Source organism: Vanessa cardui, chromosome 3, assembly GCF_905220365.1.
Source record: "Vanessa cardui chromosome 3, ilVanCard2.1, whole genome shotgun sequence".
Taxonomy (NCBI): domain Eukaryota; kingdom Metazoa; phylum Arthropoda; class Insecta; order Lepidoptera; family Nymphalidae; genus Vanessa; species Vanessa cardui.
Window position 1 is genome coordinate 4,364,286 of NC_061125.1, and position 72,089 is coordinate 4,436,374.

At 33.9% G+C, this 72,089-nt stretch overlaps 3 protein-coding genes across 3 annotated transcripts; 2 read left to right on the plus strand and 1 right to left on the minus strand.

Moving 5' to 3' along the window:
• The first annotated feature begins 3,455 nt into the window (after positions 1-3,455).
• Positions 3,456-44,824, plus strand: LOC124543283. The gene is made up of 4 exons (XM_047121447.1): positions 3,456-3,582; positions 32,468-32,594; positions 44,268-44,413; positions 44,654-44,824. The coding sequence occupies exons 1-4, from the start codon at positions 3,546-3,548 to the stop codon at positions 44,797-44,799; spliced, it is 456 nt and encodes a 151-aa protein (XP_046977403.1). The 5' UTR covers positions 3,456-3,545; the 3' UTR covers positions 44,800-44,824.
• On the plus strand, positions 36,520-41,106 carry LOC124543255. Its single transcript, XM_047121414.1, has 3 exons — positions 36,520-36,964; positions 39,135-39,278; positions 40,200-41,106. The coding sequence occupies exons 1-3, from the start codon at positions 36,734-36,736 to the stop codon at positions 41,091-41,093; spliced, it is 1,269 nt and encodes a 422-aa protein (XP_046977370.1). The 5' UTR covers positions 36,520-36,733; the 3' UTR covers positions 41,094-41,106.
• On the minus strand, positions 39,249-41,635 carry LOC124543262 (putative nuclease HARBI1). The gene is made up of 2 exons (XM_047121425.1): positions 41,189-41,635; positions 39,249-40,147 (listed from the first exon to the last, which is right to left on the minus strand). The coding sequence occupies exons 1-2, from the start codon at positions 41,618-41,620 to the stop codon at positions 39,317-39,319; spliced, it is 1,263 nt and encodes a 420-aa protein (XP_046977381.1). The 5' UTR covers positions 41,621-41,635; the 3' UTR covers positions 39,249-39,316.
• Positions 44,825-72,089: the final 27,265 nt, after the last annotated feature.

The following is a 72,089-nucleotide window of genomic DNA, read 5'->3' on the forward strand; positions in this document are numbered from 1 at the left end:
TTTATACTAAAAAATATTTTTTATACGTAATTATATTTTTTTTTTGAAGTCGGTTTGTCTTTTTGTTATTTTTTTTATTTATTTAAATTTTTACTACTTAGTGAAGTGACTTTGTTGTTTTTTTCAAAAAAAAAAACTAAAATATCTCTCGCATAAAATTTACACAAATCTTATGCGAGATTTCAAAAGATGCAGCATTTTTCAGAGAAGATTTTTGTGTATTATTATATTTTGATATACCGAACTAGCTCTAAATTTAGAGTCTCAGTCTCATATTATTATTTCATTTCTTGTTACATACACAACGATTGTTTTATTATACTGCTAAATTATAAACTTAAAAGTTAAAAGCATGTCATACAAATTCGGGTCGTAATTTAAAGTATACTCAGCAACGATAAACATCCCGACAAATAGCCCAATCGCACTATCAATCTTGTATAGTGTGCGCGTATAAAGTGTTACATATAATAACAAATTTATCGTTGAAATTAAATTAAGCGAATAAATTTAACGTTAATTATATTTCGTATTTGTTATAATTTACGTTAGGTGATGAGTTTATTAAAATATAAAAACGCATGTGCTTTGTTTGATATTTTAAGGACATTAAAATAATTATCATATTATATGTATAGTATAAAGATAATAAAAAGCAAGCGACCCACCCTGGCTTCGTAGATGCAAAGCTCATACTAAATGTACTACAGAATTTGTTTATTTTTGACATTACATTAGAAACTTCTAAAATTATCACTGTTTAATTACTATATTGTGCATGTTTTATATACAAACACCTTCCTCTTGAATCATTCTATCTATTAAAAAAAAAACGCAAAATCTGTTGCGTAGTTTTAAAGATTTAAGCATACATAGGTATGTAGGGACAGATAAAGCGAATTTATTTTATACTATGTAGTGATTTTCAACACATATCCGACTCAAACGCTATCTATAATTATATGAACGAAGGTTTTCTTTAAAAAAGAATGGCATATTGGAAAAAGGTCGTTATTAAACATATTTCAAACTACTCTTCGCGACATTTATAGCCCCGGGACTTCAATATATGTAAGCTTCATATTAAAATACTGATAAAAGTTTTTGAAGCAATCTCGCTTCATTAAATTATACAACAAGCATTATTAGACAAAATGAGAAGAACATAATATTATTAATTAATTAGTCTTTACAAAAATGTTACATAAGATATGAATTTGTCCAAGTAATATGGTTACATTCGTAGCTGGTGAAATTCCGTCAATTAGAAATATTAGAGAATCAGTCATAGGTTCTAGATTAAATGTTAAACGACTTAATGTATTTAGATCTGAAACGTTTCCGGCTACTATTCCAATGGGCAGTTTTATTCACTTGTTTGCATAATATTAATAGCGTCGAGCCATTGCATGGCTTGAAGTGCCAGTAATAAAACCTAATTGAGTACCTCGACAGAGGAGTTGATACTTTGGCTAAACTAGGTCTATGGATGATAATTATTGCTACTCAATGAACATTTTTAAGAATCTGATTTTTTACGCACATATTTTTACGAGGTGTTATGGACATTTGTTTGAGTTTTTTTTAATTTAACCATGTGGGTAAATAAAGAACCTCCATTAGTTCAAAAGTTGGAGTTTGAGTCGGGTCGAGTTAGAGCATTTCTTTTGGTCGTTGGAGTCTTAAGAATGTCCACAGTAGCTGAAATTGTTTAGAAAAAAAAAAATTATAACAAAATTAAATAGAAACGCACATAGTGTAAAATCAATTAAACAATTGTAATCCGGAACAACAAGCCCAACGTGCGTCCGCGGGCGCCAGGCGGATCAGCGTGCAAATATTAGCAGAAAACACTCTATTGCAACGCCATGCGGTCAAGTTATTATTATTACCGAGTGATAACACTTAAAATTGAACTCCTTTTTAATTTACTCGCCCGGCAACACTGTACCTATGGCAAAATATAATATAACTTTTATATTGGAAAACAAAAATATATAGACACTTTCTTGCCCTTTTTCCGGCCAAGAAAGTTGAACTTATCGGCTTTTCTCTACTATAATATGTATAAAAAGTATGTTTTTTATTTTTCGAGAGATTCTCGTAAAAAGAGCTTTCGTTGAGAATGTCGAAATATCGAGCTCCATCAAATAAAAAAACATGGTAAATATCCCGTTATTAATAAGTGTAATAATAAAAATAGCCATGTTCATAATATGTATGTATTGTACATATAAAACTTTCTCTTGAATCATTCTATTTATTGATAAACCGCATTAAAATCAGTTGGGTAGTTTAAAAGTTCAAACCCTACATACTTTGTTTCTTAGTACATTTATTACACGTTTTGTTACCTAACTTTTATTAAGTAAATCTTTTATATAAAAATAAATGTAATATGTCTAAACCATTTCTTTTATCTTTGTTTATTTATCCCCCTCGCCGCCTCTTCGCCTCGTCTATGCTTTAAAAGGGCTTTGAAACCGCAACATGGTTACACCCTTAAGTGACAGTGAGAAGAGAAGTACATTTTTTGAATGTAAATAACAATTATTATTAAAAATAAATCTTACCGACAAGCCAGGACAAAGCATTTAATGCAGTGGAAATCATCAGAAAGGTACCCGGACCAATGAGGGTGGGTTAAGTGTTTTTTCCCACAAATATATAAGTACTTTTAATTAGTTTTTATTCATAAGCAAGTACTAAAGGCCCTCTTAAGGCCTTCATAAGGGGAAGGTTAAGGTTATCTAGACGATTCGACGACCTCCATGGTCGAGTGGTGTGTACGCCGGTTTTCATGGGTACGCCACTCTGAGGTCCCGGGTTCGATTCCTGGCCGAGTCGATGTAGATTACCATTAGTTTTCTATTTTTCTTGGGTCTGGGTGTTTGTGGTACCGTCGTTACTTCTGATTTTCCATAACACAAGTGCTTCAGCTACTTACATTGGGATCAGAGTAATGTATGTGATGTTGTCTCATATTTATTTATATTATTTATTTATTTATTTATCTAGCAACGCTACTCGAATGCGGGTTTGTGGGCACTCATGTAGTGGAACGAAAAAATAACAAATGTAAGTTCCTTAACTAGCGATCACGACATTAATTATAAGAAACATAAATTAACCACTTACTCTTAGGCAAAAATTTGCTCAAATAATTACTTGAATTATAACATGAAAATATAATTTCTAAGTATTATCCTTGATATATTTATTAATAATGTGTAAATTACACCAACAGATCACTTAACAACTCAAGGCTATTTGTATATGCGTTATCAATTAACAAAATAAATCATAAAGAATATAAGTAAGTTATGTCACTAATGCATAAGTTACAAGAGCAAACCTCCCGGCAGCGGTTCCCGTTAGTTAAGCGGGAGTTCTACCCCGGTGTGGACGTTACACGAGCTTCACTTGGAAGCGAGCGTGTTAAAGTGAGTTGAAGTTTCAGGTTCACGGTGATAAAGTTCTGTGGATAAATATATCGATACAAGAATTGCTTAAAATTAAGGTGTAATAAAACAATTTATGGGACCATGTTTTTCTTTCTTCTTACAACTCTTTTGATTGCAAGTAAGCATTAATTTATATTGTTCTCCATATCGCACATATCGTGAGTCATATAAGCGGGAATAATACCATTATCAATTATATATTTTAGGCGTCATTGGATATTAAAAACAAAAAACGCGAAATGCATTTAAAAACATAAACCAACTCATCGAAATAGACCAATAAGCAATTATCTTTACATAGTATAAAACAAAGTCACTTTTTCCGTGCCTATTTCCCTTTGTACGCTTTAATCTTGAAAACTACGCAACGGATTTCGATGCCGTTTTTTTAAAAGACAGAGTGATTCGAGAGGAAGGTTTTTATATATAATACATAAACAATATAGATAAGTAACACTGATAATTTTAAAAATTCCTCATGTAATGTCGTAATTTTTTTAATTTTTTTGCGCTTACATTGTAAACGCTGGCTGAACCCTACTAGATAGATTAAAATAATGTTCTACAGAATTGTACACCTATAAAAATGTCCGCGATGGTATATGCCTATCTCTCAAAGATAACCCACAATAAACATTTTTTTATCTTTTATTTTTACGAGAAAAAATGGCTTATTTTCGAAGCGATTTTAAGCAATATAGCATTAATCCTTATCCGATTAGGTACCTTAAATAAATTGTGCATTAAATATAGATCAATATTGCACTTTATAGTATGTAATTTAAATGAATATTTTCGAAGATATTACAGTTTTAAAACGCTGGGACATAGCGGTTTGTATTTCCTAAGGAGTGAAAATTTTGTATATTGTACCTATTTGTTATCACTGCATAGTATGACTGATTGATTTAAAGGGAATGATTTTGTCTATATAATACGTGAACAATAAAGTAGATAAACACTGATAATTTTAGAGATTTCTAATATGATGTCGTAAAAAGCCACACTTTTGCGCATATATTGCAAACGCTGGCTGAATACTATGAGATAGATCAAAATAATGCTACCTTTACACTGAGTCGAGATGGTCCAGTGGTTAGAACGCGTGCATCTTAACCGATGATTGCGGGTTCAAACCCAGGCAAGCACCGCTGATTCATGTGCTTAATTTGTCTTTATAATTCATCTCGTGCTCTGCGGTGAAGGAAAACATCGTGAGGAAACCTGCATGTGACAAATTTCATAAAAATTCTGCCACATGTGTATTCCACCAACCCGCATTGGAACAGCGTGGTGGATTATGTTCCAAACCTTCTCCTCAAAGTTAGAGGAGGCCTTTAGCCCAGCAGTGGGAATTTACAGGCTGTTGTTGTACCTAATGTACTACAGAATTGTACACCTCAAAAATATCTACAAAAATCTCCGCGATGGTATGTGTCTATCTGTTAGTTATAACCCACAATAACATTTTTTTGTCATTTATTTTTTACCAAATATATTGGCTAATTTTCTTAGCACTTTGAATTTAGCTGCAATCGGACGCGGTTATTATCGGAGCTCTCTAGCGAGGGAAATAACAATACTTAATAAATAAATAAAACATTTAACAAAAAGAAAAAGAGACTTCAAACAAAAATATGTAATGTTGTCTTAAATTTTCGCGATTATTACACATTTAAATAAAACTAATTATAACGGATGAATCGCGTATATTAATTATTTTTAAACATCCCGACGTTTCGAGCACTTGGCAGTGTTCGTGGTCACGGGTAGATAAGATGACATATGTCTAATTGAAGAACAAAGGAAATATTATTAACAACTACCGCCAACGATTTCTCAATTGATATCTTGAGTAACGTTCCGGTTGCACGCAGAAGGCACTAACTGTATCTTTAGGTCTTGCAGTCTGTTGGATTTGGGATTTTAAATTTTTAATAAGTGGATCCCAGGTGTTAGAAAGTCTCCAACCATCTTCTCTATTGAAGTTCGGATGTTTTTGAATTTCATCTTAGTCTACCCGTGACCACGAACACTGCAAAGTGCTCGAAACGAAAGCGCTCGGGATGTTTAAAAATAATTAATATACGCGATTCATCCGTTATAATTAGTTTTATTCAAAAATATGTACTTAAAATATAATAAAAATAATTGCGTATTCAACATACCTATATTTTTTAAAATATTAAACTACTTAAAAGTCGATCTACGATTATATACTGAAGTTATAATTATTGCTATATTTGGAGCCAGTGTTAGCCACGGGCATGCGCTTCAACAATCAAAAAAAATAAACTATACGAGGCCTTTGATTGAGCCCATTATATTATCCTATAAAAGGTAATTTGTAAAAACATAAATCTTTAAGTATATCGTATTATTTTTTGATAGATATACTATGGCGATTTCTTGGCTGAAGGTTTCTGCAGTTTTTTTAATAGATAGTGTAATTCAAGGGGAAGGTTTGTGTACATAACATACATGAACAATATAATAAAGAAACACTGATAATTTTAGAAGTTTGCAATGTGATGTCGTAAATAAACGAATTCTGTAGTATATTCAGTATCAGTATTGCACCCGTGCGAAGCCGGGGCGGGTCGCTAGTTCATAATAATATTCAAAACTTAAAGCTAAGTGGATCGCGGTTTTCTTCCTATAATAGAATATCATTACGTTGACGTGTTTGAAATGAATATTCTGGATATTTTACAAGATAGGAGACATTATGCGCGGCTGAAGATCAAGACTTATGGATATTTGCTGCGGATGATCCCACACTATGTTCCGGCAAATTGATTCTGTCGGATTACATTGCGTATCGTGTTATTCGTTACACATTGCCATGTGTTACTTGTAACATATTATGGTAACTATCGATAGGGTAGTTTACTAAACAAAAACACATGTACAAACAATGTATTATTCATTGTTTATTTTTTCTTCTTCATTTACATCTTTAAAAGTTTTACCCATTATAGAATCTAATCTAGTGTGAGTAATAAATTGTCGAGGAATTTCTGACTCTGATAGTCCTACAAACAAATTGTGTACATTAGTTTTTTACTTGGATGCACATTGAATAATTATTATTATGGTAAATCTATACAGTTAGGAATTAAATCGTTTCATTATTTAAAGTGAATTTGAAAACAATTGGAATATTTACAATAAAATATTATTTTTTTCTAACAAAATAATCTTGTAATAAAAACTAATTAACAGATAAATTTGAAATCGGTTTTATGTGATACCCATATCAGGGTAACTAAAATTTAAAAACACTCGTTAATATAAACTAGTCCCATATAGTATAGTAATAATAGTTAATATAAACTAGTCCCATATAGTCCCACTTTTGTTTTTTAATAGGAAAATAATAAAATATTTCTTAAACACTGATGTCACCTATTCTTGAACAGCAGTGATGTTTTATTAATTCGAAGACTAAGATAATTGGAGGTACAAATAAAGATATATTAGTGTTTAAAGATGACGGTCATTTTCATTGTGTGGATATTCATATGCATTTTATTTCATTTTATTATCATGTAATAGATACTGTAACAGACATAGGACTATTAAGTTTCACAATACAGATTAATATGTATATAGCACAATAAACATTATACGCCAATAATAAACGTTGGTGTTCTACGTGATAAGATATATAATACGATTTCTAAAATTAAAATGAACACAAAAACAAAATTATAGGAGATTGCGCTTAGAGACTCAGACGACAAATAATATCATAAATTATTTACATAAATTAATGTTAAATTGAGTAAATCCATAATTCATTACATTTGGTTCTCATTTCTCCATCTTCATACATTGGCGCGATCAGTATATATAAATCTACGATCGCGATTTCTGTGCCCTTCCTTTAGGTTCAAACTTTTACTTCATACCAAATTTCATCAAATCCGGTTCAGTGGTTTAGTCTTGGAAGTGTAACCGTCAAGTAGAAGCATTCTGTCTGTGATAATTTCGTATTTACAATGTTAGTTTAGATGATGGACGAATAAAAAAATCTTTTAATAAAGATGTAGGTATATATATCGATAAAATTTCAAATCACCAAATAGATCAGGGTTGACATATTTTGTATTAAATAACAACACCATCGCGATTAAAATCTAGAAAATTTAAGAACATACATAACTAATACTAGCTTCATACTTTCATATATTATATGTGTCTTTATGTCGCATAATATCTAGAGAACAAAAAACACTATACTATAAGTCGGGTTACAAAATGATCATTTACCTTACTGTCTGAGTAAACGCCACCGATGTATTACTATAATTGTATCGCTACAAAGCGTGGTTTAGTAATGTTAGTATCGTAGTGTTCTACTCTGAGTGAGACAGTGCAGTTATAGTCACAAGTGATCATCATTCATAGTTTCCAAGGCGATGAAAGCAATGACTATTATTTATTAGCGCCAATATCAATAATCTTCATTAAATTTTACTTGGTTGGTAGGGCTTTGTGTAAGCCCGTCTGGGTGGTACCACCTCTTTTATTCTTCCGCCAAATAACAGTACTCAGTATTTTTGTGTTCCGGTTTGAAGGGTGAGTGAGTCAGTGTAACTACAGGCACAATATATACATCTTAGTTCCCAAGGGTGGTGGCACATTGACGATGTAGAGAATAGTTAATATTTCTTACAACGTCATTGTCTATTGGTGATGGTGACCACTTGCCATCAGGTGGCCCATATGCTCGTCCGCCAACCTATACCATAAAAAAAATTGTAATAATCACTTTTCCACCATCAACAATCCGGAAAGTTGATCATACATTAGTATCTGTTTAATATAGCACCAATTTTAATTATGTTAGACTAATTATCGCACCCGGCTTCGCTTGTTAGGCAAAAACGTAGCCTATGTCCTTCCTTGGAGTTCAAGTTTACTTCACACCAAATTTCATCGAATTCGGTTCATTGGTTTGGTCGTGAAAGAACGACAGACAGACAGACAAAATTACATTTACATTTATAATATGAAATATAGATTAAATAAATATTACACCTATTGATCTGTTATCCGGATGTTCGAAGTTTGGTTAGTGAATATCAAAATATTTCGCTTACAAAATATCAACATACCGTTATATCTAATTACTTTTTTGTTCCATTTGCTGTCGAAACGCTTGGACCTTGGAGTAGTGGTGCAAAATGCTTCATCAAAAGTATAACAACTCGCCTGATTGCCTCCACTGGTGACAGGAGGGCTGGTTCGTTTTTGCCCAGAGGATCGGAATTGCGATTCAACGGGGAAATGCTGCTAGCATTCTTGCCACCATTCCACGCGGTCAGGTTTTATACAGTAACTAGTTTTAGTTTATATTTATATATATTTAAGCATTTAATATTGTTTATTCTTATGTTAATAAATTATTATTCGAACATACCGTTTGAACTAATCTTACTCCAAATTAACTTACCAACGCTGTAACATCACTGCTACACTGTTTTCATGACGTCATCGTGCGCCATGCAAATCTCTACAACTCCGTTCCCAACTTGTAATCATAAAATCCAATTTCTTTTGCAAGACGTATATTATGTCATATTCATCGTAATATACTTTTGAGATACAGTATTTTTTATTCTACCCTTACAAAGAACTTAATAATTCAACTTGGAAGATTAAAAATTCTTTGATTATAGACACACGTGTAATGAAATGATCGCCTCTAGGCTACTTCAAATAAAAAATAATGTGGTATTCTTGTTATGAAACCTATAAGAGTTCTATTTGAATTCGAAAACCCAGTTTCTTTCGCGGGTTGTTTTCATGTCAGTGGTATAAATTTTAAAACTGGTGCGGTTTTTCCCTATTAAGAGATATAACATTTTTAATTTCAAAATAAATTGATATAGCGTCTTGGCAGTTCTAAGCAGCTATTGAGAATTTCTTATATGTTCCATTGGGTAGGTAAGCATTTCGAGATAAAGGTCAACGCTCACACAAATCCACCTGCAACCAGTACCGTTATCAAGGTTAAAATACGCAACAGCGGGAAACTTACAGGCTGTCACTTCAATATTTTAATCCTTTCCTTATCGTGTGTCTCTCACATGCGATTGTTTAATTCAACTCGTTGCCTATTTGGACGATAACTTAATAATAAAACGGGAATAAGAATATCCCACTATTCACCAATATATTTATTCTATCATAATTTGACGCTTTTATTAAATATCAATTATTATTATATTAAGCGGACAGGATGTACTTGAAGTAATCCTTTAGGTCGGTAGCGTGTCTCGAGGGATTAATTTTAATGATAACTAAAACGAGTATTATTGTATCATGTAAGAATATAATTATGAAATAAAAAAATGCAACGGTTTCTTCTTTTTATATATAAATCAAACGATGACTAATTTATGTCACTTCTAAAGACTTTTAATAGAAAGTCACTTTTTTTTATTCAATATGGAAATTGGTTTTTGGATCGTCAAAAATCTGCCGGCGGTTCGGAATTTAACAACTCGAGACCTCGAGATAATCACCTGAGAGGAAGCGGCGAAAGAAAATTAGCGGGATATATTTTTTTTATTTAATGTTTCATGTACAATAACAATAAACATATTTTTATTATTTGATACAGCCTGGAGACGATCATCTCCAGACATAAATTACCTCAGGTCGCCCATTTACTCGTCCGCCTAAGTAGGTCATAATAAAAAAAGATCACTTTGAAATATTGAATTGTAAAGTAAAGTAACAGCATGTACATTTCCCACTACTGAGATAAGGCCTCCTCTTCCATTAAGGAGAGGGTTTGGAACATATTCCACCACGCTGTTCCAATGCGGGTTGGTGGAATGCACATGTGGCAGAATTTCGATGAAATTAGACACATGCTGGTTTCCTCACGATGTTTTCCTTCATTGCCGAGCACGAGATGAATTATAAAAACAAATTAAGCACATATATGTAGTGGTGCTTGCCTGGGTTTGAACCCGCAATCATCGGTTAAGATGTACGCGTTCTAACCACTGGGCCATCTCAGCTCATATATTGAATTGAATTGATTTCAATATTCAAATTCAAAATTCAAAATTCAAATATTGAATTGAGTAAGTACATTTTTTTCTATAAAAATAATTGTTTATAACTGCTTATTAGAATCCCCCTGAGATACTTCGAAGCTCTTCCCATCACACGGCTCTAATGTGGCTTGGTGATACGTCACAGCCAACTCGTTTCATTAGTACGCATTAGTAGTGTAGTGTGTAGTCTTTTAGTTAATGTCCTCCATTTTACTAAGCGGCGCCGTTCGATCAGCGGCCTCAATGGCTTTCAGCCATACATCTTCCATTGTTAGGTAATTTACTTTAGATTCAACTGAAACTAAAAACATTTATGCCGGTCAATTTGAAACATAATTTTAAACAATACACCTTACATTCTTATAAATTAAATGATAACCACATTTATATGAAGTCTTTATCTATATTGTTTATTGCTCACAATTCTATTTTTTGTTAAATATCACGGTGCGATAAAACCGTAATGTGGATCGCTCAAAAAAAGAAAACCTTGGGTGAATGGCGAACTTGGATAAATGAAAAATAATCACAAAATGGTCGTCTCAAGATTAAGAAGGTAAAACAAAACGCTTCTCAAAGGCATAACTAAAGTAAATTCTCTTTATGGGACTAACCTGCGCCTGTATGGGATAGGAAAAACGTCCAAAAATTAGGTAAAAAAATAAATAAATAAATAAAATCTCTTTGTTTTATAACAAATATGTTAATAATTATCTACCGTGTGGTCCCGGATTAGAATAGGACCTCCCCAACTCTACCCGTGGGTGTCGTAAGAGGCGACTAAGGGTTTATATTAGGGCCCAGTGCATATCATCTGCACTTTGGGCCACCCGAACGGTGGCGGGTAAACCACCACGATAGCATTCCCAAGGAGGGTTAGTGTCAGGCAGGCGGCCGACTTTAAAAATATGAGCCGAAACATTTACAGCATGGACAATGAAAACCATAAGAATGATAGGGCTAGGGCGTACCCCACAGGCGACGCGCAGGAGCAGCACCCGGCCCCTGTGGGAAATGGACAAGGGTTGTCGCACCAAAACGGGCGGGTGCGACGTAAGAAGCGAGCTCGAAGTGTTAGAGAGGTAAAATTGAGGTATGCGAGTTGGAATGTAGGAACGATGTCTGGAAGAGGAAGGGAGCTAGCAGATGTTTTGAAAAGGCGACGGATAAATGCAGCGTGCCTGCAAGAGACAAAGTGGAAGGATGCAAGGGCTAGGGAAATAGGAGAAGGATATAAGCTATTCTATTGTGGAAGTGATGGCAAGAGAAATGGTGTGGGTATAGTTTTAGATAGTAGGTTGAAAGAATGTGTGGTTGATGTAAAAAGAGTGAATGATAGAATGATAGCGATTAAATTAATTGTGGACGGCGTGACACTAAATTTAATAAGTGTATACGCGCCACAGTCAGGCTGTGAGGAAAGCGTGAAAGAGAGAGTGTTGGATATGAGAGAGTGCATGGTGGGTTGGGATTTGGAAACCGGAACGCTGACGGCGAGGCACTTTTACAAGCTGCCTGTGCCTTCGACCTGGCTATAACAAACACGTGGTTTAAGAAAAAAGATGAACACCTAATAACTTACAAGAGTGGCCACCACGCGACACAGATAGACTATTTCCTAGTGAGGCGAAGGAGTCTATGCTGTGTCAAAAACTGTAAAGTGCTGCCAGGCGAAGCTTTAGTAACCCAACACAGACTAATCCTATTGGATGTAAAATTAAGTGTCTCGCCCAAAAACAGCCGAACACGGCCCCCTCCTAAGACAAGATTGCGTATGTTAGAGAATGATGAATGTGCTATTAGATTTAGGAACCAAATAGTGGAGAAAATGATAGAAATGAGTGATATGAAAGAGACACTGGCGAATGAATGTTGGAATGAGATGGCTGGGTATATAAGGAAGGTCGCAAAAGATGTGTTTGGAGAGTCGAAAGGAAAGGGTTTAATAGATAGGGATACCTGGTGGTGGAATGACGAAGTTCAAAATGTATTGAAAGAGAAGAAAGTGGCATTTAAAGAATGGCAGGTTGTAAAAAATGTGAATGCGAGTTTGAAAGATGAAAAAAAGGAAGTTTATAGGGAATTTAAGAGGAGAGCAAAGAAGGTGGTAGCGGTTGCCAGAACGAAGGCACAGGAGAGGTTATACAACTCACTGAATAGCCCTAGAGGCCAGAAGGATCTCTACCGAATTACGAAAGAGAGAGAAAGACGATCGAGAGATATAACATATATCAAATGCATGAAAGATGAGGCTGGTAAAGTTTTATGTAAAGATGAGGAAATAAAAGAAAGATGGAAGGTCTATTTTGAAAAGCTTATGAATGAAGAAAATGACTGGAATGGTGTTCTTCGAGAGGCGCAAGTAAATAAGGGATTAGTAAGAGAAATTAGCATGGATGAGGTAATGACAGCAGTCAAAAGCATGAAAAATGGGAAGGCTTTGGGTCCAGATGATATACCAGTTGAAGTATGGAAGATACTAAAGAGTGAAGGATGTATGTGGTTACTTTATTCTTCAATAAGTTTTTGCATGAAGAAACCATCCCACAAGAATGGTGCAGTAGTTCACTAGTGCCCATCTTCAAAAATAAAGGAGATGTACAGGATTGCAACAACTATAGAGGGATTAAGCTCATATCACACACTATGAAAGTATGGGAGAAGGTAATAGAGAGAAGATTGCGAGAAGAGAGTGAAATTACCGAAAATCAGTTTGGGTTTATGCCAGGTCGAGGGACAATGGACGCTATCTTTGCACTCCGCCAATTGTGCGAGAAGTACAGACGTGCTCACAAGAACCTGCACATGGTGTTCATTGATCTCGAGAAAGCGTATGATAGGGTGCCTCGTGAGGTGTTATGGTGGGCATTGAAAGAGAAAGGTTTGCCTGGGAGGTACGTGGAGTTAATTCGTGCTATGTACAAGGGATCTTGTACCTACGTCCGATCGTCTGCCGGTAACACCGACCGGTTCAATGTGGTTGTAGGTTTGCACCAAGGGTCGGCTCTAAGTCCTTACCTCTTCCTGCTGGTTATGGACGCTCTAACGGCAGACATACAGGAGGACCCTGTTGCATGCTTTTTGCCGACGACATTGTACTGGTTGGTGAAGATGGACCTGAGATCCAGAGCAGATTGGAGGATTGGCAACGGAAACTGGAGAATGTTGGCCTGAAAATCAGTAGAACGAAGACTGAATACATGTTCTGCGATTTCGGCGGTCTCTCCGGTCCTGAAGCCATAGCGCTTGATGGCGCAGCTCTTCCAGTCTGCTCCGACTTCCGGTATCTCGGTTCACTCATTCAAGGCGATGGCGAAATAGATCGAACGGTGAAGCACAGGATTAACACAGGATGGATGAAATGGCGGCAGGTTACGGGAACAATTTGTGACCCCCGTGTTCCCCTTAAACTTAAGGGGAAGATCTATAAGACCATGATCAGACCTGCTGTCCTGTATGGATCAGAGTGTTGGGCTACAAAAGGGATGGCTGAAAGACAATTGCATGTTGCGGAGATGAGAATGCTGAGAGGAATGTATGGTGTTACGCGAATGGATAGAGTAAGGAATGAGTATATAAGAGGAAGTCTGAAAGTGACACCGATAGCCGAGAAGTTATGTGGAAGGCGGCTATCATGGTATGGACATGTAATGCGGAGGAATGAAGAACACATTGTAAGGAAGGCCTTGAGCATGGATGTGGATGGATATAGAGGTAGAGGACGACCAAGGAAACGATGGATGGATTGTGTGAAAGACGATATGGCTAGAAAGAATGTTACTTGTGAGATGACGTCTGACAGAGAAGTATGGAAGGAGAAGACATGCTGTGCCGACCCCAAATAAAATTGGGATAAGGGCAGGAGAATGATGATGTTAATAATTATCAGCTAGACTAGACTTATAACCTATTGTGATTAGGATTATTATCAGACAACCAATCTTTGTTATCTTGCTAATTGTATTAGTAGACATTATTGTATTGATTCATATATGCGAACTAACGATAGTGTATTTCTGACATATTCCGCGGCTGTCATATTCTTCAGAGACTAGCTTATTGTTTCGAAGATATAGTGCACTCAGCACAAGTGTGAGTGCAAAGAGTTCAGGCACAGCCGACAGTGGTCCATGCCTTCTGTGTCGCGGGAGTGTAAACTATGCTATAGCCTAGACATACTTTATGAATAAACTGAATATTAGTTCTTTTGTATAGTTTGAGTTCATAACCTCGTGACGTGATTGATAAAACCTTATACAAAAAGTAAAGAGCTTGTAAAGTTGGTGTATAATATTTATGAACTAATATTAAGTCAATTAGACGTTAAGTTGTTTTGATTTTGATTATTGTGTTACCTTTACAGGTAAAATAAAATATTTAAAGGCTCTTGAGGGCCTTCATCAGGACGGTCCATTGTAGTTAAACTTGACAAAGTCCTTGATTCGGTCACAGGCGTGGTATGTCGAAAATAAAGGCACTTTTGATAATAAATCAAATCTATTTATCACAATGAAGTCTTTTACCAAAAATATAGCGTCTTCTAAGCGATTTAATTAAATTAAAATCACTGGACGTAAGCGATCCGTCGTTGTCGATCGTTCAGCCAGGCTATTTTTCCAAAAAGTGACAATCACGGATGACAATCATAAGATGGCCGCCCACAACGACGCTTCACTAGAGTGTTGCCACCACAGTTGGGTCGCCACTCTCGTCCTTACAAATTCCAACATTGAATTAAATTAACATAGACATCGATACTAGATGGCTCTGTCTAACATTTAACTTAACTTAAAAAAAAAAAGGTAAATTTAGAACGCGCTCGAGGCGCCGTCATATTTAAAATGAAAAAAGAAAACACAATTGATTATCAGAAGGGTCCCAGGCCCGATGTCTTAACAACTATTATCTGTTCTATGGTATTTTGACACGGATCGGGATCATGTAATATATCACATCTGCGGCCTACATGTTATACTTTGAAAGTTATCTCAACAATATTTTTTCGGATATTAAATAATATACTACTAAAACACAGCAAAGTGATAAAAAATAATATCGTTAATATTTAAAAATATTTTAGAATTTGATATCCTATTTCCTTTAGTAGCGAAATATACGTAGGTATATTCTCCGACCTAATGTATCAAGTCCTTGTTGGACAATTCATTAAAAAAAAGTGCGTGGTCGCCTTTCACATACTTTCTAAATTCGAACATAAAAAGTGGTCATTCACAATCAATTTATATATATATACTAGCTGACCCGGCAAACTTCGTACTGCCACAATCGAAATACTTAAACAGTCCAAATGTGATGAGCATAGAAACCATTGCTCGCAGCGACACTGGTGATCTAACAGTAACAATAAATAACCGATACTAACATTAAAAGCGACACTATCAATATTTTTTTCTATATTTTCAATGACACAGGAATCATGAGGTTGTGTAATAAATTCCCATGTCGCTATAATTAAGTCCTTACAACTTAAAAGTTTGCAAAGCCATTTATTGTAAACTGGCTATACCATAAATTTTAATTTGAAACTCATTTGCAATACAAATCAATATAATTTCACTAAATACAACACAGATAAATAATATAGGTGGTCAAGTTTTATTATGGTGATGTTGCCTATAATATTTTGAAAATATTGTCTGATTTATATTGCTCAAATAGTCACGTTACAACAATTAGATACTTACACAAATTAAAATTTTAACAAAAATAAAAACCGACTTCAAACAAAACAATATTTTAAAACAAACTAATATGCACTAAAAGTAATAAAAATAATTGCGTGTGCAAAATATTTATCAGAGTCCTCCTAAGTAAAATAAAATGAAAAGCATTAGAGAACTCAAAGGTCGATTTACGATTATATTAACGTAGTTACAATTATTGTTATTGTTGTTGTTGTTATCGAGTCAGTATATTATCGTATAAAACCAAGCCAGCCAAGAGCTGACACCGAGTCCAAATATGACGACCTCCGTGGTCGAGTGGTGTGTATACCGGTTTTCATGGGTACGCCACTCCGCGGTCCCGGGTTCGATTCCCGGCCGAGTCTATGTAGATTATCATTCGTTTTCTACGTTGTCTTGGATCTGGGTGTTTGTGGTACCGTATTTACTTCTGACTTTCCATAACACAGTGCTTTAGCTACTTACATTGGGATCAGAGTAATGCATGTGATGTTGTCTCATATTTATTTATTTAATTGACCTTAGTAAAAAAACTTTGCAAAAGAGCTAATGTATGTCGTACATCATAAGGTCACACATCATGTTGAAATGCAGCAACGAACGTAAGCATATTAAAATTTTACTAAGGACAATAACCCACCTACCGCACCCTCGCTGTAAGCTGTTTAGGAGTTGCATTGATTATCATATTCGACTATGACTTGTTGTTGTTGACTTATATTACTTGAACACGTTACGAAAGGTAACTCAAATGTCCAAATAACCCATATAAGATTCCGCCGAGTATCGCTAACGTGTTCCTCAGAATTGAAGAGTTTCGTTACTTTGGATCCCATGCTCAGTATCAAACCAAACTTTCACCCCTTAACAGATAACAGTACCCTTGAAGTATATCTTTTCTACGAAAAAAAGAATCATCAAAATTGCTTGCGTAATTTTGAGTTATTTAGCTATTTATTATCGCACATGCATAATTCAAATTTAAGACTTATGTGGTTTTCATATGGATACCATCATCAGAATTGGATAATATTAAAATGGGACCACACGGGACCACAGTTTCACTGCGTGTAATGATTTAACATCTGCGTTTTTTTGCGACTGGAAGAAATAAGTAAATTCGAGAAATAGATGTAACGAACTCATATGTAGCTCACCTCATGGACCATGTACCATATTTTTAACGACAACGTGAAATAACTCTGGATCAAGAGTTTGATCTGGAGTTTCAGCTGATATAACGTTATCAATTTGATCCGGGGTTATTTTAAGGAACTGGCAAATTAATACATTTGCATTAGGGGATTCCCCTCTTTTGCTATTCAGTGGAGTACATATGGCACCTCTCCAAATATACATAATTTTACAATTAAATTTATTTAATTTAATATTAATTAAGTGCTTTCAATTTTTGCTGAAAAACATGTTCTGTTATTTCATGACGATCAGTTGTCGACTGTTCTTCAAATAAATTGTTTTTAATATCATCCCACTGCAGATTACATGTAAATGTAATGAACAGATCCGACCACATAAGAAATTGCGTTTTGTGCATATTTGTTCATATGCCGTGGGCAACCAAAAAAATGAAGTTGGCAATATAGTCAGTCACCCGATGTGATTTACATTAGCATCATTCGTTATCGCATCTTGCAAATGAATATATTCTTCGGATCTTAATTTTACTTCGTTGAAACGATTAAAATTAAGACGTTCAGTTTCTATTTTGGCATAAATGACAACGATGTACTGATGATATAGTTTACCACATCTGGAGATATAATTTTGTTTTTGTGGTCGAACCATCAATCGATACGAATAAAAATTTATGGCACTTACTTTTTTCTGTGTATTTAGATATGAAAATAAATGCAAATGTTGTACTTTTAAATGTTTTTTTTTTTTTGAAATAATAAACTGAAATAAGACGTATTACCTACTGAAACTGGGGGATGATTGTACTCATTTTTAATTAATACTTACTTATAATTTGACTGCACAATTCCCCGTCTAAAAAGTCTCCATTAAAAATGTGCTAAATGAAGAACCACTCTATTGATTCTATGCAAACTTCACATAAACCATCTACTAAATAGTCCGCACAAACCCTGAAAATTTGGTTTGGATAGGTAGGCCCCTTCTTGAGTTATTAAGTGACATCGAAAAATGCTACTTATTTTTATATATATAGATTCGAAAAATAGATGTAACGATGGTTTTAATAATGCAAAATCAACTTTAAAACATCAATGTTGTATTGTCTAACATCGATGATTATAGAAAATCTAAAAAATAAAACTATTTCTAAGGAAAAACAAAGTTGTTGTTTTTATTATATTCCTAGCATTTTTACTATATTTACTCACCTTCTAAACCTTCCCTGGACTTCCACAAATAATTCAAGACCAAAATCAGCCAAATCGGTCCAGCCGTTCTCGAGTTTTAGCGAGACTAACGAACAGCAATTCATTTTTATATATATAGATTGTTATAAATCAAACAATTATAAAAATAAAAAAAAGATTTATTTGGCCTTCGGCCTCAAGTACATACACAATTTATGACTAAACAAAATTAAACAAACATAAAAAAAATTAGTAATCGGTAATTATTCGGGCAGAGCTTCCGCACACTTCAAAAGTTAACGAATGAATGAGCTCTTATCGCCAATATCTCGTCTTATATAGGCAGGTGTGGTGTTGCTAAATTAAAATATTAGTCTTCCTCCAACACGGCCTCTCCTGACGGGGCTGCGTCCCCAAAGCCCTCAGATGAACTTGTGGATGGACCGGTAACACCCACAACATCCGATAACTGCTCAGCATTGTCATCATTGGTTTCTGAGGAAATAAACACACAAAAATCCATCATTAGTCACGTCTGTTCTATTACTCAACAAGGCATATATTTGTATATTTGTCAACTACATAAGCCATTTTGAATAGACTACATAGGTTTTACACAGGTCTGTTCCCACGCAACCGAATACCTCGCACAAAGTCGTGTGTACGAACAGGTTTTACATCAGTCTATAGTAGGTCACCCCAGATACCTATACATCATGGATTTACACAGGTCTGTTGTCAGCTGCGCAACTGACTCACCCCCGAAACCATTGTGGTCAACCCAATACCCCGCGCACAGGCTTTACATGGGTCTTTTCCACTAGCACGTCTCACATTTACATGCCACAATAAATAAATGAAGTAAAGACAAATAACAACTCATGCACAACAAGTAAATACCTTCAAAAAATGCAGCACAAGTTTCGGTTGTCCATTCACCCTTCAATAAAACCATATTTGTTGCAGCTACCTGAGTAGTTTTGCCATAGGCACCAGCCAACAATTGGACTTCGTATCTATCATTAGGGAGTGCCTTCGTTACTTTATAAGGGCCCCTCATACCACTGTCAAGTTTCCCGGTGCTTTGAGAGTTCTTGATCACGTAAACCAAGTCATTTACTTGATACTTTTTAGGAGGTTTTCTATTTTTATTAACATAAGCATCTTGTTTGTTTCTATTATCGCGAATAAGCTCTTCAGCTCGTTGCCGTCTTAATTCACGGGTCGCGTAGCGATTTGGATTTGAACCTTCGTAGGTTATGTCTTTAATCAAGCTATTTATTAACGGAGTAGTCGAATCAGTGCCGATGAGAAGATTAAGTGCCGAGTATTCGGTTGTCTTATGTTTAGTGATATTTAATACTAGTTGTAATTTCCATAATACTTTTGACCAATCATTTTTATTATAATTTACTTCAACCCTTATCATATTAAGTACTGTGCGGCAGTAACGTTCAACTTGGCCGTTTTCTTGGTGCATTTCGGGAGTAATAAAATGCACTTCGACACCGTAACCAGATATCCAGTTAATAAATTCGTAATTATCAAACATACGACTTCTATCACACACTAGCTTTTTAAAACTACCGAACAGCGATACAATTTGAGTTATTACACGCTTTAGCTCACTACTATCTTGGCGTTTTAACGCGAACAGTAAACAATATTTTGTATATGCATCAATTATAATGAGTACGTGTTTATGACCATCGCTATCTCTCAGCGGCCCGAGTACGTCGGCGTGTAACACGTCAAATGGTACCGAATCTTTTTGCCACGAAAATATAGGTTGTAAAGGTGCTCGGGGAGTTTGTTTATGAGAAATGCAGATAACGCAGTGTGTGACATATTTCGCAACAAATCGTCTTAGACCGGGGAACCAAAAGTGCCGTAGGATCAGATCAATCGTCTTGTCTATACCGATGTGTTCATGCTCATCGTGGAAAACGCGTAACAAGCTTAATCTAAATGCTTTTGGTACATAACACAAGAATCGCGCTTGCTCACCCGTGACGTCGTATTTATAATACAAGAGGTCATTACGTTTTACATAATGCGTGTTATCTAATTCACCGTTATTTAATTTCTCTAACAAAGAAATGGTTTCCTCGTCACCTGCTTGTGCCACTTGAGCCCAATTTTGGGGCTTTCGAATGATATCGACAACATTGACCGGGTTTCTGCTTAAATAATCGACATGTGACATAAGTGTGCCCTTACGATATTCTAGCGAGAAATCAAAATCCTGCATATACATCCACCACCTTGCAACTCTGGGTTGGAGATCCTTTTTGCGTTGCGTCATTTTTAGCGCATTACAATCTGTGATTATTTTAAAAGTTTTGCCAATTAAATATTGTCTAAAATGTTGCAATGATTTTACTACCGCAAGGGTCTCCAACTCATAGCTGTGGTATTTGGACTCCGCGCCGGCAGTTAATTTGCTAAAATATGCGACTACCCGCCTACAACCGTCTTTATGTATTTGCATAAGAATACCGCCATAGCCAATTGAACTGGCATCAGTATGTAATTCGGTCATTAAGTCAGGGTCGAATATAGCTAGAATTGGTTCATTTGTTAAATAAGAAATTATTTCCTGACGTGCGTCTTCATGTTCGTCGGTCCAGTCAAAATTTATTCCCTTCCTAGTTAGGGCTGCAATGCGCGCGGTCTTAATCGCGTAATTAGGTATGTATCTACGAAAATACCCAGCGAGGCCTAGGAATTGCCGCACCTGTTTGACATTATTCGGGGGTGGTGATTTAACTAACGCGTCAATTTTATAAGTGCTCGGCCTAACCTGACCATCGCGTATAATCCTACCGAGATATTCAATTTCATTGGTTAGAAAAGTGCATTTCTTTAAGTTGATAGAAAATCCTGCCTCTGTCAAAGTTTTAATTACCGAATCTAATAAAATAAGGTTTTCGTTAGTGCTTTGTGTCAATATAAGTACGTCATCGATATAGACTACAACCTGTCCAGCCTCAATAAAGGATTTTAGCGTCTTAGCAATAGTTTTCTGATAAAAAATCGGTGCATTTGCTAATCCATAGGGGACCTTACAATATTCGTAGTGGCCTTCCGGGGTAACAAATGCCGTCTTATGAATAGACTCCTCAGCAACTCTAAGTTGGTGAAACCCAGATACCATATCTAAGGAATCTGGGTTTCTACCTAATCGGTCTATGTAGTCATTAATCAACGGTAGGGGATGTCTAGTTTTAACAGTAATTCGATTCAGTGCACGGTAGTCCACCACCATTCTATCAGAACCATCTTTCTTTTTCACCAATAGAATTGGGCTAGCGTACTCCGAGTCAGATTCACGAATTATACTTTTATTAAGCAAATCTTTAACTATTTCGCGAACTTTTAATTTTTCATCGTGTGATAATTTATAGGGTCTATAATAAACGGGTACATTAGTTGTCAGTTTAATATGCATTTCACTATCCTTTACAGTTGTGATCGCGGTACCACTTAAAAAGAATTTTGAATACTTGGCTAGAATCTCTAATAATCGTTCTCTATCTTTTCCAGACACAGACGTATTTACTTGTTCGGATAAACAAACTGAATTTACTGGCAAAATATTGCTTTCAATAGGTTCACTACGAATTATACGCTGACAATCACCGGTCCTAACATATGTTATGCCTTTTCTATTTAACACGTCGGTGCCAATAATTACGGGTACATTTAAATTACTATCATCGACTATATAAAAATCAATTTCTATTGTTAAGTCACTGAATTCAACGAGCAACGTTACATACGATTCTGATTTCACTTCCATACCACCTAAGCCACGTAATAATTGATTTGTAGGTCTTAATTGACATGAAAAATGTTTAACAATATTTTTCGAGATTAGAGAGACACATGAACCACTATCGATCAAAACATCTAACGGGATTCCCGAGATAACAGCGGTTGTTACATCACGATTTTTATTACTACCCACAAGTTCGCGACAAAAATTAACACCATTATTGTTTCGTGAACTCGACCGTTCTTTGGCAAAACACATATTCTCGGAATGACCTACCTTTTTACAAAATGTACACTTCAACACATCAACATGAGACGTTACCGGTAGCGCGATTGCTCTTTCGTTGTTATTATTAATTGTAGTTGTATTCAATCGTTTACTACAATCTACACTTTTATGGCCAAATTGCTTACAATGATAACATTTAATTGATTTTGAATCGTTTGAACTGTATTTGCGTTTTAAAAGGTTGCGATTTGAATTGTTATTATTAGAGAATTTATCAAACCGACTATAGTTAGTAGATATTTTTCTATTTGAATTGTTAGAAGGTTTAACAAAGCTAGACAAAAACTCCACTATAGAATCGGGCGATAATTTAGCGTTAATAGCCATAGCGCGGATTTGTGGATCTACGATTCCACGTATAATAATGGCAGTAAGTAGCTCGTTGCTTAGACCTTTAACTATGCGTAACTTTAAAAGCGATCTACGTGCATATTCGGCGTATGTGGAGTATTTGTCGGACTCTGTTCGCATAACGTCATAAAGAACATTCGCGACATCGACAGAGCGTGGGCATAAGGCTTTTAATTCTAGTTTGAAATTGGACCATGTGCGAATATCACTTGTCCATTGGCTAAGCCAGGTACGAGATTCCCCTTTCAGGCAATGTCCGATGCGAGCAAGGCATTCTTTGTCGCCCCATTGGTTCAAAATACGCGCTCTTTCTACCTCATCACACCACGTGTCGAAGTCATGAACACTCGGATCAAAATCAGAGACAAAATATCGATTGGATCTGACCTGAGCACAGCTGATAGCGGTCAAGAGCCGCTCGGCAGCATTCGTCACCACATCTTCGGACTGCGATAACCCCGTCTGGCTGGTTTGCGGAGTCGGTGGCGGCGTAACCACGTGGCCGCGTGGCGGAGTCGGCGCCCCAGGCGTCGATGCGGCTGCTGGTGTGGCGCTTTGCAGCGCGACAGCGCGACTAGTGCCAGCACTGCCTGATGCTTGCGTCTCCACAGACGCATGAGACTGCTCCTCCAAAGCGCGAAGTCTGGTCAGGATCTCTTCCATTGAGTTGGGAGGAGTTTGTCCTCGACGTCTTCGTTTGTTACGTTTATCGTTGTTCGACATTACACTGATGGAAGCATTGCCCGAATATTTAAATTACTAAACCGCGTGGGAGGGTAGAATTAAGTTTCATCTATAGCACCAGAAATGTGTTTACGGCTATAACAGCCTTCGAATCCCACTTCTGATGTTATAAATCAAACAATTATAAAAATAAAAAAAAGATTTATTTGGCCTTCGGCCTCAAGTACATACACAATTTATGACTAAACAAAATTAAACAAACAAAAAAAAATTAGTAATCGGTAATTATTCGGGCAGAGCTTCCGCACACTTCAAAAGTTAACGAATGAATGAGCTCTTATCACCAATATCTCGTCTTATATAGGCAGGTGTGGTGTTGCTAAATTAAAATATTAGTCTTCCTCCAACAATATATATACACTGTATTATAAAATTACTAGTCCTTTCGCACGTTTTCATCCGCAGCTTGATGTTATATAGCCTATATCCTTCTTCAAGATGTGAGCTATCAAATACAGATCATTTTTCAAGTCCGTCTAGAAGCGCCAAAGATTAACGCCTTCTAACAAAAAGCATATTATAAACTGTTGAATTTTATTACATCACACGTTCCAATTTTACATAATATCATAATAAAGATAAAATGATTGTCATTGAAAAAAAATTATAAAAATATATTCTGTAAGCAAACTGATAAACTAAAAGTAAATTGAGCGGCATCCAGTCATGGGGAAAACAAATTAATTGATGTGTAACATCGGCCTAGCGACGTATTTGCCGCTACATTTTGGGAAATTTATTTTTAGTAATCATTTAAAGTAATGGGTAAGCAATGTATTTAATTTTGTTCTATAAATATAAATGTAAGATCAAACTAAAAGATTACAGCCTATAAATATTATAATTATTGCCAACGGGACCAAATGTCTATTTATTTTTTGAAAAGCCTTCGTACTTACTGTAAGGAAATGCTGGATTTTTTACGCGACCAACATATTATGTTGTCAGTATAACTTTTTCTTGCTAAACGAATGTAAAAAAAATCATAATTACATAATTCGCTTTCGCCAGCCTTTTTTCCGAACCGATACGACCTTCAAAAACTTTCCACCAGGTGAGCCTCCTACTCGTTTGCCTCCTATATCTAACAATAATACTTATCTGAACAAACTAGAGGTAAAATTATTTCCCAAAACACCGTTAAGGGTTTTAGTTTAAAAACGGAATCAAATCTCAAACAATGCAATGCAAACTAATACTTGGGAATTTAGGTGTATGCGCAAAACTTACTAAATGATCGCAACCTTAATTGCAACGTGAAAACCAACCTCATTTGTTAAAACTTTGATTTCCTGTTCAGCTTATTTATAGGTCACTAATTGCGTTCTGCTTTTTGGTGGTACTATTATTCTGTTAAAATACAAAAAATACAAAATAAAATACAAAAAGTAAATAGCAGTTAAAATTTTTGAAACGTTATGTAAAGTACATTTACATTTTAACTTTAATTAATAAGTTAATTTAGTGTTTATACTATAAAAATAAATATTAAATTATTATTTGTCAGTTCTAACTATTTCCTGGCACACTAAATTCAGTTCACGAATTTTAAATGTGCCGATTAAAAGACATTTTGAAAATTCACTTATATTTCCTTATCTAGCGCATTTTTTTCATGGTCGGAAAAGTATTTACTTATTAACATAGGTGTGATACTTATTAAAAACGTGACCGGACTCTGCACGACGGCTAGGAAAGCGACATTCACTGGAATATTTATTCGACTACTGAAATTTAAATACAGCATGCCGTAGCTTTCACTCCTGACAATTTTAATTGCATGTTATTTGAGTATGTATAGAGTAATTAAAATTATGTTTCATAATTACACAATTATGTATACATACATGATTTATCACTTCAACGCCATTATAGTCCCGACTCTACCTTCATTTAGCTCTCATATCTAATGCATTAGTTGAAAATTATTTTTAATTATTGCGTATAATATATAGTCATTTGTCTTCGTAAGTAAAATTATTGCGACAGAGAAAGAGGGAGAGAAGTAACAGAATCTCGAATCAGTTTTGTTGTCAATATCTAAATATTCTCCTTCAAATCTACTCACAAGCCTTTGAGTAATATTGAGTTATCAGTTTGAAAAGTAAATTGTAAAATTACCACCGATTTGGAATGGAAGTTACTTTGTAGTCATTAATCGACAATAACCTAAGCTGGCTTTCCTCTGATTAATACATAATTTATATTCTGTATTGAAACCAATGAAAACATCAAACCCATAGCAGACAAGACCTGACAAATGCCGATACTGCGATCAATTTGACTAGATATTCGATGACACAAAGGTCGACTAAGCGCTAGAGGCGCTTACGCGATTTGAAGCATTCATTTCATTTATACAGTAAGCAATCAATAAACTTTCAAAACATTTATATATTTTGTATTACTCTTAATAAACAAAGAGGAAATTCGTAATACGAAATAGTCATATCGCTAATAATGCGCGCATTAAAAGTTAGCCGGCTTGAAGGCTATTTGCAATTATCAACCGACTTCAAAAAGGAGGAGGTTATCAATTCGTCTGTATTTTTTTTTTTTTTTTTTTTTTTATGTTTGTTACCTCATAACTTTTTACTGGGTGGACCGATTTTAATAATTTTTTTTTTGTTTGAAAGGTAGTGCTTCCCGTGGGGTCCCATTTTTTTTTTTTTTTTCCGATGATGGTATCCGTATGAAAACGACATAAGTCTTAAATTTGCATTATGTATATGCGCGACAAATAGGCGAATAACTCAAAATCATGTTAACCAATTTTAATGATTCTTTTTTTATTATAAAGTATATATATATATATATATATATATATATATATACTTTAAGGGTAGTTTGGTGAAAGTTTGGTAAGATTCTGAGCATAGGATCCATGACAAATTAAGGGAACGGGAGGGAACGGAACAATTCTGAGGAGCACGTTAGCGATACTCGGTCGAATCTTTTATTTATGGGTTACTTGGATATTTGAATCACTTTCCGGAACGTGGTTATTTTCATGTAATTGTCATAATCGAATATTATAATCAACTAGCGACCCGCCCCGACTTCTCACGGGTGCAATACTGCTACTAAATATACTAAAGAATTTGTTTATTTACGACATCACATTGCAAACTTCTAAAATTGTCAGTGTTTCTTTACTATATTGATCATTTATTATATACACAAACCTTCCCCTTGAATCACACTATATTTTAAAAAAAACCGCATCAAAATCCGTTGCGTAAATTTAAAGATATAGGGACAGAGAAAGCGACTTTGTTTCATACTATGTATTGACGGAACTCCTAAACGGCTTACAGTTAGGGTGCGATTTGGGGCAGAATTTCTTACCGTCTTTAATCAAATTTTGTGTATGTGATGTGATGTCATATGATGTACGACATAGCATACGAATAGCTCTTTTGCAAAGTTTTTTTACTGAGGTCGATTACAGCTCATTCGAGGGTGGTACCTTGTAGTTTATGCCGCATGACGTATTAAAGCCGCATTTTCGAAAATCTATTTTTGCTTTATTCGAAAGTTTCTTTTGAAATTGTCCCCGAAGTAGTTTCTGATTCATATAAAAGGCACGCTTAATCTATCCATATTAAAAAAAATGTTAGTCTACATCAGCTTCACTTAAAATAAAAAAATAAATAAAATTTTAACAAAAAGAAAAACCGACTTCAAACAAAACAGTATTTTAAAACAAATTAAAATGCACTAAAAAGTAATAAAAATAATTGCATATTTAACATATTTTTGAGAGTCCTCCTAGGTAAAATGAAATGAAAAATATTAGACTACTTAAAAGTCGATTTACGATTATATAATGTAGTTATAATTATTGCTATATTTGGAGTCGGTGTCAGCCAACCCTATACTATATCTATCAAAAAAACAATACGAGAATACTTTAAGAAATGTTTCTTACAAATTACCTTTTATACGATATCATACAGGGTCAATCAAGAGGCTCGTATCGCTTCTTTCTTTTGATTGTTGAAGCGTGTGCCTGTGGCTGACACCGGCTCCAAATATAACAATAACTATAACTACGTTATATAATCGTAAATCGACTTTTAAGTAGTCTAATATTTTTCATTTCATTTTACCTAGGAGGACTCTCAAAAATATGTTAAATATGCAATTATTTTTATTACTTTTTAGTGCATTTTAATTTGTTTTAAAATAGTGTTTTGTTTGAAGTCGGTTTTTCTTTTTGTTAAAATTTTATTTATACACAAAAATATATATTTCAAAATAGTAGCTGCATGTTCACTTAACACTGATTATATCTACTAGCTGCGACATTGATTTCAGCCACCACTTAAATTTACCTAAGTGGAGAGTGCACCTATCGTACTTCTTTTTTATTTTACCAAATAGGTAGGCTGACAGTTAAATGGTGGCCTCCTGATAAGTAGTCATCACCACCCGTTGACAATGGCGCTGTATGAAGTTACTACTTACATCACCAATACACTTTGAGAACTAAAATGTTCCCATAGTTCTCTAAACCGCAACACAACAATACTGAGTACTGATGCATATAATAATGTTTAATATGTATATTAAAACTGTATCTATGAAATAAATATTCTTATTTTTCAAGCAAGGAATCCTCTATCTCTGAAATTATTGACTTACCGGCTTGTGTGAGAGGTTTACCCCTGACATCATTTACAACACGAGTAATAGAGGCTACAAAATTGTTTTGATTTAACGCATCCGCGTTTATAAGCAATAGCCCGTTCGCTCCCTATATTTCTCTTCATACTATTTCTGTCTAAGCATTAAGCTAATTGTATAGATGAACTGTATTCTACTTCGATATGTGCTCTATATAATCATGTTACCTGGATAAAGAATATGAAATGATAGTTGAATTCAAGATTCCTGGTATTATATTTATGCGGATTTCGCTTTATTTTACAACTTCCAATAATCGTTTCCATCTAAATATACAACACATATTTTATTTTAATACATTTGAGATAAAAATCACATTTTGTTCAAAAGTCTGTGGCATATACATATGTGTTCGAAATAAATACGAAAAATAAAAGAATAAAACTTCAAACACAATTTTGGCGTAAGCCACAACTCTTTTGTTTAAAACAATACGTAGAATTATTTGACAAACTATATAACTGTTTGAGATAGTTTTGAATTTATAATATCTATATATTATATGATTAACTTTTAAAAGTTAATCTATCTATATATATAAAAATGAATTGCTGTTCGTTAGTCTCGCTAAAACTCGAGAACGGCTGGACCGATTTGGCTGATTTTGGTCTTGAATTATTTGTGGAAGTCCAGGGAAGGTTTAGAAGGTGAGTAAATATAGTAAAAATGCTAGGAATATAATAAAAACAACAACTTTGTTTTTCCTTAGAAATAGTTTTATTTTTTAGATTTTCTATAATCATCGATGTTAGACAATACAACATTGATGTTTTAAAGTTGATTTTGCATTATTAAAACCATCGTTACATCTATTTTTCGAATCTATATATATAAAAATAAGTAGCATTTTTCGATGTCACTTAATAACTCAAGAAGGGGCCTACCTATCCAAACCAAATTTTCAGGGTTTGTGCGGACTATTTAGTAGATGGTTTATGTGAAGTTTGCATAGAATCAATAGAGTGGTTCTTCATTTAGCACATTTTTAATGGAGACTTTTTAGACGGGGAATTGTGCGGTCAAATTATAAGTAAGTATTAATTAAAAATGAGTACAATCATCCCCCAGTTTCAGTAGGTAATACGTCTTATTTCAGTTTATTATTTCAAAAAAAAAAAAAAAACATTTAAAAGTACAACATTTGCATTTATTTTCATATCTAAATACACAGAAAAAAGTAAGTGCCATAAATTTTTATTCGTATCGATTGATGGTTCGACCACAAAAACAAAATTATATCTCCAGATGTGGTAAACTATATCATCAGTACATCGTTGTCATTTATGCCAAAATAGAAACTGAACGTCTTAATTTTAATCGTTTCAACGAAGTAAAATTAAGATCCGAAGAATATATTCATTTGCAAGATGCGATAACGAATGATGCTAATGTAAATCACATCGGGTGACTGACTATATTGCCAACTTCATTTTTTTGGTTGCCCACGGCATATGAACAAATATGCACAAAACGCAATTTCTTATGTGGTCGACATAATCGTATAATGTTCGACCGGATCTGTTCATTACATTTACATGTAATCCGCAGTGGGATGATATTAAAAACAATTTATTTGAAGAACAGTCGACAACTGATCGTCATGAAATAACAGAACATGTTTTTCAGCAAAAATTGAAAGCACTTAATTAATATTAAATTAAATAAATTTAATTGTAAAATTATGTATATTTGGAGAGGTGCCATATGTACTCCACTGAATAGCAAAAGAGGGTAATCCCTTAATGCAAATGTATTAATTTGCCAGTTCCTTAAAATAACCCCGGATCAAATTGATAACGTTATATCAGCTGAAACTCCAGATCAAACTCTTGATCCAGAGTTATTTCACGTTGTCGTTAAAAATATGGTACATGGTCCATGAGGTGAGCTACATATGAGTTCGTTACATCTATTTCTCGAATTTACTTATTTCTTCCAGTCGCAAAAAAACGCAGATGTTAAACCATTACACGCAGTGAAACTGTGGTCCCGTGTGGTCCCATTTTAATATTATCCAATTCTGATGATGGTATCCATATGAAAACCACATAAGTCTTAAATTTGAATTATGCATGTGCGATAATAAATAGCTAAATAACTCAAAATTACGCAAGCAATTTTGATGATTCTTTTTTTCGTAGAAAAGATATACTTCAAGGGTACTGTTATCTGTTAAGGGGTGAAAGTTTGGTTTGATACTGAGCATGGGATCCAAAGTAACGAAACTCTTCAATTCTGAGGAACACGTTAGCGATACTTGGCGGAATCTTATATGGGTTATTTGGACATTTGAGTTACCTTTCGTAACGTGTTCAAGTAATATAAGTCAACAACAACAAGTCATAGTCGAATATGATAATCAATGCAACTCCTAAACAGCTTACAGCGAGGGTGCGGTAGGTGGGTTATTGTCCTTAGTAAAATTTTAATATGCTTACGTTCGTTGCTGCATTTCAACATGATGTGTGACCTTATGATGTACGACATACATTAGCTCTTTTGCAAAGTTTTTTTACTAAGGTCAATTAAATAAATAAATATGAGACAACATCACATGCATTACTCTGATCCCAATGTAAGTAGCTAAAGCACTGTGTTATGGAAAGTCAGAAGTAAATACGGTACCACAAACACCCAGATCCAAGACAACGTAGAAAACGAATGATAATCTACATAGACTCGGCCGGGAATCGAACCCGGGACCGCGGAGTGGCGTACCCATGAAAACCGGTATACACACCACTCGACCACGGAGGTCGTCATATTTGGACTCGGTGTCAGCTCTTGGCTGGCTTGGTTTTATACGATAATATACTGACTCGATAACAACAACAACAATAACAATAATTGTAACTACGTTAATATAATCGTAAATCGACCTTTGAGTTCTCTAATGCTTTTCATTTTATTTTACTTAGGAGGACTCTGATAAATATTTTGCACACGCAATTATTTTTATTACTTTTAGTGCATATTAGTTTGTTTTAAAATATTGTTTTGTTTGAAGTCGGTTTTTATTTTTGTTAAAATTTTAATTTGTGTAAGTATCTAATTGTTGTAACGTGACTATTTGAGCAATATAAATCAGACAATATTTTCAAAATATTATAGGCAACATCACCATAATAAAACTTGACCACCTATATTATTTATCTGTGTTGTATTTAGTGAAATTATATTGATTTGTATTGCAAATGAGTTTCAAATTAAAATTTATGGTATAGCCAGTTTACAATAAATGGCTTTGCAAACTTTTAAGTTGTAAGGACTTAATTATAGCGACATGGGAATTTATTACACAACCTCATGATTCCTGTGTCATTGAAAATATAGAAAAAAATATTGATAGTGTCGCTTTTAATGTTAGTATCAGTTATTTATTGTTACTGTTAGATCACCAGTGTCGCTGCGAGCAATGGTTTCTATGCTCATCACATTTGGACTGTTTAAGTATTTCGATTGTGGCAGTACGAAGTTTGCCGGGTCAGCTAGTATAATATATATGCGGGTTGGTGGAATGCACATGTTGCAGAATTTCGATGAAATTAGACACATGTAGGTTTCCTCACGATGTTTTTCCTTCACCGCCGAGCACGAGATGAATTATAAACACAAATTAAGCACATATTTATAGTGGTGCTTGCCTGGGTTTGAACCCGAAATCATCGATGAAGATGCACGCGTTCTAACCACTGGGCCATCTCAGCTCTTCTCAGTTACGCATACACATACACAGAAAATTGGATGACAATTGTTCATCTTTTATCTCGTACTCATCGGCATTCCTACCCTCTTATCTACATACATAAGGACACATAAGGTCATTTCCTTATGAGTTCATAGGAATAAACGAGGAACAATTGCTATCTGGTAAACTTTTAATTTACGTTTTATTTCTGGAATTTGGAATGGAATTCTGGACGTCTTAACGAACGGAATGATGATACTGTTTTATTTATTAATATCGACTGCTTCAGCTGAGCTTATCGTGTCTATTTCAGTAATAAACATTATTTTGTTACAGATGGTGGCGGAGCACAAATAAATGAAGACAGCTGCGATCCTAGCGAGTTAAAGACCTGCGTAGACATGACACCGCGAACGCCAGTGGGCTTACCTCGCACAAGAGAAGAACTAGATGCCCATTGCCAGTGAGAATATATGATACTTTTTTATTTACATTAGAATGTCGTTTACTTTCTGACGAAATGAGCCTAACGAGTGATTAATTGGTAACAGATTAATGACGATTTCGAATCAAGTGAGTTATATTACCGAATATAAGGATCCATTAGGTGGTTTTTATAACTTAAGGAATAGACAGCTTGTATATGCATGTGACCCACTCCTGGGTTAAACTTATCTTCCCTTTGAAGAGAAGTTACATCTCGTCTCAAATTTGTCATTCCCATACATTTAGTTTCCCTAACAATACTGTACGCATTTGATTGTTACACACAAGTGTAAATAGATATCTAAGATGTTATGGCTTATGTGCTCGTAATTTAATTGGCTCAGTCTCTCTTCTCATCGTAAAGCAGCAATAATTCCAAGCCGTTATTTTTTATCTTGTCCTGCTTTATTATTTTAAAAATATTATTTATTTCAGCTGGTGTCTTGTATATTTATTTAAAATTATAGTGACGAAAATGTATTTATCTAGAATATACAGGACGACTGGTTAATTACTATCAATATTTAAGGAGAATACTCGGTACATGATTCTCATTGGAATTATGTAAAAAAATAGGTACTTAATTTTTGACCAAATTTCCGTATAAATAAATAAAGTGTGGACACGTTCCCAGCCTTGCCGGCGGCGCGTGCGGCGGCGTGCTGATACAACACCACGCCGCCGCACGCGTGTGTCGCTACCCCCAACCCCCGCCCCGTGGCTAATTAGTCGGGCGAGCGCCGCCGTAAGGTCTGTACGTCCGTCTTCCCGCGCGCGCGCCTAGCGATCGATCTTACGCGTATACCTAATCTGTCGTGTGTGCGTGTGACCCGTTATTACTTATTAGTAATTAAGTTTGGCTTATCAATACACAAATGCAGAATACTTGGACATGGTTCGAGCGTATGCGCGTGCAATAGAGTATGTCAACAGAGAGGAGTTGAAATTAAAAATCACTAGTGCTTTCGAAACTATTAAAAGTGACCCATTCGTATTAAATCACATGTATCACATATCACGTGTATCACACGAGAAGGAGCTCAATTTGAACATTTGTTAAGGTTAGTGTAGGTATGTAGGTAAATAGGTAGTTTAATGATTGACAATTGTTGTAAATAAGTATGATTTCATTTTTAAATACGCCGGAAATACCAAGATAGGTAAATAGTTCATATTATTTTTTGTGTCAAGTTCACACCATTTACCTAGTGAATAAATTGGTTGCGAATGAAATATCTTGGTAATTTTGCCTGTCCTAAGCCAGGATTAAAGTATGAAGGGAATTGGATCATTTTTGTTTATCTAAGGTAGCCTGCTACCCTGTTAACACGCGGCGGCGCGCGGCGTTTGGATGTAGGTAAACTAACGCGCGATAACTAAATGTACCTACCTACATAACTGTTTTGTGTCGATAACGCAGCTAGGGTGTTCACACGATGCGTAATTAATTACAGCTCGCGCGATAAGAGTTTGTCTTTGACCGTTATTGCGCAGAAATCCGATTTTGGGTATCAACGGGCAATTAGCGGGGTGCGGGGCGGGTGTGTAGGCGCACGCGGTGCTCTGATTGGCGCTCCAGTCGTTCCCTGCCTCTCGCATCGGTATGTTGTACCGCGCACTCCTGTTGCACAATCACGTTCACAAGTGAATTGCTATTTGCGTTAATTGTTTATTGTTGTCGATTGTTATTTTTTGTTGAGTTTGTTTGTTTAAGTTTGTCAGTTAAGTTTTTTTTTGTTAAATATTAAAAATTGATTTGAAAATGCGTAAAAAAAACATTGTTTTAAAAAGGCAAGCACGGAAAATGATATATGACGTGAATTGCTTTTTAAAGAAAGAAGCTGACGAATGTATCGATTTATTGAAGCAAATTCGAAGTCAGATTGAGGAAGTTGCTGCTTTACTCAGTCAGTCGGAGAATAAACAAATTATACAGACTGTGCAGGTAATGAAAACGGAAACTGTTACTAAATTAAATTCTGTAGTCAGTAAATTAGCTCAAATTCAAAAACGGACATCGGAGGCCACTAAGACTTCAATTGGCACTGTAAAAAATATCGCAAATCAAGCCAAGAGTTCCGATTTGCTAATTACTTTCAGAACACCTGGAAAAAAACGTCCCAGAGCTAAACCAGTTACCAATATTGATAATTTTAACCAAGGTGTTATAAAAAGATGTATACACAATTTTCATAAGACGAATAATGAACTTCCCACCATTGGGAAACTAAAAAAGAAACTTGAGGAAGATATAAACTTTAAAGGGTCAGAAACAAGTCTTCGTGTAATTGTAAAGGAGTTAGGATTTCGCTGGAAAAAAACCGAAAACAACCGTAAATTACTAATAGAAACAACGAATATCCGATTACAACGTATTGAATATTTAAGAAAATAAAAAAATATCGACAAGAAGGAAGACCCATTGTTTACACAGATGAATCATACGTAGATTCGTCGCACTCAACAACCAAAGCCTGGAGCGATGTCCCTACGGAAGGACTAAAAAAACCCATTTCTCAAGGACAACGAGTCGTGATAGTCCACGCAGGATCTGAAGCTGGGTTTATACCAAATGCTTTATTACCTTTTAAAGCCGGCACCAAAACAGGGGACTATCATGACAACATGAATTACGACAATTATGAAAAATGGCTTAGGACACAATTAATTCCCAACCTACCACCCAATTCTGTAGTGGTTGTCGACAACGCCTCATACCACAATAAACAATGGGATTTAGCACCGTCCTCCAATACCAAAAAAGCCGATATGCAGAATTGGCTAACTGATAAAGACATAGACTATGATTCAACAATGCTCAAGCCACAATTGTACAGCTTGATAAAAGCTAATAAAGAAAGATTTAAAACTTTTTCAATAGATCAAATTTTAGCAGAAGCAAACCATAGCATATTAAGATTACCGCCTTACCATCCAGACCTCAACCCTATAGAAATGGCATGGGCTACTATTAAACAATATGTAGCTAGCAAAAATGTTAAATGGAATTTACAAGATTGTACCAAACTTATCACAGAAAAAGTATCCTTAATGGGTGCCCAGGAATGGGAAAAAATATGTAAAAAGGTAAAAGATATAGAAGAAGAGTACGCCAAGAGTGACCATGTAGTTGATTTACTTACCGAGCAATTTATAATTCGCGTCGATGATAGTTCCGAAGACGATGATTCTGATGATGGTTATGAAGACGATGATAATGATGACAAATGCGACCGAGGAAGCCCTGAACCCGGACCCTCAACAAGCAAAAGACGTTGCACAATTTCATGTCGCCGCAGCACCACTGGACCATGCGGTGATTTCATAGAAGGCGTTAAACCTTTAACTGATTCAGAATCTGAATAGCACTGCTGCTAAAGACTTTTTTTAATGTTACCTTTTTTTAAATACATTTTGGTGTAGTTTCGACCCTTTTGGGGTTGCAGATTATCCAGGGACACACTGTATTTAATAATTACTTTAAGTTTTCTTTTGTTTGTATGTAACAATTTTATATGTATCTTAGAATAAATAATTTTATTAAAAAACAATTATTTAGAATTTTCATCGCTGTCTCTGTAAACTTTAAAAGGTAATAAACATTTTATATACGTAAAATAAATATCAATAGTTTTAATAAATGAATTAAAAAAATTATCTATTTCGTATTATTTTCTAGCATTATTCCCACTGTATGATAAAATAAAATATCGCGATGAAAGTTATAAAAAAGGAAAAGTATTGTGTGCGTGACAGTACCCATGCGCAGTAATCCCCTCCACCTGAAGGTCAAAGCCAAACTCTCGCCGCGCGACCTATACATAAAAGGCCCTACTCACGATTCAATTTCAGCAACAATCTGTTGACACAATCTGCAGTGATCCGACAGATTGTGTCGTCAATAGTAATGTTGAGGGCACGTTTGGGGCGTAGCCCAACATGTTGCGAATTGTATCGGCGCGGAAGCAACTAGACTAATTGTCTCAGCAGATTGTGTGTGCGTTGAAACGTGAGTATTGCGATTGCTCCACTCTCGGCTCAATCGCGGTCGAGCGTTGTGGCGGATTGCACGTTTCTTTCGCTTCCGGGTCGCCATCTCCACCTAGCACGTGCAACATGACGACTAATAAAGAAAAAACTGTGTGGACACAGATTTTCGAAATATATAAGGAAATGCCTCATTTATGGGACAAAAAAAATAAAAACTATATGAACAAAGAGATGAGAAATGACTCATTCAGAATTCTTTTAGAAATATATAAAGATCTCGACAAGGAAGCTACAGTTGAAGTTCTCAAAAATCTTATATCCAATAAGAGAACCTCTTTTTACAGAGAATTAAAAAAAGTAAGTACCTACATCAAATTAGATTGTTTTTGTATTTTTTTTTATTTTGTGGGCCGAGGCACACATACGTAAGTCCATCAATGCCTAGTTGCGGCCAAGGCTTGTATAGTACTTTTCTCAAACAATGCGCGGAAATGTAACTAAATAGTACAATTCAGAACTTTTATTTGAAAAAGTACAAATTAAAACGATTTTTTATAAGTTTTTTTTTTCTTTAATATTATGAAGTTGACAAACAATTAATAAAAATAGTTTATACGCGCCAAAGTATTTTTTTTACTAAACAGATTTCTTTATGCAAGACAGTTCGAAATTAATTAATTAATTAAGGGGACTACATGAGCTAAATGCAAGTTTTAAAATGCCAAAAAGTATATAATCCAATGCAATAAACCAAATGAAAAAAATATATGTTAATCTTCAGGATAGATGCTAGTTATTAATTGTGTTGAAAACATGATGTAATTAATTTGGTACGATAGAAAAAAATCGCAAAGTTACCTCTAAAAAAGTCATTTTTTGTTTTTTAACTACACTTATATACCTTCAATAATTTTGGTCTTTTGTCAGATTATTCTACAAACAATATACTAAAAATTTACTATCTTAATTATTTAGTAAAATCAATAGATTTTATTTAAATCAGATTTTCTTATTTTCGACCAAAATGCGTAAGCATGTGTGCGTGAGCGCCTCGTACAGACACTGCCGGCCGAGGCCTGTTGCTATACAGACGTGTCGCTCTTTTCACCGCATCGTTGCGAATAAAATCTCGTAGATTTAATTTTTGTGTAATTTTAATTTGTAAATTAATTGTCGAATATTATTCTTTTATGTAAATAAATATATTAAGTTAAAATAGTCTAGTTGTAGTTAGCCATTTATTTTTTTGTTAAGTTGTTTTTTATAAAGTTTAATTTTGTAAACATGGGAAATAAAGTACAATCTGTGAAGAAAACTAAAAAACGTTCATATAAATTAAAAAGCCGAACATATGAAAGATAATTTGTTGATAATATGTTTGAGGAAAAGGTAAGAGTATTTAATTAGTAAACATATAAAACAATTTTATTTAATAAATCGCTTAACAAACTTACAAAATTTAAAAATAGGTACGATTTAATATTTAGTATTACAACTAATTGAATTGATACAGTAAAAATTAAAGAAAAAAATGTTTAAATTAACTTTTTTTTGTACATAAAATAATAATAATTTAAGTTTAATTAATTCAGTTTAATTTTATCATAATTTTTTAAATGACACAAAGAAATTAAAATAATTCTGTTGTCCTGTCTATTTTTATGAAATCTATGATTGATAGAATTGATAGAATTGACTTCGCTTCGCTTTCGCTCGGCGCGGCGCGCGGCGGTTCGGCGCCATCTATTGGAATATTCAGGCGTAACCTCGCCGCCTCGCTAAGCGTAGTGCGCGGGGGGGCATGCCGTTTTTGTCGTTAGTGTAAGTACTAAGTGTGTGCGCGTGATTCTCAAGGGCAATTAGCTCCTGTAGTCCCCTTAAATATTAAAATATAATACTAATGTATAAATAATAACACGACAGATGTGATTTTACATAGTAATTTATTTGGCCGCTAAACACGACAGATATGGATTTTCATACATACATTGATGGCCGCTGCTCGGCCAGTACAGCAAGTTCGATTTATCTCGAAGAAGGTTGGCAAAATAATGCTCACATTTCCATGCATGTTTGAGAAAAGTGTTTTTAGTCAAAGTTTTTAGTAATACAGGAAAACAGGAAAATATGTCATTTAGGTAGGTATTCGGACGGGGACTTAGTAATGAAAAAGTGTACTTACTTATAAAGGTAATATTATATTTTATGCATTTTATCGTTTTTTCACATTTATTAAGATTTATTAAGATTATTAAGTACATTAATTGTTTTTAGTATGGAAGCGCTGTCAAATTAATTTTCAAATTAATAATTTACGTGTTTATAGGACAATTTTATACCTTAAAAGATTAATAAAACATATTTTATAATAAAATATGTACACATATACATACATACACACTATGTAGTTAAAGAATAATCACAAACGTCAAATCCGACTTCTTATTTTTTGACTACTTTAGATACATATAAATAAAACCACTTTTAACAAATCAAAGAATTTATTGTGTGATTAATATTTTTTCAGGTCAAGACTGGAACCCAAACTGGAAGTGGGACTGAAGATTTATATATACCTACATTATGGTATTTCGATCTTTTAATGTTTTTAGAGGATACTTGTGAAGCCTCGCGAAGTTCTGTAGACACCTTGGTAGACACTATTGATGAGGTAGGTATTATTATCTAAATACCTAATAATTAAACATTTTAATTTGTATCCAAAGGTATTACATTAATCATTTCATTTTGGAAAGAAACACTTCCTTCGTGGTTAAAAAAATGAGCAAATGTATTTCGGACATTATTTCCTTCCACATTTCGCTGTCTCTCGTTACATTTTTCTAACGATACTAATGCTGGTGTTTCTTGCCGCCAAGCTCCGCGACTAAATAAAGTTTTTGAGATACTTTCACGATCAATAAATTTGTTATGGACATAGCGTGAACGTTTTTTCCTCAAATAATTATGTAATGAGCAACATGCGAGCACTATGGCATCCACGTTTTCAACATCTACAGAAATATTTCGACGAAAAATCCTAAATCGTGCCGCCAATATGCCAAATGCATTTTCTACTACCCTTCTAGCCCTAGAAAGTCTATAATTGAAAATTCTTTGATCATGATTTATGCCTTTGAAAGGATATGGTTTCATTATATTTCTATTTATAGCAAAGGCACTGTCTCCAACAAACACATATGGTGCAGATGTTGTTGTACCTGGTAAATTTGAAGGAGGTGGTAAATTCAGTTCACCAGACATCAGTTTTGTATACAAATTTGTTGTTTTGAGCACACCACCATCAGAAACACTTCCATTTGTACCAGTATTAACGTATATGAATTCATAGTTAGCATTTACTACTCCTAATAAGACCACACTGAAAAATTTTTTGTAGTTGTGAAATTCCGACCCACTTCCTGAGGGTTTTTCAATAGCAATGTGCTTCCCATCGATTGCGCCCACGCAGTGTGGAAAATGCCATTTTTTCTCAAACTCTTCTGCTGTGTTTCTCCATTCATTTTCGGTTGCAGGCATCTGAAAACAAAATTGTAATTAGAATAATTTAAACATATGGATTTTGTTACAGAGTTCCCGGCCAGATGATGCAAGTACAAGACAAGAAGAAACACAAAGTCAACCAAAGAAAAAGAATAGAAAGTCATCATTAAATACAAAACAAAATGAATTGCTTGACACTGCGAACCAGCTTCTTAACCAAAAAGATGATAAATGGGATATAATAGGAAAGTCAATAGCAATACAAATGAAAGACATTGATGATGATCAATTAACTGTAGTAAATAAAATAATTTCAGACGCCATTTTCTACGCAAAACACAAAAAATTGAGTATGAATTCTCATATAGTTTTAGGGACCGAAGATCTCACTAAAACCTCCCACTCCCCACTCCTCCAAAGATCTTTTACCCAAAGATTTCCACGATATTCACCCCAATATACTTATTTATCATCCCCACAGTCCGAAACAATGTCTGATTTGGAATCACCGCCTTTGTATACAGTCTTGTCTCCTCCACCCCCTACACAGACACACCAGCCCTTACCTCAAATGTTATCTACTCCATCCCACGCACAATCCCGTCAGTCAGTGCCTCAAGCGTCGCCATCACCTGATTACACTGTCTTGTCTCCTCCACCCAACACACAGTCACATCAGCCATTGCCTCAAACGTCGCCGTCTCCTCAATACATAGTTTTATCTACTCCATCCCACATACAGTCACATCAGCCATTGCCACAAATGTCGCCATCTCCTCAGTACACAGTTTTGGCTCACTCACCTCACACACAGTTACGACATCATTCAGAACCTCAAACCCAAACAGAATCCTCTGATCTAAACTGTTCGTTGCCGTCAGCAGATTTTCCTAACGTCAGTTTTTCAAATGATCAAACTGTGATTTGCAAAGGAAATGGTACCGATATGAAAGATTTCATTATTTTCAATCGTAAAAAATAAAGGTAACAGTAAAAATTAATATAACTTAATTATTGTAACTTTCTGACATTCAATAAATACTTAATTAAATCCTTATAATTTTTATTTGTACTTACCTTAATGTAATGTCGTAAACATCTGTAAATCGCCCAGCACGTCTCAGGAATAATTTTTGATAAAATTTGTGGCGATATTATGGAAGAAAATTTTAAATCTTCGTAGGTTTGCCCAGTAGCTAAAACTCTCAAGGTTACAACCAACCGTTCTTTTGGAGTTATGCTTTCGCGCATCACTGTATCTTGTTTTTTGATTAACGGAGTTACCATTCTGAGCAATTCTTCAAAACTGTCTGAACCCATTCTTAAAAAATTTGAAAAATCTTCTGGTTCCAAATAATACATAATCGACATATGCGAGATTTTCTTTCTTAATAACAGCCACTTTCTTACCCAGTATCGTTTTTTACGTCGCTCTCTGGATACACATAACGATGCTACAGTAAGTGCAATACCTGCTTTTTGAAATTTTGTTAGTTTCGGCGGACCCATGTCTAACTATGAACGTGATGTGCACACGTTGTGGCAAGCAATCGCGAAATGAAATTGAATCGAAATGAATGGATCGTGAGTAGAGAACGCTCAATCGCGACTTCAACAAATTGTATCAGCAGATTGTGGGTTGTGTTGAATCGTGAGTAGGGCCTTTAACTTTTGGTTAACTTAGAAGTTTATTAATATTTATGTTATATTAATTTTTATTTTGTCATATATGATCGTCAAATATCACGTCCTCAAGTGTCGATAGTAATTCACCAGTCAACCTGTATGTATGAAGATAGGTCTATATAAATATATGACTTGTATTAACCATTCACATTAAAGTATAACTATAATTAAAATTTTTAGAAAAGTTCTTTGTGGTTATTTTCATTTTACGATTGTTTTCCTTTCATTTCTAAGTTTTCTTTATGGATAGCTGACAAATGAAATTTTGCCTAATATATGTATGTAGGTATATTCGTGTTATAAACAAAAAAGCAAGAGAAGGTATAACAAAGGCGGTCTAGTCGATAGAAAGCCATCTCTTTCAGACAACCTTTGGGCATAGAACTCGACTTAGAAGCAGCGTTCAAGTGTACATAATAAGACGGTATTAATTTAAATAACAATATACCTAAATATTTAGTCAGATCAATAGAAAGGTATCTACTGCAATTCCTAATTTGGAGCACACTTCAATTATCTATTAATAAAACAATAAGGCCAACGATATATTTCAGTAGAATATAAATAGAACAGTTTATTTTATTCGATTACAAATTAATAAAATTTGTCTGCCTTTATATATCGAGTATATAAAATAACCATCATGATAATATTATATGCTTTAAAATAAATAGTGTATGCTCATTACAGTTAACAAATAAACGTCTTAAAATACCTATTAGTAAAAATAATGGAAAACAAACATTGATAATATATGTATGTGTAAGCACCGACTCTCCTATATAACTCACTCAAATAATATGAGAGTGTTGAATGTATATTTATTCGAAATATGATATAGCTGAGTAGCTAAAGCACTTGATTATTGACCTCAGATTGCGGGATCAGTGGGGATGTCCCAATAAAGTCTACAACCTGCGTGTTTCGGTTTAATTCTGTTGCATTAGTGTCAGGCAACTAGTATTTATTTGGCTTAAAATCAGTCTGTAGTAGTATATAATAAGTAGGTACTTTACTTCTGACCGACGCAGATTCCACGGACATTTTTGTCGTACACTAGACAAGCTAACTCAAGAAATGCTATTTGTGTCCGTGAGCACAGCTTCACGCTATATTTCAAAAATCTGATGGGGTATCAATTTACACACGAAAGATGTTGTTTTTTTTATTTTTTTCATTTCCTTAGGTCTATGTTTAGGGCTTAGGCACATAATTTGCAAAAGGGGACTTGAAAAATGGCTCCATTTAAGAGAGAATGGGAAAACAATCCCCCCACGAATGTAGAATACCTGCTAAACTTAAAATGTCGTAATGAACTTAATAAATATAGGACGATTGTTAAAATATAAATTGAATTAAAAAAAAGTATAGTAATCGTTTTAAAGGGTAGATTTAATCACTCACGAGAACGCGTATACGACGTTGTTTCAAAGGACGGTTATTACATAAATGTTTTACGATCCATTCCGGAAAAGTGATTTTTTATTTTATGTCATAAACACATAATATGATAGTTGAAGGATATCAAAGAAAACTTAATATAAGGAATTAAAATATTACGATGAAATATTAACCAGCAGAAACTAAATAGAGTTCAATAAAATTTGACTGACAAAACGAGTAGGTCCAAACTGGATGGTAGGTAATAGCGAAGTCCAGAAAAAGCTGGCTAAACTTGGAGGCCTTTACCCGCACAGGGGTTCCTACAGAATAAGTACACTTTAATAATTATCGACGTATCTAAAAATGATTTATAAAACTACTAACATAACAATAATGATCTAAGAATACATGTTTTCTGGAAGAAATAAAAGGCCTTTTTTTATTTGTGTAGGTATATTCAATCAATTAGCCATTACATCAATTATATTTGTAATATAGATGAGATAATTAGACGTCGGTAATTTTGTTGTATCATGATACATCTTCGACTAAACCATAACTTTATCTTTGTGTTGTTGACTAGGCAAAAGGCTGAACAGTTGAAGTTGTATGTTTATGTGTATGATATGATCGCAAAAAACTCAACTTAATTTGACGGATGCAGATAACAATTACTTTTAAACTATTTACGAAGGTAATATGGCTTTTTCTAATATACCAGTTTCAATAATGTCGTCTTAATCCATCGGTGTAATAAATGGTAAAAGATTTTCTTGTTATTCGGACCCAATCATACCATTGATGCTTACGACTCAATAGTAGGGGAAAACAACCCAGCCAAAGCATTCAAAGCGAGGGTTCGGGGCACAAACTGACAAACTTTTATTCTCACCGAATTTAAATATACTCTATGGACAATAAACATATGGTAGGTATGGTAGGGAAGCAAATTATTTCAAAAAGACATGTTATTTTTTCTTACAACTGGCGACCCCATAAAACGTGAATGATGCCACAGATCAACTAGTGACACATAAAAAAAACAAACATCCATTTTTATAATGCATTGTATTTCATAATATCTTAGGGCGTACCAGACGGGTATGGCGTGTATGGATGCATGGATCAAGCGGTGTCTGCCAACTGACGGCCAGAAATTGGTACAGCAACAAATCGGCGGCGCACGAGCACTAATGCGATTCTTATGTACCAATGAAACTGCGTTACGGAGAGGTAAGATTTCTATAAATGTATAAAATGGTGATTCTTCTTGGTGATTGGTACCACACATCAGATATTCTTTTAGTCCCCAAGGTTGGCGTTGCATTGGTAATGTGGCATGTCATGACATGACATATAGTCTCATTGGATTCCACCGCAAATGCTCCACTAACCTTGGGAACTAAGAAATAATGTCACGTACCTGGTTTACTACGTTACTTATAAGGCATGTTTTTGAAATTTTCTGTACAGATTTCCTAAAGGAGCCAACGTGTTGGGCATTAGTGTCACCGGACTGGTCTCGCTGCGTTGATGAGCTGCAGCTCGCTGTCCGCGACATCTCTGAGCGCTCTCACCACATAGTCTACTTCAACAAGAACACGGATCTGTGCTGGTAACTCGTCAAATACTTCAAAAACTACATTCAGATCCTTCTTTTACGAATTGCGGCGACAGTGATAAGATTAATAAAATGAATTAAAAAAAAAACAAATTAAAATATAAAACGTTCTACATTTACTTTGCTCTATGCAAACTTCATAAGAATTAAAATTTCTTATTCATAATGTATATACTTAATATTATTATATCACAATTCCCAGACGGCACGTCTATGTAACCTATTTAACAAGAAGAGTGGAATCTGATTTCTTCTCTCAATCTTTATTTTTCTTTTCGCAAAATTCTACAGACTTTATAACGATTAAATAGAATTATTTATTTATTCAATTTACAGATATACTTATAATTAATGATTTAGACAACTTTAGTAGCTTTATTTTTCTTTTCGCAAAATTCTACAGACTTTATAACGATTAAATAGAATTATTTATTTATTAAATTTACAGATATACTTATAATTAATGATTTAGACAATTTTAGTAGCTTTATTTTTAATAATAATTATAATCTACATAGTATTGTAAGCCGCGTTTATCTGTACTAAATATGCGATATGCTCCAATCAACATAGTATATGTTTTTAGCAACTGTTGATAAGCTCTTGAAATTAAATAAATGTGTAATGTTTTTTGCAGCACAACATACCATGACTGTATTATCGTAATTGACTGTGTCTCTCTGAATAATTTAATGTCGATATTCAAAAAAAATATTTAACACTGAAACGTAAATTTACGTTTTAATTAGAAATTTTATGTTTTAATAATATTGGAATTAATTTTTGGAATTTGAAACGATGTAACATTTGAAAACTTTAAATATTAAATTGTCATCACAGCTGGCATTCAGTAACATGTAGTAATCAAATTATAAAGACGGTGTAATTCGGTAACTACATGTATATGTATATACTTTATAATAATTTATTTAGCCAGATTGTTAATTGTCAGTGAATAAAAAATATGAACGGTATATTAAATTTTCTTTGGTGGTTTGGTGGCTTTGTGTAAGTGTCTAGGTAGCTTCTACAAATTCATCTGACACCACATAGCAATACTCAGATTTTTTTTTAATATAGGACTAAATCACATACATTACTCTGATCCCAATATAAGCAGCTAAGGTAATTGTGTAATGGAAAATCAGAAGTAGCGACGGTACCACAAACACCCATACCCAAGACAACATAGTAAACTTTTTCTACATCAACTCGGCCGGGAAACGAATCCTCGGACCTCGGAGTGGCGTAACCATGAAAACCGGTATACACACTACTCGACCACGGAGGTCGTCGATGTACTTTAGATCGCTTTGTTTCGGTTTAAAGGTTGAGTGAGTCAGTGTTACTATAGGCCCCAGCAACATAACATCTTACTTCCTAAGGTTGGTTGCATATTAGCGATCAAATAAATGGTTGATATATCTACAGCGCTAATATTAATAACATGTGACGACTAAATTTTTTCGTGGCCCACTAGCTAATCTGACAACTTTTGGCTTTACCTGTTGTTCCTAAAGTTTAACCTCGTTATACGTCGGTAACATTCGTTAAATTAGATTGATGAAGAGATTTCCCCTTAAATATAGGTATTTAATGGAATTGTTATACATTGGTTGATTTGCACATGTATCAGTATAATATATACATATATTTCGTTATAAAATGTATTTGCAGTATTTCAACAAACAAATAAATTGTTATGATATTACATTTTGTGGTTGACATTTATGTACGGATAAATTTATGTACGCATTGACGATGTAATAGTTAATATTTCTTACAGCGTCATTGTCTACGGGTGATGGTGACCACTTACCATCAGGTGGCCCATATGCCACCGAATCAATAAAAAAAATTAAATAAAAAAAAACCTATTAATGATTTTGTGAGAACGTTTCACTCGGAACAATGGCATACAAACTTATTACTTTTAATTGGGCAATGTATACGATGTTACAATAACATCAGAAAGCTTTAAAAATGATTTTGTTACAAAATTAAAAAATATAAAAGATTATTATTTATGTATTATACAATTAAAGTTCATAAAATTATATTTTTTTATGGAATAGGTTGGCGGACTAGCATATGGGCCACATGATGGTAAGTGGTCACCATCATCACCCATAAGCAATGACGCCGTAGGAAATAATAACTATACCTATATTAATACATGAATAACACATCATGGGAATGCTATTTGTTATATGAAATCAAACACAAATTGATAATAAAAAACAAACAGGATATGGTATTAATCTTCTCTGAACCGGTGGTCGCATCTAATTTGACGTTTCAGATGTAAGCATAATACAATATTAAATATATTTTTTTTTTATATTAATTAAAATTTGTTATGGTTTGATATTTATATCTCTTTAAATGATTTCTTAATTTTCTTATGATTCTTTTAACTTTAATGTAAAAATTTAGTATTGATTTATTGAATTCAATCGTTCTTAAGAAACACTTTTTTGTGTTGATATATTGCTCACTTTGGTGTTTTGATTCAACAAATATATCGTCAATTCACACCACAGTCGTCCTTTAAAATATTAAACATTCCTGACATCCAATCACTCTTTAAATGGAAACAAAAATTTTAGGTATTGCTGTTTAGTGGTAATATGTTTGATGAATACGTCGTACTCACCAAGTTGGTTCGCATAAAGCCCTACCACAATTGTTATAAAAAAAAGTTACTGGAATAAAAAATACGGTATGTTTTATTTTAGTGCCCGTGACGCATTCGTCGCATGCGTGGCAATGGCTGGACGAGCCTGTTCCGCCCAAGCTGGAAACCTGCTGCGTCGTATGGCGTGGGTGCTCGCGCAAGACGTAGCCGCTTGCAGCGCGCAGCCCCGCGCGCACTGCGCTGCGTCGCTGCCACACATCGCGGCGCCGATGCTCACTGCACTATCCGGTGCATTACTTTACCCCCCAAGACTTTAAAAAAAATAGTTTAATTTATATAAATAGTGATTTATGTTATGGTGGTTCCTAGGATAATAATATGTTCTTTTAGCGCGTTACACGCTGATTATGTTGAGTGTAGATCTTCGTAATAAGGTTAAGTAGCTAGTTGAAACAAAATCAGATTTAAACTTTGTTTTTACTTTTGTAAAACTAATATATCACGAGATTGTAAAAAGATGTAATATCATAAAAGAAAATTCGGCCATTAATTAGTTTTTTTACACTTTGCAATTGCAATATGTAAAGCTTCATCTTAACATATTGCAACTTTTCCATACGTATACATGTTTGCTAAGTCGATGCTTGAATATAAGGAACGAGGGTTGGATGTCAATGTACATTTCTTGTAACATACTTAGATTTTGTCAATTTTACTAATCTTATGTGTGTAAATAAGCCAACTTTGTATAAATGTTAATAGCTCAATAAGATATATTATTATTTTTAATTTTTAGTAAAACTACTTACTCATTACTATATTTAGTAAATCAACTTGTAAGTGTCAAAATAGATACGTTTATTTTATTCATTTTATTTCAAATGTTATGTTCTGTTTTAACTAACTTGTCAAAAATATTATTTATATAATTAAACAAATTCACATAATATTTTTTATTTTCAAAATATGAATAATTGAACTTTAGTATAATCATCCAAAAAGAAATGAGGCATTAATAGGAATAAAATCAATATATTTTGTGTTAATAAAAAACTAAACCAAATGTTCAGTTGACGCCTTAAACCATTAATAAACGAATTTTATAGTAATGTTATTTTGTTTCTAAATTTAAAATAGCTTATCCAATACTAAAACCCATTAAGTTTGCAAATGAATTTAATATTTTGGTATAGTATAAAGTAATTAGCGTCCTGCTGCTGAGCCCTTTGAGGAAAAGGTTTGGAGCTTATTGCCTAATATGCTCCAACGCAATCGCTGGGTAAACAAGTAACGGATTTTCATGTTTTTTTACTATTGCAGCTGAGATAACTTATGAATGTCAATTAAACGCCAAAAGTAAAACCAATCTCTTATTTCGTATAGGTAATAGATATTACAAATAAATTTCTCACATAGACAAAAAGGATTCACAACGGAATACGAAAGAGCGTTGTGTACAATACATATACAAAAATTAGGTACCTATTTTCAAAATAAAATACTTGAAAATGTCGTAAGTATATATTTCTTCTTTCGGTAACTTTTAACTGATATAACACCTTCTGAACATAAATAATATAAAATGGACGAAAACCTGCAAGTACTTCAGACTCTTTAAAATAACCATTGCGTACAATTTCGTGTCTTTCGTCACACAATGGACCTAAACCTCTACATATTTCCACGAACAAAAATCATACCTAATGAAATGAACTGCATAACTCGTCCAAATTGTAATATTTAAATATTTTAACCAAAGATTATTTTTATGCGGTACTACAAACTAATATTATTTTTATATACCTGGTTTATAGAAATTTCGCATAATTTTCAAAACAAATTGTACGATTGTAACAAACAAATATGAGGGATACGAGTATAGTTTTGGTATAATTTTACTAGATATGCGCTTACTCGTTGGAATTTATATGTTTTTGTTATAGAAAATTGTATTGTAGATTCCCCTGGGCTGTAGCCTCGAATATACTCCCTAAGCTAAAGACATCATACGTATTAGTACTGTGTAGTATTTTCTTCACCTCAGGCCAAGACAGGTCATTTTCTCTGCCATACTTGAAAGATATCGTTTTTTATAACATACGTTATTGTTTTAAATTGTATTGGTGTGCAATAAGTGTAATGCTATTATTACTTCCAAGTACAAATTGTGTTATAAGAGCGAGAGAATAGAGAGTGAGTCTGTGTGAGTGCACACATTCAAGCACCAAACAGGAGTCACGTGATGGAATGAGCTGCGACCCTGCTGCTTAAGAGAGGAGGCCAGTGCACAGCTAGAGCAACTTACCCTATAACAAAGATAATATTACCACAATACCCTTTTTTAGTTAAATTGACACAATCGGAGGCGCAAAGTGAAGGTACTAATATCTATTTCACACTCAATGGAACTGGATAGAGATTACAGACACAATCTGAGCGTGACATTTGTCGCTCCCACGAGAGTCCATAGATGGGATATGGGGAAATTATATCGCAGCCGTGCCCGTATTTACAATGTTTGAAAGGATTATTTTTTAGTCAAAATTTCATTTTATAGATACAAAACCATTTAATTTATTTTGAAATGTTTTCCGATTATATTTTTGTCTGCGCTTCAGTTACAAGGATGGATTTATTTTAATAACGATATATACAACATATACATTTTATTAACAATCTTTTACGCTATTTTACATTATTTTATATATTAGATAAATAGACTAGAACTCAACAGTAATTTTGGAAATACGATCAAGATCAACATATTATTTTCAATTTATACTTTCTGTCTACCCTTTGTCTCTTAAGCTAAGAGCCAATCGGTAACGAAAACATTTGCTTTAGTGGATCCGATATTAAAGTCAGACGCAAATCGAATGTGTGTTTCCAGATAAAGAAAACTCTAGACTCTAAACATAGCACACAGCCATTATAACGAGAGCCTTTCCTTTATTGTTAAACACCTTAAAAATAACTACGCGTTGCAACAAGAAGGCTTGCAGGTGCTTTCTTAGTACCGTTGGCATCGATAAGCGTTGTGTCGAGCAAGTAACGTTAGCAAAATATGTACAAACAGTCGTTATACAATATTAAATAATAGCAATTATTTTGAGTAATTCAACATAATACAATTATGAATACATGTACGATGTAAACAATATAATGAATAAAATAATTACTAGAGCTTGATTGAAAAATGTTGAGTACAAACTTCGAATCCACATCAACACAAAGCCAAAATTTTATTCCAAACTTATCAGGTTTGTTAGCAATGTATTGAAGAAACCTGCATCTAACCTTAGTAGAAAAGAGTTGTTCGTCTACAGTTATATTTTCTCCTGGTTTGTAGCAAGATAAGCAGTTCTCAATAAATTTCTTCCAAACGTCTGATATAAGTGCAAATTTGTCTTATTGAAGTCGTGAACTTCTTTCCGATCTGTGATCGAATCGCAAAAACTTCATAATTTATTTGCATCTGTCACGAGGCATAACACTTGAAAAAAAATTTACTCCCCAAGTTTTACTCCATAGCTCATTTACTGGAATATTTTTTGCACCATAGGCACCTCGAGCATAGCAAATACCGATAAAACTTTCCAGCTGTTCCAAAGTTAGTATCCAATTGTTGTGGCCTAGTTGCCTATTAGCTTCTTCTTGAGTACATTTCTGAATATGTCTCAATATATATAGATTCATCAATCACAAGCCTCCACGAATCCAATATACTTCCAGTGAAATTTCTTCTTGCATATGAAGTAGGCCCTGCTTGCTCAGTTATTATATTGTGCCGTGCTCGGCGACCACTTTGAGTTGACTCCACTTGAAGTGACCAAGACGTACCGTCGGTACACTACGGTACGCTCAGAATCATCTGAACTATGACTCCTGCCCCGGCCTCGACCACGGCCTCGACCACGAGCACCGCCACGACCATGGCCACGAGAACTCGAACTGTGAACGTTTTGTAAAGTTGCAAGAGGTACCTGATCTTCCAGGTCACTTTCTTCCGAAGAGGAACTCGAACTGAATTGTGGTACCGCACAATCATCGTCACTATCGCGTTCTGCACTCTCAGAGCCACAATCCGATTCATCTTCACGAATATTTTGCAAGATTGAAAGTATTTCTTTATCCTGAAGCCTTCGAGACATTTTTCACAAATGACTTACAATAATTTCGACTAAATTCACGGGCAGTCGAACAATACTAACTTTTTTGACTTAAAAACCACAAACAACTGATAAGCGTACCTAATTTATGTTCTACCCTCTCATATTACAATTGCAAACATTTATCGGATCTCAGCCGTCAAATGACTGCCGCCGTCTTTGTCGGTATATCAAGATTTTAAATAATAAACAAAAGAGATGTGAGTTATTTTTATACATAGTTCCACTTAACTACTAATATTATTAAAAGTCACAAAATTTCAATACGTTAAGTCAAATGGTTTTTCAGTTAATCAACATTTAAATTAAAATTGCAGTCAAATGACTGCTCCCGTCTTTCTAGTGTTAATATATACGACTCATCGGATGATTAAGATATTACCCTGATGTGTGATTGTTGTAGTTAGGCTCTATATTTTAAAGTCTTAAAAATATTGTATGTACTCAATTACTAAAATATCATCTTGTGCGGTCGCAGTTACTAGAAACGATGTCTATATATATTAAATGAATATATCAATGAATTAAATAGGTGGTATTATTTAATTATTTTATTTATTTTTTACGGAATGAAATAACTAGTATTAGATACATAAGTTGTTGAAATTGGATAAGCAAATATATTTTCGTAATTTCATATTTCCAATATTCCTTTCAACTTTTATTTTCTACTTGTATTAACCCTAAAGCTCATCAATAGGTTCCTAACAAAAATATTATATACATAAGTGACACGGCTACTGATCGATACCGACTTTTTTTATTCATATATTTAAACATTTAGAAATACTTTCCACCGAATCGACATCGACAACTAATATAACTCACATCAACAAAAAGTAGTTATAATACAAATGAAATTGATATTTTTAGCAAATATGCTGAACGGAATGGAAAAATAAATTGTAACTACGGAAGAAATTTTCGGACTGTAATGTGCTTAATGACGCAGATAAATTTGAGGACATTTGAAGTCGTACATACGAAGTAGCTCCGCGAAGAATGCATAATGACCATTTTAAATCTACACATTAAGCGAAATAGCTTTTCATGGATACCGTGGAAGTGATTCCTGAATACGATTCCGCCTTAATATTTGTTTTCAAAGTATTAATTTTACAAGGAGTCATAGATAAGCTACTCACAGAATAATTGAAGCAATTTGACACTTTTTTGTTGCTCCCATAATCTATGTACTTAATTAATACATTTATTCAATGCATCAGTAGTTTTGATTTAGTTTTATCTTAAATTTTTTTTTTATGGTTTAATTTGGCGGACGAGCATATGGGCCACCTGATGGTAAGTGGTCACCATCCCCCATAGACAATAACGCTGTAAGAAATATTAACTATTCCTTCTATATAAAGATGTTATGTCGCTTCAGACCGGAACACAACAATAATGAGTACTGTTATTTGACGGTAGAATAAGTGATGAGTGGGTGGTACATACCCAGACGGGCTTGCACAAAGCCCTACCACCAAGTTAATATGTCTGTATTCCATTAATATCTACTCGTATATATTAAAGTATTGCATAATATGGAATACGTAAACTTAAGGTTTGATTGAACTATTTCCTTCTTCGATTTGAATAGACTACCTACAGTTAATCGGTCCAGTAGTAAAACATAGTAAACAGTAGTATATGAACAGTAGTAAATAAATTGAACCGGGTAACTTTAGCTCGTTTAAATAACTTATCTCTTATCAAATACTATGCGCTTAATTTTTATCTAATCATAATAAGTTTAGGACCCCATATGTAATTATTTCTCCCTCTGGTTAATTAAAACGGTTTCAATCGGCTGTTATGAGGTAGGAAATTTGTTTATCGTGTATAATCCTTTTTGTAAATGAGTTTAGCAAAACGAAGGACTTATAAAACCGAAATTGAAAATAAATTTCTTGTTTATTTAAATTTTTTAGCGAATTTCCTGTTAATCCCAACATTTTCTGTCCATTGTGATCTTGTAATTGATCTCGCTTTGAATGAGAAAACATTTAAGTGGGTGAATCACGTTGGTGAATAAACGGTAAATAAATTCAAGCATTTCTCGATATTTATTCCGGCGTCATATTTTCAATACACGAACCGATGAATGACAATTTACAAGGGATCATTATTTCGTTGGCTCAGACGAGTATTCCGCGCGGTTACTAGACACAATCTTGCTTAACGTTTTGTGACGTTCAGTGAACGAGCGCAAACCTTCGCTAGATGTTCAGTCGTCTATAAAATAGGCTTCGAATTTATGAGCAGTTTGTACTCTGTGGCGTGATAAGGCAGAGCATCGCTCAATATCACAATATAGTTCATGTTCCAAATCGTTGCGGATTTACTTTGAAAAGCTTGCTATAATCTGTTCTGTAACATACTTTTATAAATCTAAATATATGTAACGAGGAGTAAGGCATCAGCTCGTTATCATATATGATGATATTCGAAGCATAAGTCTAGTCGTTCACGTTCGTAATATCTCTCTTTTCGATCTTCCCTGAAATATGACTTTTCGGCTGTCGTCTGTCCTACTTCATACTGACGTAGCCAGTATGGACGATAAAAAAATAAAAAAATCATAATTAAACTTGTCGTTGCTTCAAAATATACATTTGTTAACAATCGTGGTTTATTGTGTCTTTGGTTTATTTTTTCTATTGTTTTGATTACCTACCTCTGACTATGAGAAATTAAATTTGGACTCCGAATGTTAATACATTATAATTAACGACCCTATGTCTTCTGCTGATAAACACCAACTGTGGCCCGCGATCGAACCCTCTTGGTATAAATGGTACTTAAGTTGATCATGTTCGTTTGATAAATTGCCTATCGTTTATACACTACGCGTGATGCGTATACATTGTTATTAAGTCAGCGTGTAGCACACATGATCCCCAACTGCACATAAATACATATAACGTAATTCAAGAGAGCTTACTCCAATTGCGGCTGTCAATTTCTGTCATCATTAAGCTTGTGTACGTATGTGTGTATAATCACAACTACTATGGTTGAGCAAATAAATTACATTACATATATATTATATACTAGCTGACCCGGCAAACTTCGTACTGCCATAATGGAAACCTCTTAAATTAGTCCAATTTAAGCGTTTCTGTGCGTTTCTTGTGATGTGCGTAGAAACCATTGCACACAGCGAAACTGTAACTGATTTTTTTAAAGATTTGTTAAATATTTTTTTCTGATACATATTCCATTAAAAACTTTAATATTATTAAAAAAAAAACTATTGTTGTATATTACCTTGAAAGTGGGCATAAAATTTTCCTGAATAATATATGTTGTGCCAAATGGCCAGAAAATGTTTAGAATCATTTCCCATCCCAAAAACTAAAGAGCGTAAGGGATCTGGTGGTGGGACCAATTGTGGTAATTTTACTTAGCCTGCAGCACCACATGATCCAGACGATTCAAATATTTACAAATTATTGTCATTTTGTCCCCAATTGTTACCGATTTGTCGACACAATAATCTATTGCCGGATCATTGTGGAATGCAGCTCGTTCCAGGATCACAGGAGCACTGCGTCTGCAGGATCTCTCAATTTCAATAAGTCGTGCTCACTTTTGTTGCGTTCGATGTTCACGCCTAATTCATTGTCACTCACTAAAGAACGCAATCGTGACATAGCACTACAACTATTTTCTCGATCTGGCTCTCTCTGGTCATCAGTGCGGTTAGCACGTGAAGTAGCTCTACGCATACTTGATTATCTGCGACGACCTAAGTCAGGTCGTATTCTCCTCGGCATCGTAAACAAAGTAAAAAAAATTCACGCGCACTTTTCGATAAAGTGGCACTATAACTAAAGATCTAAAAACAGAGCAAGTAACTTGAAATATCACTGTCACGTAGTGGTAACCGTCAACTCACAAAGATAGAAGCAAAGAGTATAATAATATATAGGGGGATAATAGGATGCACTCTTTGTAATAAGAGGAATCGATAGACGATAAAGGATCGATCTGTTTATTGTCAAATGTCAAGTATTATGGTTGCGTTCATAAATGTAATATCTGACAAAACTTCAATCAATCAGTCCTCTCTCCAATTGCACGCCACTGTGAACTTTTTCCCCAACGGTTATCGGTTTTGCGACAAATATGGCCAGCGCACTGCCACTTCAGCTTACTAATCCGGTGGGCTGTGTCTATGACTTTGGGTCTCTGACAAAACTTAAGATTTATCAAACAATCTATGTACATAAAAATGATTTGATAGACAGTAAACAACTGAAGTTCGTTAAAATTAAGGTTTTTTTTGTACCTCATGTGAATTAATATGTAGTTATAAAGACATAACTATTGTTTGAATTTGATTTCTGAATAACGGGGGCAACATCAAATGTTTGACAAAGTAGGGATTACCCATGTTACAAAAACATGATTGGCGTTGATAATGACATCAATACCGAACATTGATACTTGATGTTTATGGAGCTCTAAACATCGATGTTAATTGATAACGTCGGTGTTTTTTTACCGACTGGAAGAAATTATTGAATTCGACACCGCATGGACCATGTATCACATTTTTAACGACAACGTGAAGTAACTTATATAACGTTTTCGATTTGATCCGGAGTTATTTTATGTACCAGCCAAATTAATACATGTGCATGCGGCAATCCCCCTTTTTGCCATTCAATGGAGTACATACGGCAACGCACCTCTCCAAATATACATAATCCTACAATTAAATCCACAAAAGCTTTCAATTTTTGCCGAAAAACACGTGCTGTAATGTCGTGACGATCATCTGTTTCATTTGTCGACTGTTCTTCAAATAAATTGTTTTTAATATCATCTCACTGAGGATTACATGTAAATGTAATGAACAGATCCGGTCGACCATTTTTCGTACATAAGAAATTGCGTCTTGTGCATATTCGTTCATATGCCGTGGGCAACCAATAAACGAAGATAGCAATATAGTCAATCGCCTGATGTCATTTACATTAGCATCATTCGCTATCGCATCTTGCAAATGAATCTATTCTTCGGATCTTAATTTTGCTTGGTTGAAACGATTAAAATTAAGACGTTCAGTTTCTATTTTGGCATATATATCAACGATGTACAGATGATATAGTTTACCACATCTTGAGATATAATTTTGTGCTTGTGGATGAATTTAGATTTAGATAATATTTAAACTTGAAAATAAATGCAAACGCTGTACTTTTAAATGATTTTTTTTGGAAATAATAATTTAAAATAAGACGTATTACCTATTGAAACTGGTGGATGAGTATGATGATGAGTCATTTTTAATTAAAACCTACTTTTAATTTGACCGTACAATTTCCCGTCTAAAAAATCTCCATTAACAAAATGACCCGCCATTTATTGAATTCATTTGTTACAAAAAATGTAATAAATGAAGAACCACTCGACTGATTTTGTGCAAACTTCACATAAACCATCTACTAAATAGTCCGAACAAACGCTGAAAATTTGGTTTGGTTAGGTGAGCCCGTTCTTGAGTTATAAAGTGACATCGAAAAATGCCACTTATTTTTATATATATGGATTCGAAAAATAGATATAGCGATGATTTAAATAATGCAAAATCAATTTTAAAACATCGATATTTTATTGTCTAACATCGATAAACATAGAAAATTAATGATAATTCTGTAATAAACCTATTTCTAAGAAAAAACAAAATTGTTTTTTTTATTATATTCCTAGCATTTTTATCATACTTACTCACCTTCTAAACCTTCCCTGGACTTCCACGAACAATTCAAGACCAAAATTAGCCAAATCGGTCCAGCTGTTCTGGAGTTTTAACGAGACTAACGAACAGCAATTCATTTTTATATATATAGATGTCCATAAATAAATACTATAACATCATCTTTAAAGAAATGTTGTGTACTGGTTTTAAAGGCGAGTAAGCCAGTGTAACTACAGGCAAAAGGGGTATAACATCTCAGTTACCAAAGCTATGTGTAAAATTGTAAAGTTTCTTACAGCGTCAGTGTCAATGGAATGTGATGATAACTCACTCTCAAATTACCCATTGGTCCGTCCGTCTAGTGATGCCATGAAAAGCAAGTCACGTGAACACTTACCGCCGAAACGAAAACTGTTTTAAAAATGTATGGATTTATTTTGTGTATATAATTGATTAGGCATGTACGTTTGATGGTACATACGTGCCTGAAAAGAGGCAACATTTCCTATATTTAGTTACCATGAAAAGCTTATGATTTCATTTTTACGTAATAAAATACTACCGATTTTAATCCTTAATAATTACTGAAAATAGTAAGTTACAAATCATTTAAACAAACTTTTTCTTCATTAAGCCCTTTATCAACAGAACAATTTTAAGTAACTATGCCTTAACGAAATTTTAAATTAACTTATACTGATTAATAATTGAATTATTCCTTTGAATGATTTAATGTTAATTAGGTCAATACTAATTACCATAAATTTGATGAACCTTTGTGAATGAACCATTCATAGTAAAATGCTTAGAAAAATGTTTGTTTTTCTTTGTCCACTAATGTATCTTTTACACAATACAGTCTCCGCTAAAGGTGGAGCCTTTTGCCTCTATTGAGAAGTTTAGAAGAAGTGCGCGATCAAACGGACGATTGTTCTGTACCTTTTGGTCATTATTGCGTATTTAAAGAGATCTCTAGCTTATATATTCATATAAAAGCTCGTGTGAGTGCGAATTTTAAACTGCTAAACTTTGGCTATATTGGATCTAAGGAAATACCGCTCACGAACTCAAGATACTTAAATTAGAATTTATCGGTCCGGGAAGAATCCGACCGGACTCGGAACGCAACTTTGTTCTTATTGAACATATATCTTCGTTTTGAAAATGGTTAGTTCTAGTTTTAAACTCCAGTTAGATGAGACAGGAGGGAACACTTCGTACAACATGTGCTGTATAAGTTTAACGCCATCAAATTGTTTTTCGAGGCGCTCGCACGTGTCTGTTATAACCAATGTAATCGGCTTTTGTTTCTTAATAATACTCGTGTCTCATTTCTAACTGGTTAATCAGGTCAAACAAGATAAGTCTTATTGTACAGTCAGGGTAAGAAAGGTTCCTCGCCTTAAGATCTATTTTCGTGTGCTTAGTATGGGCGATAATCTGTTTACCGATCGAAAATGACATATTGCGTCGCAATGTTATAATGACAGTCACGTCTAACAAAAAGTTCTATGTGAGTTTCATTTAATATGCAGTTGTCAATTATCAGTTGTTTTTGTTTCAAAGGGTACTAAGAGTTGACGACTTAATAAAGGAAATAATTTGAAAACTGACGAAGGTTTTTTTACTCTGACTGTACATTGTAACAATAGTCCAGTATTCATTGATCTCGTGGGGAAGACGTTTATATGTACATTGTGGGTTCGGGTGGGTTAGATAACTTTTTTTCACCATCTGAAAATCGTACATTTGCTATGAGCGGAGAACAGCACGGTCGTAGCCTCTCAGATCCATATCAAAGGACGACTATCGCAAGGTTATATTGGTATCCAGCTATGTACAACATCATCGGTTCACTTTTCAACGACCCGTGTATTTCTTTGAAGATATCCATATCGAAACAAAAAATAAAGACTCGTAAGGTTGACGAATACAATTGTCTGAGGACTTATCCGCCTGAACATTTATGCAATAAAATAACGATAATATAATTATCATGTTCAAATATTGATATATTTCATTATCATTATTATCAAATGAAGCTGAATTTTATTTAACGAAAATGATATCACAATTGTTTGTCAACACTTCTATAAATAGATTGCAGTATCGACGATGAAGAAAAAAAACAAAACGGTCTGCATTCCCGAGTGTGTTCTCGATACATTCTGTTGAAATAAAACTGTAAAGACGTCTGTTTATCAGAGGACTGTGTACTGTTTGTTTCAAGTATCGTGTCGACATTTTGCACTTAATTTTTTCTATTGACATACTTGCGCTTTTATAAATCTAGGACACGACGTATAATTTTCTACCAATATGTTATTGTATTAAAGCTGTATTGCTCACTACCCGGTTGTATCCAGTAACTAGCTTATAAAGCTGAAGATTTTTAAAGATAATTTTTTTTTTTTTAATAAATTTATATATAGTATTTAATTTTATCCTGAAAACGCGTTATCGATTCCCGGATCGATCACTTAAACGTTATTATCCCTTACTGCAAATAATTTTACCTTATCAACGAAATTAAGATTGGAAATTATATAATATCCCCAAGTAGTATAGATATTGAAATTCGATCAGAAGGATATGACTATTGTCTGCAAATAAACTGAAATTTGGCGACATCGAAGTAAGTCCCATTAGAGTTATGGAGAAAGTACATTGTTTCTTCTTAGAAGGATCTTTGTTCCGTTGTTTGTTGATAATGTATAAGATACTTAAACACGGATAACTTTTGACATTAATTGGCTATTATTTTTGCTATACGTTCACCTTTTAGACGAAAAACAAAAAGAAAATTGAAGCTTTAGGAACTTTTTTAGTACCTACAACTAATTAACTTGCAACATACTTCATTGACATCTCAGTTCATTTGAACCAACCTATCTCTGCATCAGCTTTCTTGGGCTAAGGCCTTCTTTTGAGGACAATATTTAAAACCCAGAGTTTCTTCATGATGTTTCCCTTTACAGCCAAGTGTGGGATAAATTGCAAACACTAATTATGTATATGAAAATTCAGTGGTGTTTGCTCAGATTTCACTAAGGACTTCTGATAAGATTTACGTGTGTGAACAATTGTTCACGTGCACTGCTTTAAGTCAGCATATCATTTGCATTTACCCAGTTTACATAAGGTCATAGACGGTACGATAAAAACAGTAACTTGATGAACATGCACATACTATATCACCATTTCATTTTTACCTATGTGCAATGAACAATGCAACCAACAACAAACGTTTACTCGCTAAGTGTACTTCTCATTTTTTTACATTAAATTACAGTTGCATAGTAAATTAATATAATTACTTCCTAAACATACTTTGGTATTTTCAAGGAACTATCCTTGTGTAATTTATTTGTTACTTGTCTGCATGTAATACTCCCTTATCAGTTTTTATGGCTGAAATATGTTGATCAGGAGCCAGATACGATGACTGCGTGATGGAGAGTATGACGCTGCAGTATCGTGAGAGATTGCTCCGTACTTTTGTATTTTATTTCGATATAAATTTGTTTTGAAATACGGCGAGTCATAAATCAATTGCAAACATGAATACGACAACGAAAATAATTGTTAAAAAAAATCGTTAGCATAAAAAGTATTTTGTAAGCTCTCGTTTCGTTACTTATACATCTAGTACTAGATTATGTAATTCCGAATTACTATATTTTATCTATGAGCTTTTCTTAATATATATTTTGTATTAAATTATAAATAGAATAATTAAGAAACCTACTAGTCAGAATATAAGGATTTAAATAAGTTCAATAAAATCTTAAATAAAATATTTGTACAAATTTAATTTAAAAATATATACAGACTAAAAAACAGTGTTGGGCAAATTTTAATTGCAGGAACAATTAAAGATTAACAATTAATTAATTGTTAATTGTTACTACTACAGTTAACAATTAATCAATTGTAATTGTGTAAAATCACAACTAACAATTATTTAATTGTTAACTGTATTAGTAACAATTAACAATTAATTAATTTTTAATTGTTTTGTTAATTTGAATTAAAAATAACAATTAAAAATACTGCTGTAAAATATAAAGACTTGAGCGAAGACGACGACTTGAAATGTTTTTGTTTTATAACTACGCTGAAGAAATATTTATCAATGCAACTTTATATTATATATTATAAAAATAAACACTTTTTTTCTGTGGAAAGAGAGATTAAGAAAAAAAAAGCTTAATACTTAGAGCCTTTGACAACATTTTTATTCGTCTGAAGTCTAATACTTATAGCTTCATTTTCCTAAATATTTACTAATTTCATTTTGATATATAAAGTTAATTGTTAGTTTTAATTGTTTTATAAAACAACTAAAAAAGTTAATTGCAATTATTTTAATTGTAAGCTGCAATTGACATACGTTAATCAAATTAATTTAATTGCAAGGTGCAATTAAAAATGTAATTGCGATTAATTTAATTGCAATTACTTTTTTAGTCAATTAATAAGACAATTGACAATTACTTGATTAATGCCCAACACTGGTATAAAACAAACTCGCGTATCGCTGTCTGTCCTTAGATCTTTAAAATTACGCAACAGATTTTGATTCGTTTTTGGAAAGAGATTAATTTTATTGAATTAATTTGAAAGAGATTAAGTGCAAATCCGGATAAAATTATCTTAGTCTATTGGTGTGAATTATATTATTCTAATAGTTTAATTCGTTGCCTTTTCACAGCAAAACCACTATACCGATTTTGATAGAATTTGGTACGAAACAAAAATTTAAATTGGTTAAAGTTATTGGTGAATTGATTTGAAAAGTTGTGTGCAAGTTGTACATTGTTCGAACCGATAAAAAGTAATTATCAGTAACAGATCGGGGTTCGATAATTGGAAATGTAACAATCCCATGCCTCGGAAAATATATGTAATGGTGTTACATAAAACGTTGGATCTGCGACTTATCTTTTAGTGGTCGTGTCAGTCTCTCAAGTCAAGTCAAGTCGGTCACTTTCATAAATGATGTACCAGAACCAGTGCTGTAAATAGCCTTTTCTGCGCCCTGTGCGAGCTTCTATAACTGCGCCCAATTTAAGCAGACCTTTTGCCTATTTTACAGTCTCACTCACTAAAACTTAAACACAGATTCACTTCTGCAAATGCGTTGACAATTAATGATAAATACTAAATACGCTCGTGCGCTGCCAAAAAAATGAGCGCGACGTATGTTTTTAATGATACCAGCATGTAAGTACGTTTGTATTGGAATCGAGTACTAGGGGCTCAGCGGAATCTTAACAAGAGCAAAACGAAAAAACAATAGTCTTGCCTAGTTTGTCTATTCTTGCGCCCCCGGGGTCTACGCCCTGTGCCTGGGCACCGGTGGCATCGCCCTATTTACGCCACTGACTAGATCTACTAAAACTACTCAGTATTCCATGAATTCACTTTGCGTTTGCCGGGTTGCGCTCTCTGTCAAGCCAGTAAACCTGTTAGCTCCATAGAATTTACTGCATATCTCGACAGGCCAAGATTTAGTTGGTTATAATGATATTCTGCTGGTACAATTCTCGTTTCCACTTTCGCAGCATTTAATTAACCATATAGCAGGTTTTGGTGAATTCGTAATGTTTAATTTTTAGTGTGTGGTCTTTTGATATGTTCCTTTCCATTGTACAAAGAGTGCTACATAAGAACTGTACATTTCGGTTATCTACAGAAAAAAATATGGGATTTGAAAGTGCTTTTCATTTTCAGATTTCATTGCAATAGCCGGACTATTTCAATCAGGTGACTTGATTAAAAAGACTACACCTAGGATTAAATAGGACTTGCTTTTAGAGCTGGCCTTTGTGCCTTCTTTTATAAATATGATTTTTTTTATTCGTGTTCAAAACTTTTTGGGCATAAATACAGAAAGCAATATCTATAATTCTGGCCTCGTGAAGGACCCTATCAAAGACAACCTTGCAACCTGCCGATAAACACCTAGATGTACCATTTGTGACTCACCAGCGTCATAGCAAGATTTTCCAGAAGCTTTCTCCATTGCCATCCCCATCTAATAACATCACCTTAATCGAGGATCAAGGTCATTTGGAAGTAAATGAAGAGGTTTTAATAAGGCCTATCTTGCCCAGTTGCTACTCTAAAGCTATTTCGTCGGTTGACCATATACTGCGTCATTTTTGTCTTTTCGTTGAAAAGTAAGTGGTAGTAACAGCCTGTGAATTTTCCTCTCCAGGTCTAAGGCCTCCTATCCCATTAAGAAGAGGGTTTGGAACATATTCTACCACGCTGTTCCAATGCGGGTTGGTGGAATGCAAATGTGGCAGAATTTTGATGAAATTAGCCACATGCAGGTTTCCTCAGGATGTTTTCCTTCACGAGGTGAATTATAAACACAAATTAAGCACATATATAGTGGTGCTTGCCTGGATTTAAACCCGAAATCATCGGTTAATGTGTTATAACCACTGGGGCATCTCAGCTTAAAGCCTTTAATCCTTTTCGTTGTAAGGATTTAACTAATTTTCGATCCTTCCTTTTATTTCTCGAACATATGTTAATCTGTGCACCTGAAGCATTCCTTTCCATTTTACGTACTTCTGTCATTTAAGAGAGTTACTAATATGAGTAAGAATTACATGTGCGATTTCCCAAAACATGAATTTTGGCAACTACTAAATCTAAGCAATTTCCATGGCTTTGAAATTTCGTCCCATAAATATTTTATCTCTTTTGAGGAATCAGCTGAACGTACTACCAAACTATGACATCAATATGTTGGTGACAATATTTGTATCATATTAAATCCGTAAGTTTTATATATCCCTACAATTGCTTATCTTCAGAAAATTAGGTAGCAGTTAAATAAAAAAAATATTTGTGTTTATTTTTTTTTTTTTATTATAATTAGTTTTTACTTAAACACTACATAATTACTGATTAGGTTTTTACACAAATTGATTTAAAATTAAGTTGTACATATAATAATATACACATAATATGTTGTTTAATGTTTCTTCTTGTGTAATGCGCCCCATATGTCGTGAGCGGTGCTTGCAATGTTGATTGCTCTTAATCCTTTACCCTAGAACAGAAGAACCAAATTATTTATATGTATATTTTAAGTCCTTATTAATAAAAAAATACTTAAAAAAAAAAACACACAAATAAGTTTAAGTTTTATTTGTCAAACACTTTCTGGAACAGCGAATGGGTACAGATGTCAAAACAATAATTCGTCTATTTTGTCTATGGAACTGTCCCTCAAACTATTAAATTTACTTTTTCACATTGTAAACCAAATTTTGCCCACTGCTGGGTAAGAGTTTCCTGGCTCATCTTAGGATGATTAATATTATTAATAACACTACATTATTATCGACAATTCAGCCATCACGTACATAACTCATAATGTTTTCATATACCAAAATGACAAATTATACAAGCGAATACAAGATACGTTATACAATTATACAAGCAAATATTAAGTGATGGAAACTTGGCAGCGATTGTCTAGAGTTAAAATTTCAAATATTTCTGAACGTAAACTAAGTTTATCCAAATATTAGCTCTCATTTGAAAATTAAATGGTATAAATACATTTTAATAAAACAAAAATAAACGTTTACATGAACAGAGTAACTCTATAAATAAACAAACTTTATAACATTACTCATAAAATATTATCACGATTACGAATTAATACTGATGACGCAATAATTCTGCTTTATCGATAAACTTATAAGTCAACGCATTCTAAACAAAACAATTATCAATAATTGACTCACGACAAATTTGGCTCCTTTCTTGATAGCGTTTATTGGTATTTTTCCCGGCCTCGCCTCACTTGGCACGAGAAAGAGTGATAACACACTCATTATGATGAGAAAAAGCGCTGCTAATTTCATCTTGATGTTGTATCTTCACTGTTCCTCTCAGCTCGAGGTTGAATCGTGTATAATGATTTGATGGACACACTGACTTATATATCTTAATTGTTAACAAAGATAAAAGTATTCTTCGGGTACGGGACTCTACCGTCTCCCGCAGGCCGGGGTCGTCAACTCACGCTTCGTGACGTCATTTATTATTTATTAGCTGTGCCCCGCAGGTTTACCCGCGTTAAATTTTATATTCAGCGTGAAGTAAAGATGTACGTTAACTAAAACTTCTTGTAACATTTGATGGATTCGACCGATTTTTATGAAGTAAATACTAAACAGTACCTTTTAATACTCCTTATATAAATTCATTTATTTGTGTTTGTAATTTTAAGCAATTTGAAAACAAACAATCAGAATTACAGAAAAAAACATCGTTGTTTTTTATTTTGGTAGCTCGCAAATAGTTATACGAACAATATAGCAATAATAGTTACAGAAGCAAATAGTTATACGTACTTAAGAAGAGGTACTTAATTTAATTTATTTGTATATATTAATTAAATATATTTGGATTCACTTCAGATAATTATTATCTTTACAAAATATTTAACTTTTTCATTCGTATAGAGTACTCAAATAAAGACTAATTTAATTTGAGCTGTGAGTGGTACGCGGGATTGTATGGTTTAGGGATCAAGTTAAGGATTAGCTATGAGCCTATGAATTAAAAAATATGTTTATAGAATGTTTGAATATCTTATCAGTTTACTTATGACCTTCAGGAAGAATAATGAAAAGATTTGCTTCGGTTTTAAGATATTATTTTATTTAACATATAGGCAATTAATGTTTCAGATAATCTTGTTATTGTCATATTTAGTCCAGTCATTTCTTCGGGACAAAAGGCAAATAAATGAAAATGAAATTAACGAGCTAATTTTTGATATGTTGCAGGGAATACCCAGAAGCGCATAACTTGAGTTTTTCGACCAAGATTTCCGGGACGTTAAGGCCGCCATCTTGAAAAAAAAATAGTAAAATTTGTTTCTCGGCAATAACTCGGCTATCCGATGAGATTCGAAAATTTTTACGAGAACCTTTTCCGTAGCTTTATGTACTCTACAATTAAGTCTTAACCAAAAGTTGTTGTTGTTAAGATTATGTTTTTATGATATGTTGTTGTTAAGATTATGTTTTTATGATATATATTATTCATGTTAGGCCTAAGAAAATTATAATTTTGAAAAGCAGAAAAACCCCACAGCTATAAGAAAAAATCTATAAAAACCAGTTGTAAAGCGGGTTTAATCAGCATACATCATACTATGTATATATTATGTTGGTGGAGATATTGGCTCTATGTGCTCGACAAAGCCGTGCCAACCGCAAAGTTAACATTAATGCTATCAAAAGGGAGGCAAAGTTATTGTATGTAAGTAATGCAAAACAAATCTCAAGCGTTATTGGTAATCCTCTTTATCGTATGATTATTATTATTTTTATTTTTAAGAGCTAGTTTGAAAGTGCCAGCTGTAGCCGAGATTTTGTGCGGAAGGCGGCTGTCATGACATGGGCATGTTATGAGGAAGATATTGTAAGGTCTTGAGAATGAATGTGGATGGCTACAGATGTAGAGGATGAATAATGAAACAATGGATAGATTGTGTGAAAGATGATATGACTGGAAATATTGTTACTTGTGAGATGACGTTAGATAGGAGAGTATGGAAGATGAAGATATGCTGCGTCGACCCCAAGTAAACTGGGATAAGGGCAGAAGGATGATGATGAGAATGATGATATTATTTTTAGCTGGAACAGCCCATGAAGTGCTTAACCAAATCCACACCAGAAAACACTATTACATTTGAATAAAGATTTTCCACCAATTATTTATAACGTATTATTTTACTGGTAACGTATGTTTCATTTAAATAATATATTTGTAACCGAATATAACTGGAATCCTGTATGTGTGTCGAAGGTCTGACGGCACGAGCCATCATTAAAGCCTTTTGGTGGAAAAAGTTATCTTCGTTAAAGAAACCTTCTGCATGATGTCACCTCATAACACTTTTCTTGTCTCGTCGGCCTTGAAAATAGATGCGACATCTGTTATCTCTCTTTTGTAAGATACCTTCGTTCCATATCTACGTGTTAAATGAAAATATTACTTAATGATTACAAAACATCGAATGCTGGATAAATAAGAGATAAATTATTTCGTTTTTTATAAATTTTAAATATTATTTTTTATTCAAATTGAAATAAGACCTTCTTGGAATAATATATTCAAGCACAAATATAAACGAAAATATCTCTTTACAATCAACGAATAATTAATTCTTCAGATAAAACAGCGAGAATATAAAATGAAAAGAACTTTAACATCGATATTATAACGCAAGAATATAATATCGCTCTTATGCTCAATTCACTCATGGTCAGTATTGTATTCCACAATAATTCGACGACCTCCGTGGCCGAGTGGTGTGTACACCGGTTTTCATGGGTACGCCACTCCGAAGTTCCGGGTTCGATTCCCGGCCGAGTCAATGTAGATAATCATAAGTTCTCTATGTTGTCTTGGGTCTGGGTGTTTGTGGTACCGTCGTTACTTCTGATGTTCCATAACACAAGTGCTTCAGCTACTTAAATTGGGATCAGAGTAATGTATGTGATGTTGTCTCTTATTTATTATTATTATTTATAATTATGTATTCAGGCAGTAAGTGTATATAATAAAATCCTTATGAACCTGTCGGGCTGAGCAATATAAAAACAAAGTATACACTTTAATTTACAAGTCTAAAATTATTCTTTATGGTATAGGTTGGCGGACGAGCATATGGGCCACCTGATGGTAAGTGGTCACCATCAGCCATAGATAATGACGCTGTAAGAAATATTAACTATTCCTTACATCGTCAACGCGCCACCGAACTTGGGAACTAAAATGCTATGTCCTTGTGCCTGTAGTTACACTGGTTTACTCACCCTTCAAACCGGAACACAACAATACCGAGTACTGTTATTTAGCAGAAGAATAACTGATAAGTGGGTGGTACCTACACAGACGGGTTAGCACAAAACCCTACCACCAAGTGAATTTAATTTTATTAAATCGTTTCATCGTTTTTGTTGTAATTCTGCAAACGAGAACCTTTTTGCTAGACCACGTGAATCTTAGGCGAAGATTATGCGTTCAAATCCGGGTAACAATTAATCGACGCTAAAATACCCGATAGTGCAATATATGAAAACCTATATCATAATCATACAAAACTGTTGAAAGTTTTTGAATATAACAATGATATAATTACTGCTAGTCAGATTGTCATGATTTTTTTAAATATATTTATATAATTTTAATTGAAATAACATTTATAAGTATAATTATTAATTCGGTTATCGACACCGTATAGTGGGACTCCCGTCACTTCTTCTCGTGGCGTAGTGCGGCGACTGGTACTGCCTGGCACGAGAAAAACAAAAGGCGGTGGGTTTTGAACGGGCAGGGAAGAAGAAAGCTAGATTCGTGGATGGGCGGTAAAAAGATTGGTGGTAAAGAAATTATATACAATAAGCGGATAAATAATATATGTATCGCTTGGTAAATTAATATAGTGACATAAATTAATTTTATGTTAGTAGTTTTACTACAAGATAGTTTTATTGTTGTAAGTAAAAAATAGTGATTGTATATAGTTATAAAATAGTTAAAATAAATTAAGACTAATTTTGTTTATAAAACATGCATACCAAACTATATAGTGTTTGATAGTTGATGTTATTGATTCTGAGGTATTTAAGGATAGATGTTCTTAATCGTAAAACCAGGACGCGCATTATCGAGGAGTTCGTGCATTTTTGTGTGAGACCAGGATTTATAAGGACAACCTGACGAGCGTCCTCAAACTAGTGATCACCTGATGTTTCTGATGCAAGCAGCCTGGCAAAAGCCTGGCAGAAAGGCTGCCAAAATATTAATTTGATCTTGAACATGTGTACTTTATTTATTTTTACTATAATATTTTATTGAGAAAAACATTTATTAACATTAGAATTAATAACATTAAATGTTTAAATACGAATATTTACAAATATACACTAAAACTAGTTACTATATAAATCTTGACCGCGCGGAATGGTGACAAGAATGCCAGCTGCATTTCCCCATTGAATCGCAATTCCGATCCTCTGGGCAAAAAACGAACAGAGGCAATGAGGCGAGGTAAATAATAAATTAATGTATCTCTTGCTTACAGATCAAAACAATAAGACATAAAGTATAAAGTTGAACGAATTTGTTAGAACTCGCATTGATGGTAGAAGCTCCAAAACTTCTGGTTGAGAATATAAATGACTATTACAACGATTGGGAGGCTTTTGATAACATACGAATTTTACTTTCTACTGTATAAATGAAATTAAATTCAAAAATAAACCTACAATCATTTGCGAAAGGAGAGAATTTTTGGGTTTTCCTAACTGAAAAGCTAAAGTAATATAAGTACATTGAACGTTGCGAGATGATAAAGGAATTTGCGGAAAACATTTTGGCATAAAATACATGAGAAAAATGTATGTGATTATCCAATTATGTTTATGCGAGCAGAAGATAGATATCATCTCGGACTGTATCAAAATATTCTCACGACAGGCTCTGTGACATCGAAGAGTTAGTTGTATGGATTTTTTTGCGTATCGTATAATGATTAGAGATAATCAATCTAACCACATTCTGAAGTGTCGTGAACTATTTTAACAATTCATTGTTGACATGTACGCTATGGTCGAGAACGAACGATTAAACTACGTTGGATACAACAAATCAAAACTCTCAGCCAAAGAGTACATTTATTTACGAGATACAATATCGAATGATAAAGTAGCTGCTGATATTAGACAAAGATCTTTGTACAGTGGAAGTCCAAAACATATGCACGAATATGCTCAGGATGCTTTGACGTACGTTCGCAAGTATTGACAAGGTTGTAAATATAATAACATCGATATTCGATAGAACCGGATAAAAAAGAGGACGTGTTGGATTGATGCAAACTTTTACAGACTATAGAAATTTAATTAAAAATTTCATCGTACCTATATAACATCGTAAAAATTTATGAGTGTTATGACCAATCTGCATTTTTTTGGATTTTTTTGGATTTATTCCCTTCTTCCAATTGGTGGTTCACTTATAATAAATTCATACCTTACTTATTAATCTTGTATCGTAGAGCAAAACCAAATTTACGCAAGTTACGCAAATTATTTCCCAGTATTATATTATTTCCCAGTATTTATGCGTCCGCGGTGTGGTTTAATCAATCAATCCCTTAACCCGTGTCGCGAGAGCCAAGTAAGGGGATTTTCGTTAAACGAATATTGTTTTATTCGTAATAATCATTCATGGTAACGGGTAGGTACATAAAAGTATTATGTACCTACTAACTAGCGGAAGAACTTTTATTTATCATTAATAAATAATCTGATTAATTTTAGAGTAATCTGCTTTATTTTTATTATTTTCATATATTATATTATGTTATAAGTATTTGTAATATAACATATGACGACAACAAACATTAGGTATGGTAATTATATTATTGAAACTGAAAACATTCACGAAAAATTATTTGAACAAGCTGACGACTTTTGATGAATTATGTTTGCTTATTAGACGTCATTATTTTGTATAAGTTCTTCTTTATTTGTATTGGTAGGGCGGACTGGTAAATAGGCCTGAAGGTAAATAGTTCCAAAGCTATGAATAGAAAAAAAGTTTAATTATAGAATGTTAATAGTATACATTTCGTACACAGTATGTTTAAATTGAAGAAAATGAAAACGCAAAGCAAAAATATTATGTCTAAATGTTTAAGTGAATTCCTTGGCAAAATTAACTAAAATTAACAACTAAATGCAAGAATAATAAAAATTAATTAACATAAAAAAGGTATAGCTATAACAAAATTGGAGAGATTATTTTAACACATCAATTTTTTCTAGTATTATAATGGGATTATTAATGGCTTATCCGAAATTCCACTACCACATTGAAAACGCTTGCCAAGTTAAATTGTCTTCCTTAAAGTATTAGTGACTTTTTATTTTTACAGCTTTCCCTTGGATAAAAAATACATAATTTTTTGACGTTCTGTTAAACAATGGAAATTATAGTTTACATGCATGTGTTAACAATTGTAAAATTATCTATTAAATATTTAGAATAATATACACAATACGTGATAAATAATCTACAAGTAACTAATGTTTTTTTTTTTTTTTTGTAAATAGTAATAACAAAGACAAACTTCCGGTTTCGGCCAATTTGTCGTAATAATCCTTTTAACCCCCGCACAATGAGAGATCATTGTGCGGGGGTTAAAAGGATTATCACGATGGCGTCAACTTCGGCAGTTCATCTTTGGTGGTAATTGTGTAAAACTTGTAAAATTGCATTTGTTCTTAAAAATATAAAACGTGTACAACAATATACGAGGTGTGTGTATCTGTAAAAAAGGTTTGCAATAATATCCGAGTAAGTATCTTTAAAATTGTGTTTTCTTTATTAGGTATAAAAGATTCCCGCCACAATCTGAACCGATAAAAGTAGGCCCCTATAGTTCAATGTTCTTGACTCGATAATATGTAAATTAACTAATATTAAATGATGTAGTTTTAGCCCACGGGTTTCCACTAATCGCGCGCGTCTCCTTATTTTTTCATAACGTGCCAAAAGAAGTTTCGTTTCCAAAAAATACATATGTGACAAATTCAGTCATTTAAATTTAGAATAGGTACTACTGTTCCTAAACTAAGTTAAATTATACACAAATATCTGTTGTGTCGAAACGGGGAAGAGATTTTATTTTTTTTAGAGAGTATCAATAT

Coding starts and splice junctions, on each gene's coding strand:
- LOC124543283 (XM_047121447.1), top strand. CDS start 3,546: ATGTTTTTCTTTCTTCTTACAACTCTTTTGATTGCAA. Junction 32,595..44,267: donor GAACTAGATGCCCATTGCCA/GTGAGAATATAT, acceptor ATAATATCTTAG/GGCGTACCAGACGGGTATGG. Junction 44,414..44,653: donor TGAAACTGCGTTACGGAGAG/GTAAGATTTCTA, acceptor TTTTCTGTACAG/ATTTCCTAAAGGAGCCAACG.
- LOC124543262 (XM_047121425.1), bottom strand. CDS start 41,620: ATGGGTCCGCCGAAACTAACAAAATTTCAAAAAGCAGGTATTGCACTT. Junction 40,148..41,188: donor GTTTACGACATTACATTAAG/GTAAGTACAAAT, acceptor TTTTGTTTTCAG/ATGCCTGCAACCGAAAATGA.
- LOC124543255 (XM_047121414.1), top strand. CDS start 36,734: ATGACGACTAATAAAGAAAAAACTGTGTGGACACAGATTTTCGAAATA. Junction 36,965..39,134: donor TTTACAGAGAATTAAAAAAA/GTAAGTACCTAC, acceptor ATATTTTTTCAG/GTCAAGACTGGAACCCAAAC. Junction 39,279..40,199: donor TGGTAGACACTATTGATGAG/GTAGGTATTATT, acceptor ATTTTGTTACAG/AGTTCCCGGCCAGATGATGC.